General features: G+C 46.6%; 1 protein-coding gene across 1 annotated transcript; it reads right to left on the bottom strand.

Moving 5' to 3' along the window:
- Positions 1-19,724: 19,724 nt before the first annotated feature.
- Positions 19,725-58,707, bottom strand: PRKAR2A (protein kinase cAMP-dependent type II regulatory subunit alpha). The gene is made up of 11 exons (XM_069736330.1): positions 58,230-58,707; positions 33,862-33,897; positions 30,103-30,155; positions 29,898-29,981; positions 29,535-29,641; positions 29,241-29,394; positions 26,701-26,802; positions 26,544-26,618; positions 26,397-26,462; positions 25,837-25,975; positions 19,725-23,889 (listed from the first exon to the last, which is right to left on the bottom strand). The coding sequence occupies exons 1-11, from the start codon at positions 58,486-58,488 to the stop codon at positions 23,756-23,758; spliced, it is 1,209 nt and encodes a 402-aa protein (XP_069592431.1). The 5' UTR covers positions 58,489-58,707; the 3' UTR covers positions 19,725-23,755.
- Between the last annotated feature and the right edge of the window lie 13,382 nt (positions 58,708-72,089).

The raw sequence follows: 72,089 nt of genomic DNA, 5'->3' as shown, positions 1-72,089 counted from the left end.
CCTCAGTGGTGAGATACTATAGAGCAGCCATATTATACATCCCAATAACAGGAGGAGGACTGTGCTGCCCCTCAGTGGTGAGATACTATAGAGCAGCAATATTATACATCCCAATAACAGGAGGACTGGGCTGCCCCTCAGTGGTGAGATACTATAGAGCAGCCATATTATACATCCCAATAACAGGAGGAGGACTGTGCTGCCCCTCAGTGGTGAGATACTACAGAGCAGCAATATTATACATCCCAATAACAGGAGGACTGGGCTGCCCCTCAGTCGTGAGATACTATAGAGCAGCCATATTATACATCCCAATAACAGGAGGAGGACTGGGCTGCCCCTCAGTGGTGAGATACTATAGAGCAGTCATATTATACATCCCAATAACAGAGGGAGGACTGGTCTGCCCCTAAGTGGTGAGATACTATAGAGCGGCCATATTATACATCCCAATAACAGAGGGAGGACTGGGCTGCCCCTCAGTGGTGAGATACTATAGAGCGGCCATATTATACATCCCAATAACAGGAGGACTGGGCTGCCCCTCAGTGGTGAGATATTATAGAGCAGCCATATTATACATCCCAATAACAGAAGGAGGACTGTGCTGCCCCTCAGTGGTGAGATACTATAGAGCAGCCATATTATACATCCCAATAACAGGAGGAGGACTGGGCTGCCCCTCAGTGGTGAGATACTATAGAGCAGACATATTATACATCCCAATAACAGAGGGAGGACTGGGCTGCCCCTCAGTGGTGAGATACTATAGAGCAGCCATATTATACATCCCAATAACAGGAGGAGGACTGTGCTGCCCCTCAGTGGTGAGATACTATAGAGCAGCAATATTATACATCCCAATAACAGGAGGACTGGGCTGCCCCTCAGTGGTGAGATACTATAGAGCAGACATATTATACATCCCAATAACAGAAGGACTGGGCTGCCCCTCAGTGGTGAGATACTATAGAGCAGACATATTATACATCCCAATAACAGAGGGAGAACTGGGCTGCCCCTCAGTGGTGAGATACTATAGAGCAGTCATATTATACATCCCAATAACAGGAGGAGGACTGGGCTGCCCCTCAGTGGTGAGATACTATAGAGCAGCCATATTATACATCCCAATAACAGGAGGAGGACTGGGCTGCCCCTCAGTGGTGAGATAATATAGAGCAGCCATATTATACATCCCAATAACAGGAGGACTGGGCTGCCCCTCAGTGGTGAGATACTATAGAGCAGCAATATTATACATCCCAATAACAGAGGGAGGACTGGTCTGCCCCTAAGTGGTGAGATACTATAGAGCGGCCATATTATACATCCCAATAACAGAGGGAGGACTGGGCTGCCCCTCAGTGGTGAGATACTATAGAGCGGCCATATTATACATCCCAATAACAGAAGGAGGACTGGGCTGCCCCTCAGTGGTGAGATACTATAGAGCAGACATATTATACATCCCAATAACAGAAGGAGGACTGGGCTGCCCCTCAGTGGTGAGATACTATAGAGCAGACATATTATACATCCCAATAACAGAAGGAGGACTGGTCTGCCCCTCAGTGGTGAGATACTATAGAGCGGCCATATTATACATCCCAATAACAGAGGGAGGACTGGGCTGCCCCTCAGTGGTGAGATACTATAGAGCAGACATATTATACATCCCAATAACAGAAGGAGGACTGGTCTGCCCCTCAGTGGTGAGATACTATAGAGCGGCCATATTATACATCCCAATAACAGAGGGAGGACTGGGCTGCCCCTCAGTGGTGAGATACTATAGAGCAGACATATTATACATCCCAATAACAGAAGGAGGACTGGTCTGCCCCTCAGTGGTGAGATACTATAGAGCAGCCATATTATACATCCCAATAACAGAAGGAGGACTGTGCTGCCCCTCAGTGGTGAGATACTATAGAGCAGTCATATTATACATCCCAATAACAGGAGGAGGACTGGGCTGCCCCTCAGTGGTGAGATACTGTAGAGCAGACATATTATACATCCCAATAACAGATGGAGGACTGGGCTGCCCCTCAGTCGTGAGATACTATAGAGCAGCCATATTATACATCCCAATAACAGAGGGAGAACTGGGCTGCCCCTCAGTGGTGAGATACTGTAGAGCAGACATATTATACATCCCAATAACAGAGGGAGGACTGGGCTGCCCCTCAGTGGTGAGATACTATAGAGCGGCCATATTATACATCCCAATAACAGAGGGAGGACAGGGCTGCCCCTCAGTGGTGAGATACTATAGAGCAGACATATTATACATCCCAATAACAGAGGGAGGACTGGTCTGCCCCTCAGTGGTGAGATACTATAGAGCAGCCATATTATACATCCCAATAACAGGAGGAGGACTGGGCTGCCCCTCAGTGGTGAGATACTATAGAGCAGCCATATTATACATCCCAATAACAGAGGGAGGACTGGGCTGCCCCTCAGTGGTGAGATACTATAGAGCAGCCATATTATACATCCCAATAACAGGAGGAGGACTGGGCTGCCCCTCAGTGGTGAGATACTATAGAGCAGTCATATTATACATCCCAATAACAGGAGGACTGGGCTGCCCCTCAGTGGTGAGATACTATAGAGCAGCCATATTATACATCCCAATAACAGGAGGAGGACTGGGCTGCCCCTCAGTGGTGAGATACTATAGAGCAGACATATTATACATCCCAATAACAGGAGGACTGGGCTGCCCCTCAGTGGTGAGATACTATAGAGCAGTCATATTATACATCCCAATACCAGAGGGAGGACTGGTCTGCCCCTCAGTGGTGAGATACTATAGAGCAGCCATATTATACATCCCAATAACAGAGGGAGGACTGGGCTGCCCCTCAGTGGTGAGATACTATAGAGCAGACATATTATACATCTGTTAGGTTGAACAATTTTATTAAATGTTCACTTAAGTTGCCTACTCCTGGCCTAATGGATATTGATCAGGTGCGCACCAAAGAAATAAACATATAACAACACACAGTCATATGTAAACTCTCCATGATCAATCTATGGCCCAGCTGCAAGGGAAAAGAGACTTTATTCAGTCAGAACACATGGTTACATATCCCCTGTAAGGGGGCTCGGTTAGCTCTAAAATGGGAGTGATCGGATGCATTCCATTGGTTAGTGGGTTGGGCAATGAGCAAGTCCATGGGAGGATCCATGAGGTCATCAGGGTGGGTTGGTCCATGAGGTCATCAAGGTGGGCGTCACTGTGGGTGGATCCATGAGGTCATCAGAGTGGGCGTCATCTTGGATACCAGCCAGGCAGCCACATGGCTCTCTGATACAGGAAATGGCAGCCATCTTTAGTGTCTTTTAATCTAAGAAAGCTTGTAAGGTTAAACAATACACGTTATGGGTCGCTTCTCTCAACCTCTTATGTCTTGGGGTTAATTAAGTATTTGATCTTATTTCTCTCCTCAACAGTCCCCCCTAAATACTTTATTAACCTTTTTTTTTTTATCTTGATCCCACCGTGGTTTCCTAACCCACCAGTGTTAAGTGTCACTATGACATCAGAGGCTTCATGACAATACAGATGCTATAGACACCAGAGAATGTGTGACCAATCATGGATATATCAGGAGGTACCTCGGAGCGCGCTACCAGCGTCCTCGGGACTTTTCTACCTGCTGGATCTATTACTCTCCAATCTCCATGGTTACATAAACTACACATGTCACTCACCCTGATGTAACACATCCTAGATCTGACCGTCTCGCCCGGGAGGGGGGAATTGGAGTTTTCACCAGTTTGAGACAAGTTTTCCCTTGTGGAAAACCTCCCTTTGTAGCTGGACTTTGACAAGCAGGTCAGATCCTACTCTGTCCCTAACTGTCTAACAAGTTTATAATGTGAGAGATGGATTAAATGGCGCTATAACAATAAACAATAATAATAATAATAATATGGATCCAGGAGACGCTCAGCAATCCTGACTGAAGTAGGAGTAGTCAGGAGCACTTGGTAGGGACCCTCAAATCTCGACTGCAGGGATGTCTTTCTGATGAACTTCTTTACCAGCATGTAGTCACCAGGTTGGAAATCATGGGTACCTTCACTGGAATCTGGAATGGATGATAAAACTTGTACATGTGTTACTGACAGTTCTTTTAGTAAGGACAATTACATAATTTACAAGAGTATCACTTCCTAAAGCTAGTTGTTGTGGAAAATATTGACCCAACCTTGGAGGCTCCCCCAAAAAGAATCTCGTGTGGTGTGAGTTTGGTGGGACCCCTTGGGAGTGTTTCTGACTGAGTATAAGGCAATGGGCAAAATGTCTGTCCAAGTCTGACCTCCTAACTGGCTTTCAGTATTTTATTTTTCAAGGTGCCATTCAGTGTTTCTACTTTCGCACTGCTCTGTGGGTGATATGGAGTATGTAAACCCAAATCAGCTCCCACCAATGTCCATAGTTCCTTAGTCAGTGCTGCAGTGAACGCAGGTCCTTGGTCACTCTCAATTACCTCTGGGACCCCATATCTGCATACTACTTCAGTCATCAGTCTCTTAACAGTCACTCTGGCAATCATGTTTATTACTGGATAGGCTTCGGGCCATCCTGAGAACATGTCAGTCACTACCAGTACATACTCGTACTTCCCTACTTTTGGCATTTGAATGTGATCAATCTGAATCCTCCGAAAGGGATAGAGTGGTTTAGCCAATGTTTCTGAGTAACTTTCTGGGGCGGTGCTGGATTGCATGTTGCACACACAAGGCAGGAATTGCAGTATTTTTGGGTGACAGTAGAGATCCCAAGTGCCATGTAAGTCTTCCAAATCAGGTCAATCATCTGATTCCGGCCTCTGGGCGATACCGTGTGCCCATTCTGTCTCCGAGGAATACAGATTACGGGGTAGACAGAACTTTTTGTTCACCCTCCAGACTCCATCTTCATCCTTTTTTAGCTCCTCCTTCTTGTCATGGCTTCTTTTCATCATCCAATGTCTTGATGTAGATGGATAATCCTCATAAGAGAGCCTTTAGTCCCTTCTTCAGTGTTTTGTGACACGTACACCGCTGCTTTCTCTTTCCCAAATGGATCAGCAGCATAGGTTTTTACTGTTTTGTCAGCAAAGAAGTTCCTCCTTGCTTCTGGAGAATCCAATCTTCCGTGAGCTTTGATCTTGATCACTGCAACCTCCGAACGTAGATCAAGAGCGGCCACAAGTTAGTTAGGTATCCTCTGGCTGCCCAGATACTGCCGAAGTCATGAGCCACTCCGAAAGCATATCTTGAATCCGTGTAGAGGTTGACCACCTTCTCCGTTGCTTCCTGACAAGCCAACGTCAAAGCTTTAAGTTCCGCTTCTTGTGCAGACATGTGCGGTGGTAGTGATCCAGCTGAGATGACCTGGTCATGTGTAACCACGGCATATCCCGTATGGAACCTTCCCGTTTCATCTGCAAATCTGGAACCATCAGTGAGGAACGTCAGGTCAGCATGTGGGAATGGGTCTTCAGACACGTTTTTCTTGGAGGCTACTTCTTTCTGCATTTGTTCAAGACAGTCATGATCCTCCTTTGAGTGTGTAGAGGCATCTTCTCCGAGAGCATGAGCATCATCATCCACATCCCCCCTGGAAAGAGGAAGCAGCATGGACAGTTTGAAGATGCTGCAGCGGACAAGAGTGACATTATCCGGAACCAACAGCGAATATTGTAGTCTCATATGACGCTGCACCAACAGATGTTTAGGGCTGCAGGAATAGCAATTATGTCGTGTGGAGCCATTAAGAGAACTGGATGTCCTCAGATGATATCAGAATTTGGGATTCCAAAAGCTGGTGCAGACTGTATGGCCTGTTTAAGAGCGTAGAAAGCTTCCACGGATTTGGTACATAGTGGAAACGCTGATGTCTTGAGGTCTTCGTACAATGGCTGCATCAGCTTTGAGGCATCTGGAATCCTTTGGCGACAATAAGTGATAGGTCAGCCAGCTCATCCGAGGCCCATGTCTTGGGTTCTTGGCAGAACTCAACACCAGAGTCCCATGTCTTGTCACTGGCAAGTGAGTCATCATTGAACACGATATCCATAACAGGCCAATATGCATCGACTGCTTTAAGATTTGCCAGGGAAATTAGATCTTGCCACGTAGCTGGGTAAGTACTTTGGATTTGAAGCATGCTTCTGTAGAAAGGCATCGGCTGTTTTTCTGGATCTGGAGCTTGGTACAACAGAGTAGCAGCTTGCTGGGGTGTAAACTTGACGTAGAGGGTGGGCTCCTCAGACATGAGCATTGGCACTGTTGGTGGTGACACCTGAGGCGGGAGTAGAGATGGCACCGGAATTGTCAAGGTCTCAATTTGCTCACTAATATTCTCATACTCTAAAATGCGAGTTATTGCTGCATGAAGTTGTTGAGCACTAACGTCTGGATGAATAGGGTCAAAAGTAGGGGTCACAGCGTGTATGATCATTCTACATGGAAGATTGCCAGCTTTAGTCACCACTATGTCCCCAACAGCTATCTGACCATGTGACTCAACAATGATTTGACTGTCAGCTTGAATAGTCGTCCCTCCTGCTTACACTATAGCTCTAGCTACACCTCCATTATGCTCTAACCGAGAATTGGCAGCTTTAACAATAGCGTCTGTTTCCATTGTCGTTATGTCACCCTTTCCCACCACTAACAAGGGTCCCTCAGGAAGTTCTTTTTGAAAACAGGTTGTCAACATTCCCTCCCCTTTGTGCTTCCTGTGCTATTGACATCCCCCTCCCAGATTGAGCCCCCCCCTTGATACAGTTGCCACCGTCCCATACAGGTGTGCACTTGGCTGCAAGAGAGCCTGTGAGGTACCGGGCATAGGGTTATGTAGACTGTGTGAGAGTGCTATTGTAGTGGAAGCGTTGGGAGGAGAGGCCATTGCTTGGAGCATCTTGTGTGGGTTGTTGTGAACAGGTAATTCAGAACCACAATGGACATTGAAGTTCAGAGCACACAAAGTGACCTGACAATTACCAAAAACATAGGACGAGCTCTGAGACGTGGGAACTCCGCTGACCGCAATCCCCAATCCTATCACACAACACCAGAGGTAGCCGTGGATTGCGCCTAATGCTCCCTATGCAACTCGGCACAGCCTGAGAAACTAACCAGCCCTGAAGATAGAAAAATAAGCCTACCTTGCCTCAGAGAAACTCCCCAAAGGAAAAGGCAGCCCCCCACATATAATGACTGTGAGTAAAGATGAAAACACAAACACAGAGATGAAATAGATTTAGCAAAGTGAGGCCCGACTTACTGAATAGACCGAGGATAGGAAAGATAGCTTTGCGGTCAACACAAAAACCTACAAACAACCACGCAGAGGGGCAAAAAGACCCTCCGCACCGACTAACGGTACGGAGGTGCTCCCTCTGCGTCTCAGAGCTTCCAGCAAGCAAGGAAAACCAACAAAGCAAGCTGGACAGAAAAAATAGCAAACAAAAATAACACAAGCAAAACTTAGCTTATGCAGGACAGACTGGCCACAGGAACGATCCAGGAGGAAGCAAGACCAATACTAGAACATTGACTGGAGGCCAGGATCAAAGCACTAGGTGGAGTTAAATAGAGCAGCACCTAACGACTTAACCTCATCACCTGAGGAAGGAAACTCAGAAGCCGCAGTACCACTCTCATCCACCAAAGGAAGCTCATAGACAGAACCAGCCGAAGTACCACTCACGACCACAGGAGGGAGCTTGGCCACAGAATTCACAACAGTGGGTGTGCGGCTAAATTAGCAGTGGAAGTGACAGTAGAAAGGGTTGGTGCCGAGGACGATCCAGGCGGGAGCATTGCTAGATAGGGGAAAGGTTCGGTGCCCCATTGGAAACCACTGAGACAGGATACATGGGTAAAGCTTGTTCACTTCCCAAAGGAAAATAGTATTGGCCGTTAGTGGTCATTACTGGGTAACAAGGATTTGGTGATGTGGTGTATAGCCTTAGTCTAAGATGTTCACCACCAGGAGCAGCACATTTGCCATCCAGAAAATGGCTACCGTCAGAATTACATGTTATCCACAAAATGGCCACCATTAGAATTAACACATTTGCCATCCACAGAATGGCCGCCGCCAGCATGAACACATTTGCCAACCATAAAATGGCTGCTACCAGCATTAACAAATTTACCATCCACAAAATGGATGCTACCAGCATTAACAAATTTACCATCCACAAAATGGATGCTACCAGCATTAGCAAATTTACCATCCATAAAATGGCTGCTACCAGCATTAACAAATTTACCATTTACAAAATGGCTACTACCAGCATTAACAAATTTACCATCTACAAAATGGCTACTACCAGCATTAACAAATTTACCATCCATAAAATGGCTGCTACCAGCATTAACAAATTTACCATTCACAAAATGGCTACTACCAGCATTAACAAATTTACCATTCACAAAATGGCTACTACCAGCATTAACAAATTTGCCATTCACAAGATGGCCGCCGTCAGCACTAACAAATTTGCCATTCACAAGATGGCCGCCGTCAGCACTAACAAATTTGCCATCTGCAAAATGGCCGCCGTCAGCACTAACAAATTTGCCATTCACAAGATGGCCGCCGTCAGGGTTAGCACATGGCTCTGGGCCACCATTATAAGGTGGTGGCCCCTCACAGGATATATTTTTGTAATACACATAACTCAAAACTCTGCCCTTTTCATTCCTTTCCTCTTCTACCCAATTTTCTCTATACAGACTTTCAGAGACTCTCTCCCATGCCCTAGCAGTAGACAACAATCCATTATCTTCTAGGATACCTTTCCTTTCTTTCAAGACAATCTTCCACTCCAGGGGCTGTAACCTTCCCCTTCTGGCATTCCACACAACTTCATAAGCTTTTTACATTGTTTAACATGACTCTTCCCTTCACGAGTCGCTACTAATGTACACGGGTCTAACTTGCCATCTGAATTTGGCTTAGTGCCAATACGGCAGAACTGCATTAATTTCTCCATCTTTCTATAGATATCTATATCTCTATCAAGATAACAAACACCAAACAAACAATAAGACGGGGGAGATGACTCAAACCTGAGATTCTAAAGAGAACTGAGTCTGCAGTACTCAGTTCCTATTCTTTCTTGTCACGTGGTCCCTGTCTGACTTCCGTATTCTGTACTTTACAAACCAATTATTCCCTACTTAGTCAAATTGCTCCCTAACTTACCAGTCCCCGTGCAGAGTCAACTCACTCGATGCCACGGTGCAAAAAAAAAACTATAAATTTATTTATTTGGCTCGAACTGAGTCATCTCACTCCAAGTTTTAATGAGCCGCTACACAATTTATTAGGCGCCGAACTGAGTCATCTCACTCCAAGTTTTACCGGGCCCCCCTAGGCCGAGTCAATCACTCAAGGTCCTAGTCTCTCTTATACAGAACTGAAAATCTTATCACAGGCGACAACCATGTACTGTACCACAGACAAAAATATATATATTTTTTTTCTCTTACACTTGCTTGCTTTTCTTTTCTAAAAACTTGCTTTTCCTGTTCTAACACTTGCTTTTCCTTCACTAAAAAAAACAAACAAAAAAACTTGCTTTTCCTGTTCTACCAGTCATCTCCCCTCCTCACAACACATAACAGGCAGTAGGCAACTAAAACATGTGACGGTTCTTGCAATTAAATGACCAGCAGCGGAGAGACCCTTCTGCCGTCTTACAGATACCACGAAGACCGGACACGGTCAGGCAATCTGCACAGGATACCCCGAAGGACACAGGTAAAGACTACAGATTATAAAAATCAGCAGACTTACCGTGTTCTGATAAGGAGGTGATCAGTCTCCACGTTCGGGGTATTCAGCGCGTCGTGCCATTCCAGTCGCCGGTCCTCAGGGTTCAGGGCTCTTCCTCTGCTGGCCCCAGGTTGGGCAGCCAAATTGTTAGGTTGAACAATTTTATTAAATGTTCACTTAAGTTGCCTACTCCTGGCCTAATGGATATTGATCAGGTGCGCACCAAAGAAATAAACATATAACAACACACAGTCATATGTAAACTCTCCATGATCAATCTATGGCCCAGCTGCAAGGGAAAAGAGACTTTATTCAGTCAGAACACATGGTTACATATCCCCTGTAAGGGGGCTCGGTTAGCTCTAAAATGGGAGTGATCGGATGCATTCCATTGGTTAGTGGGTTGGGCAATGAGCAAGTCCATGGGAGGATCCATGAGGTCATCAGGGTGGGTTGGTCCATGAGGTCATCAAGGTGGGCGTCACTGTGGGTGGATCCATGAGGTCATCAGAGTGGGCGTCATCTTGGATACCAGCCAGGCAGCCACATGGCTCTCTGATACAGGAAATGGCAGCCATCTTTAGTGTCTTTTAATCTAAGAAAGCTTGTAAGGTTAAACAATACACGTTATGGGTCGCTTCTCTCAACCTCTTATGTCTTGGGGTTAATTAAGTATTTGATCTTATGGCTCTCCTCAACACATCCCAATAACAGGAGGAGGACTGGGCTGCCCCTCAGTGGTGAGATACTATAGAGCAGCAATATTATACATCCCAATAACAGAGGGAGAACTGGGCTGCCCCTCAGTGGTGAGATACTATAGAGCAGCAATATTATACATCCCAATAACAGAAGGAGGACTGGGCTGCCCCTCAGTGGTGAGATACTATAGAGCGGCCATATTATACATCCCAATAACAGAGGGAGGACAGGGCTGCCCCTCAGTGGTGAGATACTATAGAGCGGCCATATTATACATCCCAATAACAGAGGGAGGACAGGGCTGCCCCTCAGTGGTGAGATACTATAGAGCGGCCATATTATACATCCCAATAACAGAGGGAGGACTGGGCTGCCCCTCAGTGGTGAGATACTATAGAGCGGCCATATTATACATCCCAATAACAGAGGGAGGACAGGGCTGCCCCTCAGTGGTGAGATACTATAGAGCAGACATATTATACATCCCAATAACAGAGGGAGGACTGGTCTGCCCCTCAGTGGTGAGATACTATAGAGCAGACATATTATACATCCCAATAACAGAAGGAGAACTGGGCTGCCCCTCAGTGGTGAGATACTATAGAGCAGCCATATTATACATCCCAATAACAGGAGGACTGGGCTGCCCCTCAGTGGTGAGATACTATAGAGCGGCCATATTATACATCCCAATACCAGAGGGAGGACTGGTCTGCCCCTCAGTGGTGAGATACTATAGAGCAGCCATATTATACATCCCAATAACAGGAGGACTGGGCTGCCCCTCAGTGGTGAGATACTATAGAGCAGCCATATTATACATCCCAATAACAGGAGGAGGACTGGGCTGCCCCTCAGTGGTGAGATAATATACAGCAGTCATATTATACATCCCAATAACAGAGGGAGGACTGGGCTGCCCCTAAGTGGTGAGATACTATAGAGCAGCCATATTATACATCCCAATAACAGGAGGACTGGGCTGCCCCTCAGTGGGGAGATAATATACAGCAGCCATATTCAAACAACTAAGATTGATGTGGAATGATAAGTATGATAGACACTGGATAGAAATGGAAAAGCATCTAAAAAAATCCCCCAGTGTTGCATCATTTTTCTATTCATATATCATTGCCTGGTATGATGGGAAGTTGTGTCTACCACCAGCGGTGGAAGTGGCACTGGGAGTGTGGAGCAAACTTATCAATAAACTGTATGCTATTAAATTGGCGCTATCTAAATCCCCAATAAAGACTTTAGAGCTGTGAATTCTGGACTTCCAGATCCAAAACTGGAAATCTCTGGGAATCCTACTGATTGGTGACTTGTATGAGGAAGGAATATTGTTCTCCTTCTCTATAATCAGAAAGAAATATCTCCTTCCACATAAAGATCATTATAAACATCTACAAATAAGACATTTTCTACATGAAAAAAAGAAATAATATTCTCACAACCTTCCAAACTACAGTCATGGCCAAAATTATTGACACCCCTGCAATTCTGTCAGATACTCATTTTCTTCCTGAAAATGATTGCAAACATTCTTTAGTATGTGTGTGTATATATGTATGTATGTATATACTGTATGTATGTATGTATGTATGTATGTATGTATGTATCTATAATATAACGCTGGGAGCGTCACTCTGTCCGAAGCCTTTATAGACTGCGCAAGCGCCGGCGCAGTCTGGACCTCACAGAGTGATGCTCCCAGGAGATCGCGGTATGCGTAAGCACTGAACGCACACCGTGATCTCCACCGGAGAGGCAGGGACGTGCCAGGAGGGTAAGTATATTCACCTGTCCCCCGTTCTAGCGCTGCGTGCGGCTCCGTCTCCCGGGTCCTCTGCCTGGGACGTTCACAGTTCAGAGGGCGCGATGACACGCTTAATGCGCGCCGCCCTCTGACTGAACAGTCACAGCCAGAGGAGCCGGAACACGGAGCGGACGCAGCGCTGGATCAGGGCCAGGTGAATATAGCAAGTGTCGGGGGCCTGAGCGAGCGGCGACTCCGGCACCTGACCCCCACAGCGCGCTGGTGTTCCCGCCTGCTCAGGCCCCCCAGCACTCGGCACCCAGCGACGATAGGAGAGTATGGTATTTTTTTTTATATATCGCAGCAGCATACGGGGCATATAATCCTATGGAGCATCTTATGAGGCCATCAACCATAATGGAGCAGTGTACGGGGCATATAATACCATGGAGCATGTTATGGGGGCCATAAACCTTTATGGAGCAGTGTACGGGGCATATACTATGGAGCATCTTATGGGGGCCATAAACCTTTATGGAGCAGTGTACGGGGCATATACTATGGAGCATCTTATGGGGGCCATAAACCCTACTATGGAGCAGCGTATGGGGCATATGGATGGGAGCAGCAAATTACAGAACGGGGGCGCAGGATGGGAGCAGCACATGACAGAACGGGGGTGCAGGATGGGTGCAGCACATGACAGAATGGTGGCGCAGGATGGGAGCAGCACATGACAGAATGGAGGCGCAGGATGGGAGCAGCACATGTCAGAACGGAGGCGCAGGATGGAGCAGCACATGACAGAACGGGGGTGCAGGATGGGTGCAGCACATGACAGAATGGTGGCGCAGGATGGGAGCAGCACATGTCAGAACGGAGGCGCAGGATGGAGCAGCACATGACAGGATGGAGACCATATACCAATATAAATGCTCGCCACCCGGGCGTAGAACGGGTTCAATAGCTAGTATATATATATATATATGTATATATATATATATATATATATATATATATATATATATACACACATATATATATACACACACAGTATATACAATGTGTCCCTTATGTTAAATTTATAATATATTGATTCACATGTACTAGCTGTATGCCCTTTGTCTTCCATCTGCTACATACATTGGCAGCGCTGCCGCGGGCAGTACGCATGCACGCCTTGTCCCTGCCATCCCCACCGGCTTCCTGTGTCTTTATGCAGCTTGGGGCATCGGGTCACATGGGGATTACGTATTCCTGATGCCTCCTGCTACATGATGCGGGCGCTGGCTGGCATTACGGATGCTGAGGTGACTGATGCGTCACTTCCAATCCGGGGCAGCGCTACTTCTGGGACGCTCTCGTACATAAAGTCCACCATTTTAAAATGTATTATGCCCCCTAACGAAGGTGCCATCCGAAACGTGTGTAGGGGTGGACAGGCGGACCCTCTAGGCCTCTGCTGGTGCTATCTAATAGGTATTAATCTAATTAGCATTTGCTCTGTATATATGGTATATTGTTTGCACTATGGCACTTCATTATTATGTGATACAGCTACCAATTTAATGCGGTCAATATGTCATATATTGATCAGGACTTTACTTGCACCAGATGGCAGTAATATTGCAATTTGATGGCACAAGTTCTATTGATAAACTATGTTGTTACTTTGATGCCACACTCTTACTATACAATAGCGCTTAATTTGTGCCTCTGTACATATCCCAAAGTACCCTTACTGCTTTATTCATTGTGCTATTGGATCTTGCCCGTCATTAGTGGTTTAATATCTATGTGTATGCTTCATGGTCATTGTAAATTCCCCTTCTACATTTTGTAAAATAAAGTTGATATTGTTTCCACTACTTTTGGATCTTTTCTCCCCTCTTCTCTTAACCATATCCTGGAGGAGACGTTCCCCTCTCTGGACTCGTATCTTCACAAATGGGTCAGGGATCTAAAATATGGGATCACCCCGGGGCAATGGCAGACGTCCTTCTCAATGATAGGGACACACTGAGTGCACCAACCACCTGGAGAATGGCAGAACTGCTGTACAGCTGGTACTTCACACCATACAGATTGTCCCAGATGGGTGCTGGAGGTGCAGATATGATGCATGTCTGGTGGAAGTGCCATGAAGTAAAGCAGCTCAGGGATGCAATTTCTCGTTTGGTGTCTCAAATTAGTGGCATCCTAATAAAAATTAGGAAAGAGCAGGCGCTTCTGGCCATTGACCTGGATTTAATCCTGTACAAGCTCGGGACAGTGATTGCGCACATCCTCATAGCTAATAGCGGATTAATCTGTTGTCATCACCACTTCCCTTTTTTTGACCATGGCCCACACTTAGGCTCTCCCTCTTCCTTTACAGACATCTGTCCATACACTCAATCACACTCCAACCTCTCCACCATGGCCAAGACCAAAGAGCTGCGAAAGGACATCGGGGATAAAATTGTAGACCTGCACAACACTGGGATGGGCTACAGGACAATAGGCAAGCAGCTTGGTGAGAAGACAACTGTTAGCACAATTATTAGAAAATGGAAGAAACACAAGACGACTGTCAACCTTCCTTGGTCTGGAGCTCTATGCAACATCTCGCCTCGTGGGGTAAGGATGATTCTGAGAAAGGTCAGGAACCGGCCCAGAACTACACGGGAGGACCTGGTCAATGACCTGAAGAGAGCTGGGACCAGTCTCGAACATTACCGCTAGTAACACTACACCATCATGGATTACAATCCTGCAGGGCACACAAGATCCCCCTGATCACCCAGCACATGTCCAGGCCCGTTTGAAGTTCACCATCTGGATGATCCACAGGAGGCATGGGAGAAGGTTATGCGGTCAGATGAGACTAAAACACCAAGGTTACTTACCGGCAGCCGTTTTTTTCCAGAACCCATGACCGCATACCTGAGAGAAGAATCTGACCAGCTAGACCAGGAAACCTATTGAAATAAAAGGGCGGTACCTCTCCCCCAACCTCAGTTGGTTACAGGGCACGAGAGGACCTTCAGGTTAAATTTACATACATGACCAGCACCCAAACTATAGTGCACACCCATAAGGTGAAAAGGGGGTGGTGGGGATATACGGGTGCTGTCATGGGTTCTGGAGCCATCACAGCACACTTGAGAGATTTCTGGAGAATTTGTAACACCTTAGGGAGGGACCACCGCTTGCATGAACCCTTCTAACAAAGGTTAAGTCAGCAGAGGATAGATACAATCTATAGCGGAAGGAGGGTGGATGGTGAGGACCAGGTAGCGCCTTACAATTTTGATCAATTGATGCCTCCGCTTTCTCCGTCCAGGTCGCCACAGCGCTGGTGGAGCCTTGATGCAGTCTGAGATCGGACCACCACTAGCAGAGTAGGCTAAACTAACAGCCTCCCTAATCCATCTGGAAATGGTACCTTTTCTTACCCCGTAACACTTCCTACTACCTTGGAAGGCTACAAACAGGGACTGGACTTTCCTTGAACGTATAGGACCACTCTTCGGTATCTCTGATGGTCCGGATGGATCAGGATGTGATAGTGGTAGTCGACTTAAAAGGATGCGCACTATAAAACAATTTTGATGAAGTAGTTTTATGGCTGTATTCACCGACTCCATCTTGAAAGTGTGATTCTTTATCCAGCGATTGAGACCATTCAGATTTATGATGGTCCTGAAAAAGAGGGGGGAATAAAATCCCATTCCTTTTTGTTCGCCCAAAACCTCACGTAGAACCAGTTTCTCCATCAGGATCAAGATCTCCATCTCTAGGGCAAGTTGTTCTCCTGCTGATTTTCTGTTGGGGGCTTATTACAAATGACTGACACGGCAGATTCCTCTACTGAACTTTTTTTTCATAAAAGGAAGACCTTCTCGACTTCTCCCGAGAACCCAGGAGAGCTCTTATTATCACCGGCTTTTTCCAGGATGTCGTCCTGTGACGTCAGAGGTGCGCACCACTTCTGGAGGTGCGTCCCCGGCTGCGCTCCCACGCTGAGAACTGTGGAGAGCAGTGCAGTGGTCCGAGACAGTACTGAGCTGACTGTGCTGCCCGCACACACACCGAGCCCCAAGGAGACACATGGACGGGGCTTCCAGCCATCTGAAGGCCAACACCACAGGTATGTAGCCTCTTCTTCCAATGCCGGGACAGGCCTGGGAGTAATTCCTCTTCTCTTCACCACAGATTGCAGCAGAGGGATCCCATCAAGGACAGGAAACCAACTGTAGCAGGGGAGAGGTAGCACCCTTTTATTTCAGAAGGTTACCTGTCCTAGCTGGACAGATCCTTCTCTCAGGTGTACTGTCAATGGTGAAGGGAAAATAGAACTTTTTTGGTATCAACACCACTCGCCATGTTTGGAGGAGGAAGAAAAATTAGCACAACCTCAAACACTGTCCCAACCGTGAAGAATGGTGGGGGAAACATACTTTGGGGTGCTTTTTTTGCAGAGGAGACAGGACAACTGCACCATGCCGAAGGGAGGATGGAAGGGGTCATGTATCTTGAGGTTTTTTTTGCTAACAACCTTCTTTCCTCATTAAGAACATTGAAGATGGGTTGTGTGTATGTGTACATATACACTAAAAAAAAAAAAAAAAAATATATATATATATATATATATATATATATATATATATATATATATATATATATATATACACACATACATACACGGTATAATGTCCCTTATCCTGGTGTATGTTCCCCGTACTGCCGCTGTTCTATAATGTATAGGGGAAAAAAAAAACATACTCCCCCTTCTCTCCGCACCCGCACTGCACCCTCTTCTGAAGCCGGCAGCTGACTTCAGTGTGCAAGTGCTGGGAGCGCATGACGACACTAACATGCGCCCTCACTCACATGCACGCTGCCGTCTCTGGGCAGCAGCGCTTATTGCCGCCCACAAACCGGGCCGGTCTCTGCACCGAAAAACACTTTCGCTGAATGTGCATCTGAGAACACACATCCGATTGCAGTTTGCGCTGACATCAATTGTCTCCCACCCGCACGGATTCGGTGGCAACCACTGTGACCGCGGTTGTTATACTACTGCCTACAGTATATCTACAGATCATTGTGCTCCTGAAAACAAATGTGCACCACACGGTTAGTCCACAATTATCCACTGTGTAACCTACCAAGATATAACACAGAAGTCTTCAATTCATTGCCACTTTCCACATCCTCTGTTCTGACTGCTCTGTGACTGGATATTGCCAGCAGCCGATCTGTAGGAGCGCTCCCTGCTCGGGGATGTGCAGTGCCAACGCTGGATCAAAAGACTATACTGAAGAAAGCTGGCCATGAGCCCCCCCCCTGGAGCCAAAGGTGTAAACCCAGATTGCTCATATAATCCTTCGTTTGTTTTTTATTTTACATTTTTTTATCAAAAAAACATTTGTAATTAATTTCACCAGTTTCAATATCATCACCGGCTGGATTAGAATGACAGGTAACACTTGTGTACACTGCTGGTAACACAGGATCTACTTACATTAGTTAATGTCACAGCTGACCCTGCGCTCACAGCCTTCTCAATGACCTTCGCACCCGCTCATTAGATGACCTCTTAATTGCAACTAATGTATATGTAAATACCCTGAAATAATCATAAGTTAGACTCTAAAGAAGACCCAGTGGCCATTGTGAAATTCATAAGCTTTCTAATTCATATTTTCAATAAATATTGTGATATGGAAAAAAAAACCTATATTTTTTGACATATTTAAAGCACCACTTTGGCAGTTTTTATTTCACTCTGGATGTGGCATCAGTAATATACATAGGGGTTTGCAGTCTTCTGCTGTTCTCAGTGCCGCTCCGGGCCTGTTCTGCTAGTTGTGACCTACTGGATCACTCCAGTGTTTGTGGGATGGATCAAAAGTCACTTCTCAATGCAAGTCTATGAAAGTCAGAATGAGGGTGCCAGACTTACGTTAAGAGGTTGTGACCATTAACTCTGACTTCCGATCAGTCACAAGCTGCAGTCACAAGATGGTGGAATGGGACTGGAAACAATAACTACCAAAGTGGTGCTTTAAAAATACATTTTAGCAAAAAAACAAAACCTGATTTAAACAAATAGGTCATTTTCTGACAACTCATTCTCTTTAAATGGATTTTTAACTTTTGGGGATAATTCTTTTTGGGAAACTTTTTTCTAATTATGGAAAAATCCAATTCTGTGCATGTACAGTCTATCGGCAGCTGTTTTGTTACATGCAGGTCTGGATATTGAGGGAACCTTTATTGGGCTCAGTGGTGTCAAAATTTCCCTTTAGGTTCCATACAAGGTAAAGTGTGCGGAGTTAGAAGAAACTAAGCATTTGCCCAGGGACTCCATCTCCAGAAGGATATTTAGCCTCTACAAGCCAGAAACTGCCTCATAAGCGAGATTTCCAAAGTTAGACGTGTAGAAGGACCTTTAGTGACACTATGGTCACATGAGCAAAGGTCCTTTATCCTTCGGGAATATGAAAGGACTGAACAGGGGAGAACCCCCAAGAACCACAATCTGCGAGATCATGCTTCAGGAAGGGTTAAATAAACACAGGGATTGGGAATTTACCCATGACACAGAAAGGGTTTTTTCATTTTGCTTTGGAAGTTAACAAGCTAATGAATATTTTGCAGCTTTGATAAGAAAGGGCCAGATGCAAAGCTATAGAAATCAACAAGATAGCATTCGTTCTTACCTTCTCCGAGAGCTGGGTGTGATGAAAAGCAGGCGTCATTCAAAATGGCAGTAGAAGTCTACGTTCAGATGAGCGCTGAAAGTATCAGAGAAGTCATGTCTGCAATTAGAGGTCGAGACTAGGTCTGTGCACATCGCAGAAGGGAGCACACGCCATCTCAGTGACTGATGCGTCACCCGTCGCAGACCCTTGTGCTGACGGACAGGACGCAAAAGGAAAACATTAACATCAACTTATGCTAATAGCACATTCAGATGACCACCGATCAGCCCATCTAAAGCAACCCTATCAGTAGGTGCACGTGGGGGCAGGCAGCAGATTTTTCATAGCAAAACTTTTACAAGACTGTAAATTGATTCACACCACATTAAATGATGCAAGTTGTGTCCTCTGTAATACGAAGGGGTAATTGAGCACCAAATATACGTCCTTTGCCGAATGGCAGGGGCATCTGCATTAATCGCACCCATCATTGGCCTCCTCTGGGTGCAGGGCTCTAACATATGGTGAAGGGGATGCCATGTACGGACAGGCGGCCGCCTCTTGCTCTGCTCACAGGTCCCATCGGTGCTTATTCATCACAAGCAGAAGTAAATGTCATTTTTAGGCATTTTTTCTCCTTTTGGTAATTGCTTCACATTGTGCCAGCTCGGAAAAGTCGCCATCAGATGTTCACATACGAGACCGACATCAGTTCTTCCCCTCATCAGTGAAAGGGTTAAGAGCCAGAGGGATGAAGGACAAAACCTTAAGTTTTCATCTTGCTTTATTTTAATAATCAAACATTGCATACCCAAATGTGTCAGAAAATGGCACACAACTATACAGGGAGCCGAGCAACCACACCGCATTCAATAAACCCCCCAAAAATCCCCAAACCGAAGACCCCGTCGCACAGTGTATCCAGAGATCAGAGGAGTTGAAAGACCATGGACCAGACGACTCAATAAGAATTTTGCCATTTATTAATAAAACTTAAGTCGCAGAAATCCCGCGGAAAGGAGCGGTCACATGACGGCGCAGGAAGTTCAATACTGAGGATTCTCCATCGCTTCCCTTTCTCTGGTAAATACTGTTGGAGTGGAGTGAAAAGGACATGAAAATCCCAGAACAGAACCAAACTTTTTCTTTTATTAAAGAGGGTCAGTCACATGCACGCGGTGTAGGCAGCCATCGTGCGGGGAGTGGACAACGTCGGCCATCAATCTGCTACAACTTAGTGGAAAATCACCAGGACAGACCCCTTTAAATTAGGAATGACACCCAACTTTCAAAGGGCAAAAAGCAGTCAGCTGACCACAGCTGTCTCTTTAAGAGTTTAAAAAAAAATGGCTGCCTTCCTACAAAAACCAGCGCCACCCCTGTCCACAGGTTGTGAGATATTGCAGCTCAGCCTCATTTCCTTTAAGAGAAGTGGTCCAATACCACACACAACCTGGGAACATGGGTGGCGCTGTTTTAGTAGACAACCGTGTTTATAGATTACTGGACAATCCCTTTAAGGAAACGATGTCTTGCAATGTGCACAAAGCGACAGCCGCCTCACCCCCCACCCCCCCGAAGTTGCCCCAGTAGTCATAGTTAGCATTTTTACAATAGCATCAGTATGGAGGATGCCCGATTTAAAGGAATTGTCCAGAAGCATGGGGGAAAAAAAAAACATGGCCGCTTTCTTCAGAAGACAGCAGTACGCATCTCTATGGGTGGTGGCAGGTATTGCAGACCAGTTGCATTGATGTGAATGGGTAGAGGTCACAATACCGCGCACAACCCTGTAGACAGATGTGGCGCCATCTTCAGAAGACATCGGCCAGGATTTTGAATCCCGGTCAACCCCTTATTAAACAGGCACAAACTGTACCAAAGAACTCTGTCCATAAAGCGAATCTGCCCCGGTGATCAGACCCCCTACTCATTGGCCAAATACCAGTGCATTAGCCCCGATGGCCGCCTGCGTTGTGCTCTAATGACAGGTACTGATCAATGCAACACAGAAATGAGCAGTAGTAACACGGGGGCGCATTCACAGGTGAGATCATTTCGCAAAGCACTTAACACCTTGAGGTAGCTTCTTTTAGGCAAAAAGTCAGTTGTGTGTTGGAATAAGCAAACTGGGGGAGGTAAAAAATAGTATAGTGCATTTCCACTTTTATTTTTTTTTTCCCCCTCAAAACGCACAGTAAGATTACGGAATACGCGGAGCCATCCCCGCATCCCTCAATATAGCCCTGTAGCGTGAACTAAAACGATCGCTATGAACCAAAAGGAAGGCCTCAAGGAGAAAGAAAGAACGGTGACCAGGTAAAAACATCCTGCAGCGGAAAATACAGCGAAACCAACGCTGCAAGACCCCCCTGGAGCTGAATGGAATTTTAACATGCCCCTCTCCCCCTCCCCCCAAAAAAACTATTTTGGCAAAACTTGTTTACATACACGTCGATAAACACAAAAAAAATAAAATAAAAGAATCACAAGTTCATCTGAAAACAGGAGAAGAATGAAGGTGACATTCAGAGTTGTAATTTTTTTCTTTTTTTTTTTTGTAAGTTTTTATCTGTGCAGAACAGTTTGTGTTTCAACAAGAGCAAACTTTATATATTAAATTGTTAAAATGTGAAATCTGTGCGGTGACATAAAAAAACAGAAGTGCGGTCGGCCAGGAAAACGTGTGAACCCTAAAGGGGGGGAATAAAAAATAATCGATAAGAAAAAAAACCTCCTTCCACCAACAGCAAGAACGGCCGACGTTTCCCCTCCCCCAGAGACTTTTTGCTGCTGAGTTCTCCCTATTGACCTCTCTGGTGTTTCTGAAGCCGTCGTGTCCCCAACTAATTAAATCACAAGACTGCAAAGTAAAAAAAAAAAAAAAAACGTGCAGAAAGCAATGCGGAGTGTGAACACGTCTATCACGGCAGCTGACAGATGCATTTGCGGTTATAGGGATATTCTATTAAGTTTTTTTTTTCTCTTTTAACAAGGGAATGTTAGCAAAGGAGTCCTCCAGGAATAAAAAAATAAGCAGGTGTGTCTGGGAAGGGTGGACACAAGGACTGTCATGCTCCTGCATTGAACATGACGTAGTATTAGTTTTCCTGGTGCGCCCCTTTAAGTGGAGAGGCAAGCTGGCCACAACATTAAAGTCTGTTGCGACTGTCAATCCTTGCACATGAGGGTCACCACGTACCTCATTAATACTCCTAAGCTCTCCGGGACAGAATATGGTGGTCCTAAGCTCCGCGACTGCATTTTCAGTACTACATGCACTAGTTGGTTGGCTCTTAGTCGCCGGTCTATGTTACATCCTGAAGAAGCCTAACAAAGAAATGGAAAGGCTTGGAAGTCTGCATAAGGCACTAGGGAAAATTGTAATATGCAGTCAGGCAGCTTAGGAACACGAGGAGGAAGAGATCCCATCAGAGAAGCGCAAGAACATGTGCGCCCCATCTTATGGGGTCAGTGCCGACAGTGTCACCACGGCAGGGACAGTCTTCACCTTTATGTAATAGTGACTACTCACTACCTGTAATGTCAGCACCCGAGCCTTTACCAATCATCTCCAGCTAACCCGAGACAATATGGCGGGGAATTCGCTTCCTGGAAATACTGCACAGTGCGACGCAAAAAAAATGCAAATTTATTACTTATATTAATACTTGACCCAAAGGGGGACAAATAAAGAGGAATGCAGTGAAAACGGAGTAACAAATCCTGCCAGATAAAATGCGTACCGTACAAAAACCAAGGACGGGGGAAGGGAGAGCTAGCAATCTGACTTTAATAAATACTTTCAAGTTTAAAAGTGTTCTAAAACTAGTACGCCAACCCCTGCAGGATGAGCAGAGCCGTCACTGCGCTCCACGGGATGCAGGACCCCCACCGGGTGGCACAAAGTCACGGCCGTAAGACAACGTCACAGGGAAACATCATATAAAAACACTGGTTTCCTCTTATCAGATGGTTTTGTGTTTCTGGCCTTTGGGGGAAGGTCTGCTAAAATACTGACTTGATAAAATCTGAAAAGTGGGAAAAAAAAAGTGCTAACATATAAGGTGGTAATTTTAGTATTTAACAAAGAGCTATTAAAGGGAACCATCATTTCATAAAATGGAAATGTCAGAAGTCCAAATCGGAGAGGATCTTTGTGGTGAAACTAAGTGGCAGAAGTGCTTAGAGGAGCACCGTGCCCCTTTGGTGCGGTGAGAGGTAAGCCCATACATCCACAGGCCCAATACCAGGCTGTGCGCTTCTGCCGCATTGTGGGGGCTCAGCACTTGGTTCCTACAGATTGAAGCTTCTGACGTGGGTCAAGTTTTTGAAAACGATAGGTTCCCTTTTAAACAAATCAGTATTAAAGGTGGATGTGGTGGGAGAGGAATTAGGGGCAGGGGGAACTTGACTCAAAATTGAGAGTCACAAAGCTAAGCAAACCCAACGAGCCCGTAGGGACGGTGGAGCAGCAGGGAGCTGGGGGTCTGCAGGGGTTTATGCGGAGACCCGTTCTGGAGCAGTGCAGTATACTTTTTTATAAAAGGCACATTTATAGATGGTCTTATAATGGGATCTCAGCAGCAAAATGATCGCACAGATTGGATTTCTACCCCAGCCTCTGGTGCTGAATTCTTCCATTTGTAAATTGTTTCCTAATATTTAAAAAAAAAAAAAAATGCCCAAGACGACAGCAGCAGGGTCTGTCCATGGCGGTGCTTTGTCCCTTGTTTTACAGCTGACAGGAGGCTTGTGTCTGTCTTGAACAGAGAAGGCACTGAGGTAACAAGGTGCCTACTTTCCGGGATCCCGGAGGTCCATACTAGAACCAAATAACGCCACCAGCTGCTCCTCGTAATGTGTGATGTTTCTCTTCATAATGTCCTTGCAGGGGCCCAGCAATCGCTCAAAGGCCTGTACATCCATTACTGAGAAAGGAAAAAAAAACAGATTACAATAAATATATTGTTCTCTTAATTCAATTTACTATTCTCTGTTATCAGCCATTTCAACCACAAGAGTGACTAACTTTTTTTGAAACCTATATATAAAAAAAAAAAGTTCACAAAAAATAAATAAATGGTATACAGAACAAATCTCACCTTCCCATTAAATCTACTAACTGGTTACACGTTGTGCACCGTCAAGTTAGAAAACAGAATATAAAAATAATACGATAGTCCAATTTCCCTTGAGATCAATAAAGTATCACAGCAGCACAACAAACAAGAACATGGATCACTTAAAAAAAACCAAAAAAAACGTAGAATTGACAGAAGGTCATCCATTACGATTTTTCCGACCAGATTACACACGCTCATACACAATTATCCACAGGTTATAGACCCTTGGCGGATTTTCCACTCCGGTGATGGTTATACATTCCCATAGCAGTCAGCACAAGATTTCCTGCATCTTTCCTTCTTACACCTAAGGCTACTTTCACACTAGCGTTTTCTGCAATCCGTCACAATGCGTCGTTTTGCAGAAAAAACGCATCCTGCAAAAGTGCTTGCAGGATGCGTTTTTTCCCCATAGACTTGTATTGACGACGCATTGCGACGGATTGCCACACGTCGCATCCGTCGTGCGACGGATGCGTCGTGCTTTGGCGGACCGTCGGGAGCAAAAAACGCTACATGTAACTTTTTTGCTCCTGACGGACCGCTTTTTCCGACCGCGCATGCGCGGCCAGAACTCCGCCCCCACCTCCCCGCACCTCACCTGTGTAGTGCGTTAAACGCTAGCGTCGGAATCTCTGCCCGACGCATTGCGACGGGGAGATTCCGACGCTAGTGTGAAAGTAGCCTCAGTAGGATTAGACGGTTACTGAAGGTGCTCCGTAGTAAGGTGCTCATATAACTTGTGTGTTAAGGTTGATTTCCTCCATTACCTCCTCAAGTGTCAAGATGGCGGCCAACAGCTGAGCTTGCCTTCTCGATAAGCTTCTTAGCATCAGACACCCGCTCTAAACATCCCCAAGGATGGCACTTGCCACTACGGAATGGTAGAACTTTTCTAACATTGTGATGTACACATTATACGACCTTAGCTTCTGTAAGACGCACAGTTTGCTCATCCCCTTGTTGTAAACCTACTCATTATGGCACCTCCAATAAAGTTTACGATCCAAGCGGACCCTTAAATATTTGTAAACTGTCCACCTGCTCCACCTTCCTGACCAGCTATAGTGACAAGAGAACCTTCCACCGTTCACCACCAACTCCTTAGTTTTCTTTAGGTTTAGTTAAAAATAGTTAGCCTGGCACCAGTCACCAAAATCTGACACCACCGTTCTAATATTCCTCATCACCCTGGCCAGCCCTCCTAATATATTTGACTACCACAGACTCATCCAAGAATTTTTGAAAGTGGCTCCTTCCAATTGTTACAAATCCATCAAATCAGAATGAGTGTTCTAAGGTTTTATGCACCTCCAATGCTTCTTAAAGACATTGTGTATATAAACTATCAGACTCCTCTCCTGCCGGATCCGCTCATCCTCTGCACTGTTAAAAAGTACACCCGAGGGGGTCGGCACTATTAACATCTGGATCAAAATCTCCAAGAAGAAATTGTCCCGACGAAAACCTTGGACACAACATGAAGAAAAATCATAGGATAGCTCATGAAAATCAGATCAATAAGGGTTCAATACCCCGAAGCCACTCTTATCAGCTGCAAGTCATGTACGGCTACTAGAGTGGTGCTCGGCTCCGTAAACGGTTTATATCCGGCTACAGCTAATAACCACTCATCACTGGGGATGTCGGATTTCCACAGATCTGATATCGATGAGAAATCCTAAGCTTAAATCATCAATATCAAACACCATTAAGCAGAAGTGTGCACATTTAATCTTTCACGGTTCTTACCTAAACACTTGACGTTATCTACTGCATATGCAGAGGCAGCGCGGGGCTTGTTGGTAACGAGAGCAAGTTCTCCGAAATACTGGCCTCTCCTACAGCGAGTGAGCTCCACTTCTTGGTTGCTTTCTTGGCCAGACTTTGTCTAAAAGAGGAGAACAGCACATTACAAGCGACGTCACCGCACCGTCCTGGGGTCCAAGAAATACTTTAATCTGACATCAGTTTCTGGCAGACATAATTGTGACGAGGGACGGATATAAAACAATGAGAAAACTCCATGGACTGCTAGCATAGTGTTCATTCCCCTAATACAGTTTCCAAAGGAATAAAAGTGACTTTATAGAGTGCACAAAGTGTGATAATCCACATCTGACTGGACTAATAGGCAGCAGATTAGCACCATGCCTGGGTCAATGTCACGAGCACCGTTTACCTCCCGATACAGAAGAGAACAATGCCAAACAAACAATCCTATTAATGAGGGACCTTAATTACACCATAATAGCGTGCTGTATGTTTTCTCTCTGGCAGAGGATAGAAGAAATAACCCCTCCCCCGCTCACCTTGCTTTTCATCATTATTTTTACTTCTCCCGATTCGACGATGTAGAAGCAGTCCGCCTTGTCACCCTGCAGAATAAAACACAATCTTAGGATCGCAGATGACCCTCATTCTCCCGAGCTCTAGGTGCAAAGGTGGACGGCTCTCACCTGTGCGATAATGCGGTCTCCATCTTTATAAATCTTCTCACCTATTACATCTACAATTTTCATTCGCTCAGAAACCTGGGAGGAAAAAAAAAAAATTAATGTGGACAATGAAAGAAATCATTGAGCGCACTGTAGAAGATAAGTGACCGAGTCTCACCTCTAATGACTTTAGAATGGGCACAGATTCTACAAAGATCTCATACATCTTCCTTTTTCTGGCATTGTTTTTCAGAATTATTCTTCTGAAAGTGACTCGATCCTGTTTAAGAAAATAAAAACACATTATATATACATAATATATAAACACACACAAAAATGCTGAATTTTCTAAACTAATGTACAACCTCTATTTTCTTTTGTAGAGCCTACAGATCTAGACAATCAACATGATTTATGGTGACCTGTATTTATTACTGTACATACAGGACTGTTGCCTAAAGCATTTATACAAGAAAAGGAACCTGATAAAATTGAAGAAAATATTACATATGCTGGAAGCATCACATCCTGCAGCCTCTCGTCCTGTTATAAGGGTAGTTTCATTAGTCATCCACCAGGTGGCTCTGTTCCATCACACAAGTCCCGTCAGGTGACCCCCCATCGCAGCCCACAAGCTTATACATCATTTCCTGATGTGGAATATCAGACGGTTTTTCTCCTCCATCCCATTAATGATGATTCTGCACACTGGTGCCCTATTAAGTGGCTGCATCGCTGCGAGGGGCTGGAACTTGCCACCACAGGGGATGTCAAGTGAAGCTCCACCTTTGACAACACACTTTAAATCCATGAGATTATTGTAACAGGCTGGGGTATGCTGATAAGCGAGCTGTTAATAAGCGGAGACCTCATCTATGAAGACCACATGGTTTAATAAAGTGGAGACTACCAACATTAACATTCCCGGGATAAGGTCTAAATTCCTCGGAAACACCGGGACATCACCCTCCAGCCAGTCTTGTACCAATCTGTCCCGTGTCTGATCATTTGCCGCTAACAAAGGCTTTCCTCCACAATGGCAGAAACTGAACCACTTCATTCATTCCGATTCCACACAGAAATGGTAAGAATACAATGGATCTACTGTTCACTTGCAGAACACAACCCGCCCCTCTGGTAGCAGGAGGAGGTGAGGCCGTGGGCACACAATACCAGCAAGGATGCACTTCTGGCACAATGTAATGGGCAGTAGCAATATTGAACGTATAGGGTTAACCTATAGCTACAATAAGAGCAAAGACCCTTAAATGCCCGGCTGTGCAGGTATACAGCTGCAACCATGGGGGCCAGAGCAATGGTAGCAGCTCCGCAGAGACCCATCTGGGACACCTATTGCTGGACCCACAGCGATCAGAAAAAGTTACCCCATCCTAGAATTTTCAGATAAGAACCACTCCAGCAGCTTTTTTTTTTTTTTTTTACACCCTTGTTAGCAATCAGTAATTTTGTACAGCACATGGATTAAAATACTCACCGCTTGCAGCCTTCTGCCATTTCCAGCAAAGCTCTGGTCCCCACCTGAATCATCTGATCGCAGTTGTGACCAGCCGACTGACACAATATTTCTTTGTGGCCCGGAAGACACTTTCTCAGTGCAAGTCTATGCGACTTGGCTTCTTTCACACTTGCGTCGGTACGGGGCCATCGCAATGCTTCGGCCCGACGCACGTTGTGAAAATTGCGCACAACGTGGGCAGCGGATGCAGTTTTTCAACGCATCCGCTGCCCATTCTAAAGTCCCGGGGAGGAGGGGGCGGAGTTCCGGCCGTGCATGCAGTCGGAAATGGCAGACACGATGTACGAAAAAACGTTACATTGAACTTTTTTCGTGCAGACGGTCCGCCAAAACACAATGCATCCAGTGCACGACGTGTGGCCATCCGTCGCTAATACAAGTCTATGGGAAAACGCATCCTGCGGGCACATTTGCAGGATCCGTTTTTTTCCCAAAACGACGGATTGCGACGGATGCCACACGACGCAAGTGTGAAAGTAGCCTTAGATCAAAGCACTCATAGGTTTATTCTGAGAAGGGAATGAACAGCAACACAGCCAGGAAAACTGCAATCACATAATGCAGGAGCGGACCGGAGCAGCGCTGAAAACAAGACAGAGACAGGTAAGAATGTTAAGGCACATACTACACATATTACTGACTGTTAACAGAGCGGGCAAAAACTCGCTGGAGTGGTCCTTTAAATCTTGGCACAAGTCCTGTAAGTCTACGTTACCGTCCACAATGCATTAACCTCTCATGCCCCGGCACAATTAGGACTCCTGCTGATTACAGGCATTTGTTATAAAAATTTAAAAAAAAGCTAGAAAGTAAACATTGCCAGCTGCAGAGGGCAAATGCATTTCTCTTTAAGCTCAATCTGTATAATGCATACATTTTTTTTTTTCAAAATGTGTCCTAAGCCTTTACAGTTAGGATGATCTAAGGAACAAAGACCGAATCTAAAAAAATATAGATGTAAAGAATGCCCCAGATGCCACCTGTAGGAGCCTCTGGTGCTTTTGTGGCCACCATGACTTTACTTCTCCACCTGATCTCAGGGATCTGTACAATTTCCTCTCTGAAGATTTGTGGTCTGTGTTACAGATACCATCAGTATTTGGACATAGTGGACATAGAGGCCACGTGCGGTTAGTAAGTCAGATATGACCACCTCAGATAGCCAGCATCTCTTTACTCACCAGCCCCCACAGAGCTCCATCAGTTGTGGCTACAATCGTAGCAGCCCTCGGAGTGTTGTACATCAAGGCGAGCTCACCAAAGCTGCCATGATTATCGTATCTTCCTACACAGCGGGACTGTCCATCTCTAGCTACAAAAATGTCATACAGCCCCCTGGAGAAGAAAGTCAAAGAGACCAAGTTATTATAGTTTCAGAATCTGTTATTACATCTCTAGCAACAGCGACTGAGAAATTGCTGCAAGAAATGAAACCCCGTCACACGTTCATTACCTCAGGCTAGAGAGCAACTTACCGCTCAATAACATAGAAGTTATCGCCGTCGTCCCCCTGGTCGATCACATGTTCCTGAGGTTCTACTCTCCGCTCAAACATTGCATCAAGAACCTGAGAGAGCTGCTCCTAAACGGGGAGATCAAATGTACGGCAGCGTTATACAGGAACCATCGATGGAGCCAGAAACAGGGCACCAAGTATCTACATAGAGCTGTGTGCTGAGCCGCTATGAGCACTGATCTGCGGTGCAGACGGGTGCAGGAGCTGCCCATTATTACATGCGCTGTTCTGGTCTATATGGTCCGTGTGCACCGCAGACAAGACACGGAGGGAACGTTTCGGGTGATGTGCTATACTTATATACAAAGATGTGAAATCCTACCTGGTCGAGGTTTTTAAAGATAAGAATATCTTTACACGCCTCCTGTAATCTACATCTCTGCTCATCTGTTTTCGGGTGAACTATCTAAAGATAAAAATATAAGAATGAAGTACAAGGAAGAGAAAAATAATAAAACCGACATGTATCGATGCACAAAATCAACATAAAAATTACAGGACGTAGAAAAGAATGAGTTTAGATTTACCCGAGGTTCTGTGTCCTCCTCATCTTCATCTGGGTTAAAGGCTTCAGCACAAACTAATTGGAGGAGAAAATAAAACTGGTTTATTCCTGAGTTTGAGGCACTGACAATTTTTAAAGAAAATGTACCATGGGCAGCACGGTGGCTCAGTGGTTAGCACAGCAGCCTTGCAGTGCTGGGGTCCTGGGTTCTAATCCCACCCAGGACAACATCTGCAATGAGTTTGTATGTTCTCTCCGTGTTTGCGTGGGTTTCCTCCGGGTACTCTGGTTTCCTCCCACATTCCAAAGACATACTGATAGGTATTCTAGATTGTGAGCCCCATCTGGGACAGTGATGATAATGTGTGCAAAACTGTCAAGCGCTGCGGAATATGTTAGCGCTATATAAAAATAAAGATTATTATTATTACCATGATTAGACGTTACCACCCCCCAGCCCTATACTGGGACCTCCACCAGTCCATGGTTATCCTAGATATATTAGCATCTCGTACGCATTAGAGCTCTGCTGTTTTCACTGGTGTCACTGCAGTACTTTCCTCTCCCAGGGGAGGACACTGGGACGCTGTACCTGCTAAGTACCAACTTTGGGGTGATGTATTAACTACTTTTTCTATTGCTGTGTAGCCTGCTACTATTACGCTATGTTGAATGACATGTTAAATATCGCATTATTTTGTATGACAGATGGCGCTTTTGCACATTGGTCTATTGTAACATAGTAACATAGTTAGTAAGGCCGAAAAAAGACATTTGTCCATCCAGTTCAGCCTATATTCCATCATAATAAATACCCTGATCTACGTCCTTCTACAGAACCTAATAATTGTATGATACAATATTGTTCTGCTCCAGGAAGACATCCAGGCCTCTCTTGAACCCCTCGACTGAGTTCGCCATCACCACCTCCTCAGGCAAGGAATTCCAGATTCTCACTGCCCTAACAGTAAAGAATCCTCTTCTATGTTGGTGGAAAAACCTTCTCTCCTCCAGACGCAAAGAATGCCCCCTTGTGCCCGTCACCTTCCTTGGTATAAACAGATCCTCAGCGAGATATTTGTATTGTCCCCTTATATACTTATACATGGTTATTAGATCGCCCCTCAGTCGTCTTTTTTCTAGACTAAATAATCCTAATTTCGCTAATCTATCTGGGTATTGTAGTTCTTCCATCCCCTTTATTAATTTTGTTGCCCTCCTTTGTACTCTCTCTAGTTCCATTATATCCTTCCTGAGCACCGGTGCCCAAAACTGGACACAGTACTCCATGTGCGGTCTAACTAGGGATTTGTACAGAGGCAGTATAATGCTCTCATCATGTGTATCCAGACCTCTTTTAATGCACCCCATGATCCTGTTTGCCTTGGCAGCTGCTGCCTGGCACTGGCTGCTCCAGGTAAGTTTATCATTAACTAGGATCCCCAAGTCCTTCTCCCTGTCAGATTTACCCAGTGGTTTCCCGTTCAGTGTGTAATGGTGATATTGATTCCCTCTTCCCATGTGTATAACCTTACATTTATCATTGTTAAACCTCATCTGCCACCTTTCAGCCCAAGTTTCCAACTTATCCAGATCCATCTGTAGCAGAATACTATCTTCTCTTGTATTAACTGCTTTACATAGTTTTGTATCATCTGCAAATATCGATATTTTACTGTGTAAACCTTCTACCAGATCATTAATGAATATGTTGAAGAGAACAGGTCCCAATACTGACCCCTGCGGTACCCCACTGGTCACAGCGACCCAGTTAGAGACTATACCATTTATAACCACCCTCTGCTTTCTATCACTAAGCCAGTTACTAACCCATTTACACACATTTTCCCCCAGACCAAGCATTCTTGGTGACATATTGTGACATAGGCTATGCCCCCTATTGATCTTATAACCCTGACCCTATATGTCAATTATCAGAGTTTCCTTACTCTGGGTCAGCAGGCAGTGTTCCTAGTGTCCCGTACGTACCAATTGTTTTTATGCACTATTGGATGACCCTGTTATCACTGTCCTCTTGCCTTGCACTTTAAATAAAGCAATCTTATTATAAAGACAAAAGGTTATCTTTTTTGGATTTATTTCCTCCCCCCTTTTCAGCATTACAGAATGCTGTAGATAAGCCCCTGATGACTGTGAGCTTACCGCACCATCGACTTTGGGGGTGACAGGTTCCCTCTAATGTCTAAGGGTGCGTGTCCACGGTCCGTAATCACGGCTCTTTGGACGGAGCGGAAAACCTGCTCCGCCCAAAGCGCCGCCCCATTCTGTACGCGCGGTGATTCCAGATGTGTTCATTGCACACATCCGGAATCTCTGCACCCCATACATAGGGCCCTGTGATTTACATTGCGGCGACGGAGCATCGCCGCAATAAAACGGACATGCAGCGTTCTGAAAAGACGTGCTGCATGTCCGTAAACGCAGGGCCGTTGGATGCGTGTTCACACGCATATTGGAGACGGGATTTCATAAAATCCCCTCCACTATGCTGTAACATCTGGACGCTGCGGGTTGAAGGCTGAGCTGTGCGCAGTGCTCAATCCGCATGTAATCCTGAACGTGGACACATACCACATGTACATGACTTGAGCGGATACCAATCGAGGTCAGGCTCACAGGATGGGGATTAAATAAAATCCGACAGCGAGCACATCGGCAGTGTGCGGGTATTGCCACATGGTGGTGTACTGATTATAATGTGATTTTCCAGATGTTTAGCTGCTCTTTAACCACATGCTGGGTCTTGCTGTGCTGGATGAGCTCTGCCGCCATTTGTCTGCTGTAGCCCTTCGTTAGTAACTCAAGATGTGCATTTAATCAGAATCGTTCCAGGACAGGACCATAAATAATGTCCCATGAACACGTTGGGTCGCACTAACAGACCGCTGATAGAAGGAGCTCCACCACAGTGAGCAGGAGAGTGTCTCCATCTTTGCGGTATGTGTGTTTATTTTGTTTTGTTTCTTTTATTGAAGGCCGTGCAGGAATGGAAGGTCACTCCAGCTGTTATCATGACCTCAGGATTCTACAGAACAGACTGATATTTTCCCTTTGTATCGGCCTTGAGTGCCAAGAAACTATTTTCTCAGCAAGGTCAAAATCGGGCTGAAAGTTGCCAACGTTATGAAATGGATTTCAAGCATCTAAAGAATAACCAGCAAATTCAAAACCTTTACAAGAAAATTATGTGGCAAAACTGCATTAAAAGCCAAAAATACAAGTCTGTTATTACTGGCCAGTCCAGCACAGGAGACCAGGATGGAGGGGGAACGTTGGAATCTTCTAAAAAATACTTTTTTTTTTGCAATGGGAGTCAATGACAGCGTATGTCCATGGTATATAGAGCGTAAACGTAAATAGACATGAGCAAATTGATTCTCAGGACCCTGGTGCAGCGGATAGGATAGTAGTCCGTGACTGGTGGATGAGGGTCCTCAGACCATCCTCCTACCTGCTGGAACCCCTTCTGATTTGTAGTCCCAGCATGAGGACATTGTTGCGATATCATGCACCAGGCCAACTAATCAGAAGCGTAGGGGATGCCGGCAGGTTTGGGATCCGAGGAACTCCTGACCTGCAGCCACAGACTAATAACATAACCGCTGGACCAGGGTCCAAAGAATATCTGCTCATCTCTGGTAAAAGTAACCTGTATGCCACAAAGTATAGGAGAAACAGATAAGCATGAGTGGAGGACTCCAGACCTGCCCCCATATGATGCCATTACAGCTATAATCAGGTCAGCAATGCGGACACTCACCTGACACTCTTCTACTGTACCGATTGATGACCGGAGCTGCAAAACAAAAACCCAAAACCGGAAATGAAATAAACCAGAAGAGAAAAGAAAGTGACCTGCAAACACACAAAGGGCAGGATTACAAATCCCTATAGTTAGAACAGATTATGAGATTATTACAGGATAGTAACAAACGCAGCTGTAGTCCCATTCTAACCTTACATATTTGGACTAATTTAATCATCTAAAGGGGTTATTAGAACAATATGGCTGCCATCTCCCAAAAAGACCCCCTGACGAAGGCAGACGCCGAAACGCGCGTCGAGGAAGACACTTCATCGCCACACTCATTTCCCTCTGCTATACAGGTACAGTCCACCAAGGGTTCTAGGTTATGTATATTATAGGATATAGCCCTGGGGTAATCCTTATGACATATACCATGTATGTTCTTTTCATAATGTTCCCTTTGTGATATTGTATTCCCTATATATACACTGGCACATGCAGCTTTTTTCAAACACTTTTTTTCAAGTACTTATGCTTCCTTTATTATTACCTGCATGCGTTGATATAGACCAATGGCCAATAAACAGTGTGTTGATATCTTTATACTAATGTCAGCTATAGCACACTTGCACTTTAACAAATTTCTTTTCTCATTTGGATTTATACTTTTATACCAATGTTTATTACTTATAGTAACTATTAAGTATATGTCCTTAATTATACATTTTTTGTGTTTTCTTGAAATCGCATCCGTTCTACTACCAGTTCCTTTTTCTCCTCATACCTTTTAATGTATTTGACTAAACAAAGTTGTATATTTTTAAGTTACACAATTGGACTTGTATCCTCGGTTCTTCCTTCTTTTGCATGTATCTTTACCGATGAGTCCACAATCTATCCATAAATACGCGTGTTGTTAGTAGAGGATATCTTTTATTTAATTTCACACATTGCAGTTGCATACTACCTACATGTGTATTTTAATTTTCATATTCAGTCTCCCTTTTTCTGAACTCTTGGAGCCACTCTTGCCTGTGCGTTCTGTCAGATACCGGAGTTTAATCCACTCCTGTCACCAGATCAAAAAAGTGATCAGTTTTTGCTTGCTTAATTTCTGCTGCTGATGATAACATTTTTGTTTAAAATCATATTAAATAAAAAGGCAAAATCTCCAGAACTGCATGAAAGAACAAGAATACTCAGGAAAGCAGCCGGACTAAAATATGACCAAGAACTGGCCACTTTTGCCTGGTGACGGGTTCCCTTTAACCCCTTCCCGACCTTTGACGCATACGCTGCGTCATGAAAGTCGGTGCCATTCCGACCCATGACGCAGCATATGCGTCATGGAAAGATCGCGTCCCTGCAGATCGGGTGAAAGGGTTAACTCCCATTTCACCCGATCTGCAGGGACAGGGGGAGTGGTAGTTTACAAATATCCAAGGAGAAAAAGGAAAATGCGGCACTCACCCAGGTAGATTGCGAATCAAAGTCCTTTATTCATCATAATGATCCGTTGGACCCGTGGAAGCGCACAAGCGCGAAACGATCGTAGTCCTGCTCTTTCTCCCCGCACCGCTGATCTCTCCCAGCCGCCTCCCCTTACTATGTCCGTTGTTATGTTATGATGAATAAAGGACTTTGATTCGCAATCTACCTGGGTGAGTGCCGCATTTTCCTTTTTCTCCTTGGATATTTGTTCACTGCTTTTTATGCTGAGCACCACCCGAACATTGCAGACTATACACGTGCAATAGGAGTCTTGCAGTGGAATCCTCAGGCTGCGGCTACACCACCTGCTGCGATTACACCTAGTGCCGTTCATATTTTGTGCTTTTTGATTTTTTATGGAGTGGTAGTTTAGCCCAGGGGGGGTGGCTTCACCCCCTCGTGGCTGCGATCGCTCTGATTGGCTGTTGAAAGTGAAACTGCCAATCAGAGCGATTTGTAATATTTGTCCTAAAAAAATGGTGAAATATTACAATCCAGCCATGGCCGATGCTGCAATATCATCGGCCATGGCTGGAAACACTGATGTGCACCCACCCCACTCCTCCGATCGCCCCCCCAGCCCCCCGATCTGTGCTCCGCTCCCCCGTCCTCCTGCCCGCTCCCCCCGTGCTCCAATCACACCCCCCGTGCTCCAATCAAACCCCCCCGCACTCCGATCCCCCCCCCCGCACAGCGATTCCCCCCCCCGTGCTCCGATCCACCCGCCCGCACAGCGATCCCCCACTCCGTGCTCCAATCCACCCCCCTGTGTTCCGATCCACCCCCCCGTGCTCCGACCCCCCCCCCCCCCCCCGTGCCCTGATCTCCCCCCCCCCCCCCCCTTATACTTACCTGGCCTCCCGGGGACCGTCCGTCTTCTTTCCTGGGCGCCGCCATCTTCCAAAAATGGCGGGCGCATGTGCAGTGCGCCCGCCGAATCTGCCGGCCGGCAGATTCGTTCCAGAGTGAATTTTGATCACTGAGATATAACCTATCTCAGTGATCAAAATAAAAAAAAAAGTAAATGACCCCCCCCCTTTGTCACCCCCATAGGTAGGGACAATAAAAAAAAAATAATTTTTTTTTTCCACTAAGGTTGGGGTAAGAACTAGGGTTAGGGGTTCGGTATGTGCACACGTATTCTGGTCCTCTGCGGATTTTTCCGCTGTGGATTTGATAAATCCGCAGTGCTAAACCGCTGCGGATTTATGGCGGATTTACCATGTTTTTTCTGCGCATTTCAATGCGGTTTTACAACAGCGATTTTCTATTTGAGCAGTTGTAAAACCGCTGCGGAATCCGCAGAAAGAAGTGACATGCTGCGGAATGTAAACCGCTGCGTTTTCGTGCAGTTTTTCTGCAGCATGTGTACAGCGATTTTTGTTTTCCATAGGTTTGCATTGAACTGTAAACTCATGGGAAACTGCTGCGGATCCGCAGCGTTTTCCGCAGCGTGTGCACATACCTTTAGAATTAGGCTATGTGCACACGGTGCGGATTGGCCGCTGCGGATCCGCAGCAGACTTCCATCAGGTTTACAGTACCATGTAAACATATGGAAAGCCAAATCCGCTGTGCCCATGGTGCGGAAAATACCGCGCGGGTACGTTTTACACCTGTTCCTCAATAGGAATCCGCAGGTGAAATCCGGACAAAAAACACTGGAAATCCGCGGTAAATCCGCAGGTAAAACGCAGTGCCTTTTACCCGCGGATTTTTCAAAAATGGTGCTGAAAAATCTCATACGAATCCGCAACGTTGGCACATAGCCTTAGGGCTAGGGTTGGGTTGGAATTAGGGTTGTGGTTAGGGTTAGGGGTGTGTTGGGGTTATGGGTGTGTTGGGGTTAGGGTTGTGATTAGGGTTACGGCTACAGTTGGGATTAGGGTTGTGGTTAGGGTTGTGATTAGGGTTACGGCTACAGTTGGGATTAGGGTTAGGGGTGTGTTGGAGTTAGAATTGAGGGGTTTCCACTGTTTAGGCACATCAGGGGGTCTCCAAACGCAACATGGCGCCACCATTGATTCCAGCCAATCTTGTATTCAAAAAGTCAAATGGTGCTCCCTCACTTCCGAGCCCCGACGTGCACCCAAACAGTGGTTTACCCCCACATATGGGGTACCAGCATACTCAGGACAAACTGCGCAACAATTACTGGGGTCCAATTTCTCCTGTTACCCTTGTGAAAATAAAGAAATGCTTGCTAAAACATCATTTTTGAGGAAAGAAAAATGATTTTTTATTTTCACGGCTCTGCGTTGTAAACGTCTGTGAAGCACTTGGGGGTTCAAAGTGCTCACCACATATCTAGATAAGTTCCTTGGGGGGTCTAGTTTCTAAAATGGGGTCACTTGTGGGGGGTTTCTACTGTTAAGCCACATCAGGGGCTCTGCAAACGCAACGTGACGCCCACAGAGCATTCCATCAAAGTCTGCATTTCAAAATGTCACTACTTCACTTCCGAGCCCCGGCATGTGCCCAAACAGTGGTTTACCCCCACATATGGGGTATCAGCGTACTCAGGAGAAACTGGACAACAACTTTTGGGGTCAAATTTCTCCTGTTACCCTTTGTAAAATAAAAAATTGCAGGCTAAAAGATCATTTTTGAGAAAAAAATTTTTTTTTTATTTTCATGGCTCTGCGTTATAAACTTCTGTGAAGAACTTGGGGGTTCAAAGTCCTCACCACACATCTAGATTAGTTCCTTTGGGGGTCTAGTTTCCAAAATGGGGTCATTTCTGGGGGATCTCCAATGTTTAGGCACACAGGGGCTCTCCAAACGTGACATGGTGTCCGCTAATGATTGGAGCTAATTTTCCATTTAAAAAGCCAAATGGCGTGCCATCCCTTCCGAGCCCTGCCGTGTGCCCAAACAGTGGTTTACCCCCACATATGGGGTATCAGCGTACTCAGGACAAACTGGACAACAATATTTGGGGTCCAATTTCTCCTATTATCCTTGGCAAAATAGGAAATTCCAGGCTAAAAAATCATTTTTGAGGAAAGAAAAATTATTTTTTATTTTCATGGCTCTGCGTTATAAACTTCTGTGAAGCACCTGGGGGTTTAAAGTGCTCAATATGCATATAGATAAGTTCCTTGGGAGGTCTAGTTTCCAAAATGGGGTCACTTGTGGGGGAGCTCCAATGTTTAGGCACACAGGAGCTCTCCAAACGCGACATGGTGTCCGCTAACGATGGAAATAATTTTTCATTCAAAAAGTCAAATGGCGCTCCTTCCCTTCCGAGCCTTACCATGTGCCCAAACAGTGGTTTACCCCCACATATGAGGTATCGGCGTACTCGGGAGAAATTGCCAACAAATTTTATGATCCATTTCATCCTACTGCCCATGTGAAAATGAAAAAATTGAGGCGAAAAGAATTTTGTGAAAAAAAAAAGTACTTTTTCATTTTTACAGATCAATTTGTGAAGCACCTGAGGGTTTAAAGTGCTCACTAGGCATCTAAATAAGTTCCTTGGGGGGGTCTAGTTTCCAAAATGGGGTCACTTGTGGGGGAGCGCCAATGTTTAGGCACACAGGAGCTCTCCAAACGCGACATGGTGTCCGCTAACGATGGAAATAATTTTTCATTCAAAAAGTCAAATGGCGCTCCTTCCCTTCCGAGCCTTACCATGTGCCCAAACAGTGGTTTACCCCCACATATGAGGTATCGGCGTACTCAGGAGAAATTGCCCAACACATTTTAGGATCCATTTTATCCTGTTGCCCATGTGAAAATGAAAAAATTGAGGCTAAAAGAATTTTTTGTGAAAAAAAAAGTACTTTTTCATTTTTACGGATCAATTTGTGAAGCACCTGGGGGTTCAAAGTGCTCACTATGCATCTAGATAAGTTCCTTGGGGCATCTAGTTTCCAAAATGGGGTCACTTGTGGGGGAGCTCCAATTTTTAGGCACACGGGGGCTCTCCAAACATGACATGGTGTCCGCTAAAGAGTGGAGCCAATTTTTGATTCAAAAAGTCAAATGGCGCTCCTTCCCTTCCAAGCCCTGCCGTGCGCCCAAACAGTGGTTTACCCCCACATATGAGGTATCAGCGTACTCAGGACAAATTGGACAACAACTTTCGTGGTTCAGTTTCTCCTTTTACCATTGGGAAAATAAAAAAAATTGTTGCTAAAAAATAATTTTTGTGACTAAAAAGTTAAATGTTCATTTTTTCCTTCCATGTTGCTTCTGCTGCTGTGAAGCACCTGAAGGGTTAATAAACTTCTTGAATGTGGTTTTGAGTACCTTGAGGGGTGCAGTTTTTAGAATGGTGTCACTTTTGGGTATTTTCAGCCATATAGACCCCTCAAACTGACTTCAAATGTGAGGTGGTCCCTAAAAAAAATGGTTTTGTAAATTTCGTTGTAAAAATGACAAATCGCTGGTCAAATTTTAACCCTTATAACTTCCTAACAAAAAAAAAATTTGTTTCCAAAATTGTGCTGATGTAAAGTAAACATGTGGGAAATGTTATTTATTAACTATTTTGTGTCACATATCTCTCTGGTTTAACAGAATAAAAATTCAAAATGTGAAAATTGCGAGATTTTCAAAATTTTCGCCAAATTTCCGTTTTTATCACAAATAAACGCAGAATTTATTGACCTAAATTTACCACTAACATGAAGCCCAATATGTCACGAAAAAACAATCTCGGAACCGCTAGGATCCGTTGAAGCGTTCCTGAGTTATTACCTCATAAAGGGACACTGGTCAGAATTGCAAAAAACGGCAAGGTCTTTAAGGTCAAAATAGGCTGGGTCATGAAGGGGTTAAAATATTTTTGCACCTTGTTTTTATTGCAGCGGATGGTTCAGTTTCAGACGTCTGACTCGTTCTCCGGAGATCCCTGACAAGTATGAGGGGCTTCCCCTTGTACAGAATAAGCACACAGCTACGAGGGATGGACGGATCTCATCCCTCCAAGTGAAGGGGAACACACCATCTAAGGCCAATAACACCGCAGCCATGAACATTCCCTTAAATACTGAACAGGGGGGTCGGGTGCTCATGTTTGCATCGCAGATCCCTGCACGACTGTGAACATCACACAAAGCTGAGAGCGGCAACAGGACAGCCATGCAGACTTGCAGCATTAACAGTCATTTTTAGGGGGAGCTCAGGACAGCCATGCAGACTTGCAGCATTAACAGTCATTTTTTAGGGGGAGCTCAGGTCAGTCATGCAGACTTGCAGCATTAACAGTCATTTTTAGGGGGAGCTCAGGACAGTCATGCAGACTTGCAGCATTAACAGTCATTTTTAGGGGGAGCTCAGGACAGTCATGCAGACTTGCAGCATTAACAGTCATTTTTAGGGGGAGCTCAGGACAGTCATGCAGACTTGCAGCATTAACAGTCATTTTTAGGGGGAGCTCAGTACAGTCATGCAGACTTGCAGCATTAACAGTCATTTTTTAGGGGGAGCTCAGGTCAGTCATGCAGACTTGCAGCATTAACAGTCATTTTTTAGGGGGAGCTTAGGACAGCCATGCAGACTTGCAGCATTAACAGTCATTTTTAGGGGGAGCTCAGGACAGTCATGCAGACTTGCAGCGCTAACAGTCATTTTTTAGGGGCAGCTCGTGTGTCTTTTGGGCTCCACACTAAGTACCAATTTCACTGCAGCCTGCGGACAAACACATGACAGCGCACCTCCTGAACCATTACTGTGATGTCAGTGCTGCAAGATACCGACCATTTCTTGTATGGAAAAACTAGAGGCGCTGAACATATACAGCGCAGCATACATGATCTGGTTGAGCTGTATTTCGGCATAATATGATAGATACCATCTGAATAGACATATGAGGAATACTGGAGGAGAAAATAAAACCTAACCACATCCATTATACTGATCCATAGCCGATGAGTTACCTGGGAAACACGAGAACAAAACTGATGAGGGATAGCGCCGGGGTAAAGAATGAGGACTGTCAGACACATAAGGGGAAGACACTTGAAAGCCGATGACATCAGCGATCTCAGATGGATCCGCCACACTGCAGCTTCGCTGGAGCGATCAATGTTTTACAGGTCAGAATTAACGCTCCGTGTTTTTTGTTCCTCAGAGAACAACATGTTTGACACAGCCACAAGAAGGAAGAAAGTGAAGCTATAATTGCACCATTTACAGCTAATGAGTCATTCACATGATGGGAAGAGAGGAGATGAGTGAAGTTTTCAGAATTTATTCCACCTGGGAAATATGTACTTGCGCAAAGCAGAATCCTCAGAACAGGATGAGCAGCCGCAAACCAGGCAGATTTGTTGCATTTCGGACACTGAGCATCTATAGATCACATTACCATCACCTATACAGGATAATCTTCACCCTCAGAGTGACTACTGAGAATAACTGCACCAAGCACAAACCCATTGAGATGTAGGAAACAGACCCGGTGGCATGCCAAATTGCTGCGGATTTGCAAAAATAAAGCACATATTGGTGTGGTTTGTACAACTATGGAAAATCTGTGGTCCGTCAGTCCCATGTGGTCATAGCCTTAAAATAAATGCATACGGTGCATATTTGCATTGGGAAAAATCAGCAACACATTACATTAGTAGCCATGTAGCTTGATTGATGGCTCAAGGTAAGCGACAAGTCAGGTACCAGGCTAGGAGACCATCAATCACGCTAAAGAAGCTGGTGCTGGGCACAGACAAGTTCAGGGGGCAAAGGCTGTGGATTAAAACACTAATTTCTTGAGGATGCAGCAACAGATGGAAGATATAAAAGTTGTCAATTGCTGCACATTTCAAAGTCATGCATGCAGCTGGAGGGAGGGCTGTGGAGGCAGTAAGCAGCTACGTTCACATTTGCGGTGCGTTGGGCGCAACTGCGGCGACGCATGCGCCCCTATATTTAACACGGGGGGCGCATGGACATGCGTTTTGTGACGCATGCGTTTTTTTAGCGCAAGCGTCAGGGCGCAGAGGACGTGCTTGTTGCATTTTTTTTGCGCTATAAAAATGAATGCATGCATGCGTCACAAAACGCGTTTTGCATGCGTTTCTGCGTGCGTTGTGTCGCCAATGAAGCACACAACAACGCAAATGTGAACGTAGCCCAAGCCAAACCTCAGACTTGTCAATTTCCCTGACTTCTGACTCCACAGCACTGGTCACTACTTAACATGTGCATAAGGTGCAGCACAGATTCATCTCCACTAAAACCTTAGATCAGGAACAGAACAGGCATTTATAGGACATATAATTTTCCAAAATTTGTATGAAAAAAAAAACAATACAGCACATCCTAAACTGAATTACTGTGCCCAATTTATTATATATTTTAGGAGTCTGTCCATTTTATACCGACTTCACCAAAAAGGACACCGACTACACAGCCCTGGTTGGAGGAGGGGAGGGGATTAAACTTACTCTTTAAAAATCTAATTTACACATTGTAGACATTTCCAGTGTGAATACACAAATTTTACAACAAAATCTATATACAGGTATTATATATCTTAAGTGCTGATCTTACATCAGGGGTGAAGAAGCACAGGTAGTATCCAGGGTTTAGCTATGACCTGATCCTTAGGATTCATCATCATTATTGAATCAGGAGATGCAACATCTGGCTGTCCACCAATCACCTGTTTGCAGCTCCCGCGGAGGATGGGCATAACACCACAGCTCCATACACCGTATAGTGGCCGTTTTAAGGTACATCAGCTCGGATCCTATTAACAGCCTGACCTAAGGAAAGCCATCAATATGCAAGTAGTGAGCGACCCCTTGAAATATGACATCACCTCGTGCCTCAGAGGCACAATGTGAACAGAGCCCCAGAAAGCATCAGTTTTGCAGATGTCTATAGGAAGGAACGTGTGTGATGGCAGAGTCTTACAATCCCCTTTAATGCCGCTCGTCTGTTACGTTATTCCTATGTGACTTATGTGCAGAGCCTATGCAGATAGATACAGTTCGCCCAGACGCAGCACCCGTCCTTTCCATTTTAAAGGTCAATATTTGCCTTTATAGATTCCCACTTCCGTCTTGGGCCGAACAAATACCTGGTTGTCATGGGGAGGCAAAAATGCAGCTGGGATAGCACATCCTCATTTGCGCACTGTGGCTCTTGTAACTAAGGCCTACAGCCAGGTACTCCCAACCGGAAGAGACATATGCCAACAGCTCCTTGTAGTATACATTTTACCACTGGACAACAGCCAAAAAGCCAGGATTTATGTTTTGTTGTTTTTTTTTTTTTTTTTGCTTTTCGATGATGTTAGTCTAAAGGGGATTATATTGCAGAAGTCTATAGAGCATCAATTTACCTGCAACGTCCAACTGGTTTCTAAACTACACCTTCTAGCATGCACTGGCGGCCAGTAGCTGCTTTACTTGAATTTTATCACAAATAGATGGCATATGAGCTCCTGGGTCTTTCCTGTAGTTCCCTGAGAAGAGGCTTCATGGCAGCGGCTTATCTCTGTGCTTGCTCAACAAGCCCAATCACTGGGTAGAGGAAAACAGCAGTTCAGATTTATTGCCGATGTCTTTACGCAGTTATCTAGGGAAGTGTATGTAAATCACTGCTACATCATTATGGCGGCTGGTGTGTAGATAATACCCTCAGAGACATGCCAGCAACCCTCATCTGCTCATGTAAAGTGTAAAATACAGACAGCTCCAGGTGCATGACAACGTGACAGCAATCCACAGACTGACCTGCAGCCACCCACACATCGCGCTGCTCAACCACTAAGATATCTAATAAATATATGGGAACGCTTGCAGATCAGCCATTGTTCTCCCTAGCTGATACACCCACACACCTGACCACACTACCTGATCAATGGTGGCAAAAATGCAAATCTGACATTTGCCAAAGAAAAGCAGGATGTGGCCGCACGATGACTGTTGCTATGCAGCGCTGTGGTCCTGGGTTCAGGTGCCACCAAGGACAACATCTGCAAGGAGTTTGCATGTTCTCCCCATGTTTGCACGGTGTTTCCTTAAAGGGAACCTGTCACCCCGAAAATCGGCGGTCCCGCTGCTGGTCAGGTCGGATGGGCGTCTCCGGTCCGCTGCGGCGCCTCCTATCTTCTTTCCATGACGTCCTCTTCTGATCTTCAGCCACGGCTCCGGCGCAGGTGTACTTTGCTCTGCCCTGTTGAGGGCAGACAAAGTACTGCAGTGCGCAGGCGCCAGGCCTCTGACCTTTCCGGCGCCTGCGCACTGCAGTACTATCCTCTGCCCTCAAGAGGGCAGAGCAAAGTACGCCTGCGCCAGAGCCGTGGCTGAAGATCAGAAGAGGACGTCATGGAAAGAATATGGGAGGCGCCGCAGTGGACCGGAGACGCCCATCCGACCTGACCAGCAGCGGGACCGCCCCTGGGTGAGTATAATATAACGTCTTTTTCTCCTTTTTCAGGTAACATCGGGGGCTTATCTACAGCATTACAGAATGCTGCAGATAAGCCCCTGATGCCGGTGGGATTACCTCACCCGCGATTTTCGAGGTGACAGGTTCCCTTTAATGTTCTCTCCCACACTCCAAAGACTGATAGGTAATCTAGATTGTGATCGCCAATAGGGACAGTGATTATGTCTGTACACTACAGAGCTGCAGAATACAATGGCACTATACAAGCCACATAAAAAAAAAAAAAAAAATCTGCAATGGCCCAGTGTGTAGATCTGAAAGCTGTACACAGAAAAGGGTTGGACATTTTTAAAAAGGCATGCCCCCCCGAGGAAGCAACATTGCGAAACGCGTGTTGGGGGTCTGCTTTTCCATGTCCTGCATCCAGGTTGGTTCATTATGGGCATCTCTTCCCCTTTATTATGTTTGACATAACTCACTGCATGTCATTTATGGATTTGTGTTCCAGTATAACCTTATTAGTATCGGCCTTATTCTACAATACGTGTTCGTTGGACTTCGTTATTTTCTCTGCATCATTACTCTGACCCGGATGTTCACCTGTATTACAGTTATTTTATACTCGGTTTCTGTATGAATTTCTGAATAGAAACTTCCAACAGTCACCACTAGATGATTTTGTAATCTACCATATGATTGTCTAAGGGTCACTTCTGTCTGTCCTTTCTGTCGCGGATATTCATTGGTTGCGGCCTCTGTCTCTCATGGAAATCCAAGTCGCTGATTGGTCGTGGTTGTCAACCAGCGACGGGCACAGTCCGGAAGAAAATGGCCGCTCCTTACTCCCCGCAGTCAGTGCCTGACGTCCGCATACTCCCCTCCAATCACCGCTCACACAGGGTTAATGCCGGCGGTAACGGACCGCGTTATGCCGCGAGTAACGCACTCCGTAACCGCTGCTATTAACCCTGTGTGTCCCCAACTTTTTACTATTGATGCTGCCTGTGCGGCATCAATAGTAAAAAAAAAATGTAATGTTAAAAATAATAAAAAAAACAAAAAAACCCTGCTATTCTCACCCTCCGTAGTCCGCCGAGCCGCTCGCGCCGGCCGCCATCTTCCGTTCCTGGCGATGCATTGCGAAATTACCCAGAAGACTTAGCGGTCTCGCGAGACCGCTAAGTCTTCTGGGTAATTTCGCAATGCATCCTGGGAATGGAAGATGGCGGCAGCCGTGCGTGTATCGCCGGAGCTTCGGTGGATCCTAGGGGGTGAGTATATAACTATTTTTTATTTTATTTTATAACAGGGATATGGTGCCCACGTTGCTGTATACTACGTGGGCTGTGTTAGATGCCGCGTGGCTGCTATATACTAGATAGACAGTGTTATATACTGCATGGGCTGTGCTATATATTACGTGGCCACTGTTATATACTGCATGGGCAGTGTTATATACTATGTGGCTGCTATATACTGTGTGGGCAGTGTTATATACTATGTGGCTGCTATATACTACGTGGGCTGTGCTATATATTACGTGGCCAGTGTGATATACTGTGTGGTCTGTGTTATATACTACGTCACCTGTGTTATATACTGCGTGGCTGGCTGCTATATACTGCATGGGCTGTGTTATAGAGTACGTGGCTGTTATAGACTGCGTGGCCACTGTTAAATATTGCGTGGCCTGTATTAACGCATCGGGTATTCTACAATATGTATGTATATAGCAGCCACATAGTATATAGCACAGGCCACGTAGTATTTGTCTGCTATATATACTACATGGCTCCAATATACTATGTGGCTGCTATATACATACATAAATACATATTCTAGAATACCCGATGCGTTAGAATCGGGCCACCATCTAGTATACTCTATACTCTACTATCTGCATTGGGATTATACATGCATGTGTGTATTATTTCTTTTTGAGTACAACCGTACGAATTGTTTTGCGGATGTAGCACCTTGATGTCACTACACCCTGATTTTCTCTGTATTTAATTGCTTTTATGATAACATTGTCTTGTCAGAATTTTTTCAATAAAATTTCTATATGTTTTCAAGAATTGCTCTAAGGCCCACTTTTCTTTTGGTTTAATTTTTAAAAAGGCGTTATACCACTTTCAGGAAAGAGAAGCCCAAGCGATATTATACACCTAAAATAACAAATTAAGCATGTACTAACCCTCCCTGGGGCAGCATCGGCTCCCCGCGTCTCGGCTGCAGCAGTGATGCATCCTGTCAACATGATATCGCCACCGCAGACAGAACATAGACCCGAACAGTGGCAGGGAGCCAGCACTGGCCCCAGGGAGGGTTAATACATGCTCTGTTATTATTATAGGTGTATAAGAGCGTTCGAGTCCACTTTTCTTAGATTGGAAAACCCCTTTATTATAAGACCATTTGCAAGGTTGCATTATAACTAACTTTGGATTTAATGTGGAATTACACAAAATGCTCAGGTTCCAGCGCTATAAGACACAGCCCATAAAATCCAGGACTGTGGAGTTGAAGTCGGTATAAAATGAACCGACTCCAAAAACATAATAAATTGGGTTCAGTAGTTCAGTGCAGGATGTGCTGTAAAGGTTTTCATAATTTGGGAAAGTTATAAAATGTCCGTTTCCTGATCTAAGGTTCTCGGCTTTTAGTGGAGATGAATCTGTGCTGCACTTTATGTACATGCTCAGTAGTGACCAGTGCTGTGGAGTTGTAGTAAGTAGTCAGTGAAATTGAGGAGTCAGTCGGTGGCTTGGCTTACTGACTCCACAGACCTGATACAAACTAGGCGAATATGGCCTTGGACGGCTAAACAACAATATTTTGTATCCAACCCTGCCCGAACTGTCCACAGCCGACAATCCTTACTAATGTAAGTCTGCACTAAGCCCCAGCATATACAAGGCTTCAGTGTAACAGTGAGAAGACGCTGGGTGAAAACACGTCCCTACCACTACAAATATGTAACATGCTAACGACAGGACATATTTGTGTCCCACAAGGACTGGAGCCCAGATCATCTGGTGCACACAACACAGGATTTCCTGCCGTCACTCTTACTGTCTATTACTTCTGAGTGTCGGCCTAAAGGAGGAGTATACACCCAAAAATGATGCACGCCAGAGGGCACGTTGGCTCTGCGGCATTATAGTCTATGGCTACTTCTGAATAAGCATCTGAATCCCGGGATCGGACGCATGCTCTGACAGAACCCACGAATGTGGACGTAAGCAAAATGTGGAAGCACCATTACACACTCCCCCTATGGCTGAGAGGGATTTTACATCTGGCGAAGCTGCTATAATCCCAAATCTTGTTCCTTAAGGCCCCTTCACATTAAGCGACGCTGCAGCGATACCGACAACGATTCGGATCGCTGCAGCGTCGCTGTTTGGTCGCTGGAGAGCTGTCACACAGACAGCTCTCCCGCGACCAACGATGCCGGTAAACAGGGTAAACATCGGGTAACTAAGCGCAGGGCCGCGCTTAGAAACCCGATGTTTACCCTGGATACCATGCTAAAAGTAAAAAAAAAAACAAACGCTACATACTTACCTACCGCTGTCTGTCCTCCAGCGCTGCGCTCTGCATCTCTGCTCTCCTCCTGTACTGGCTGTGAGCCGGAAAGCAGAGCGGTGACGTCACCGCTCTGCTTTCCGGCTCACAGACAGTACAGGAGGAGTGCAGAGCACAGCGCTGGAGGACAGACGGCTGTAGGTAAGTATGTAGCGTTTGGTTTTTTTTTACTTTTAGGATGGTATCCAGGGTAAACATCGGGTTACTAAGCGCGGCCCTGTGCTTAGTAACCCGATGTTTACCCTGGTTACCAGTGAAGACATTGCTGGATCGGCGTCACACACACCGATCCAGCGATGTCAGCGGGAGATCCAGCGACGAAATAAAGTTCTGGACTTTCCTCAGCGACCAACGATCTCCCAGCAGGGGCCTGATCGTTGGTCGCTGTCACACAGAACGATTTCATTAACGATATCGTTGCTACGTCACAAATAGCAACGATATCGTTAACAATATCGTTATGTGTGAAGGTACCTTTACTTCTGAGCCTTTGCTGCACTACATCCAGCCACCAAGCAGGCAACCAAATGCTCCATGAAGTCCCTGTTATCCACAAATGAGCATGACACGACCCAATAGATATCTACCAGAAAGTTTATCTGACGCTAATGATTATTTTTTGTAGTTATAAAGTCATTCATGCCACATAACATGTTTGCATCCCATGAAAGGAAGCCTGGAACAGGCCACGGCAGGGAGCGATCCGAAGCTATAACTCATGGCATTATCACCCAAGACGATGACCTCCAGAAGGATCCCATGCACAAAACACCAGTCTAAAATCCTTAGTGTGTGACCATCTTTAAGTCTATTTACTATTGAAACCAATAAACTCTTTATGCCTGGCACTAGTCAAACCATCTCCTACCATTCATATAAATCGGTTCTCCGACACCTCTCACTTCTATATTGGTAGGCACTGTAGCTGCACGCCTGGTGGCAGGCACATGCTAACGCAAGTACATCAGCACCTTCTAACAGAGACGAGGCATGGGACACCCCTTTAGAGCTAAAAAAGAACAGACTCCAATTTGGAGCCTTTAGAAACAGAGCAATAACATTATCATAGCCAGTACCATAAACAATGACGCTGCTTTTTATACAAGGAAATTAACACTAGGTCTCAAGTTACGGCACTAGCTCTGGTTTCTCAGATGTATGAATGTCGATGCTCCTTTCCTGCACAAGCTCAGCTAGATACCGCTAGACCTGAGCTCCTGACGTCACCACACCGTAGGAATGCAATAGGAGATTATTATTATTATTATTATTATTATAGCGCTATTTATTTCATGGCGCTTTACATGGGAGGAGGAGTATACATAATAAAAACAGGTACAATAATCTTGAACAATACAAGTCACAACTGGTACAGGAGGAGAGAGGACCCTGCCCGCGAGGGCTCACAATCTACAAGGGATGGGTGAGGATATAGTAGGTGAGGATAAAGCTGATCATGCAGTGGTTTGGTCGATCGGTGATTACTGCAGGTTGTAGGCTTGTCGGAAGAGGTGGGTCTTCAGGTTCTTTTTGAAGGTTTCGATGATAGGCGAGAGTCTGATGTGTTGTGGTAGAGGGTTCCAGAGTAGGGGGGATGCGCAAGAGAAATCTTGTATAGGATTGTGGGAAGAGGAGATAAGAGGGGAGTAGAGAAGGAGATCTCGTGAGGATCGGAGGTTGCGTGCATGAAAGTACCGGGAGACGAGGTCACAGATGTATGGAGGAGACAGGTTGTGGATGGCTTTGTACGTCATGGTTAGGGTTTTGTACTGGAGTCTCTGGGCAATGGGGAGCCAGTGAAGGGATTGACAGAGAGGAGAAGCCGGGGAATAGCGGGGGGACAGGTGGATTAGTCAGGCAGCAGAGTTTAGAATAGATTGGAGGGGTGCGAGAGTGTTCGAGGGGAGGCCACAGAGCAGGAGGTTACAGTAGTCGAGGCGGGAGATGATGAGGGCATGGACTAGGGTTTTTGCAGATTCGTGGTTTAGGAATGTACGGATCCATGAAATATTTTTGCGTTGAAGGCGGCAGGAAGTGGAAAGGGCTTGGATATGCGGTTTGAAGGAGAGATCAGTGTCGTGGATTACCCCAAGCTTGTGGGACTGGGGAGAGTGGGCAGCCATTTACTGTAAGGGAAAGGTTCGTTGGGGGAGGGGGGGGGGGGGAGATGGGAGAAAGATGATGAATTCTGTTTTGTCCATGTTAAGTTTTAGAAGTCTAGCGGAGAAGGATGACATAGCAGATAGACATTTAGGGATTCTGGTTAGTAGGGAGGTGATATCTGGTCCAGAGATGTAGATCTGTGTATCACCAGCATAGGGGTGATACTGAAAACCGTGAGGTTTTATGAGCTGTCCCAGGCCAAAAGTGTAAATGGAGAAGAGCAGGGGCCCTAGAACTGAACCTTGCAGGACTCCGACAAATAGGGGGCGAGGTGAGGAGGTGGTGTGTGAGTGGGAGACGCTGAATGTCCGGTCTGTTAGGTATGATGAGATCCAGGATAGGGCCAAGTCTGTGATGCCAAGGGATGAGAGGGTCTGTAGTAATAGGGAATGGTCCACTGTGTCAAAGGCAGAGGACAGGTCCAGGAGGAGGACGACAGAAGTGTCGCTTGCTCTTGGCGGTTAATAGGTCATGGGTGACCTTAGTTAGGGCAGTTTCAGTGGAGTCGTGTGACCGGAAGCCAGATTGTAAGCGGTCAAAGAGGGAGCAGGAAAATAGATGGGAGGACAGTTCAAGATAGACGTGTTGTTCCAGTAGTTTCGAGGCATAAGGGAGAAGTGATATAGGGCGATAGCTAGTTACAGAGGATGGGTCAAGAGAGGGCTTTTTGAGGATAGGTGTGATTGAGGCATGTTTAAAGCTTGAGGGGAAAACACCAGTTGTTAGTGATCGGTTGAAGAGATGGGTTAGGGTTGGGATGAAGACTGTGGTGAGGTTTGGGATGAAGTTGGAAGGGATCGGGTCAAGTGCACAGGTGGTGAGATGCGATCTTGAGAGTAGAGTGGAGAGTCGATCTTCTGTAATGGTGGAGAAGTTGGTTTTGGAGGTGGAGGGCTGGGTAGTTGGGAGGAAGGGCTCTGGGGGTTGTCGACTAAAACTGTCTCTGATGTTATCAATCTTCTGCTTGAAAAATGAGGCAAAGTCTTCAGCTGAGATAAGTGAGGAGGGAGGAGGTGCTGGGGGACGGAGGAGAGAATTGAAGGTGTTGAATAACTGTTTAGGGTTGTGAGAGAGGGAGGATATGAGAGATAAGAAGTAGGTTTGTTTAGCTGTGGCGAGTGTGGTCTTGAAAGTAGTGAGGGACTGTTTGAGCGCGATAAAGTGCTCGTTGGAGTGGGATCTTTTCCATCTCCGCTCAGCAGCCCTGGAAGCTCGCCTCAGTTCTTTGGTCAGGCTGGTGTGCCAGGGCTGTCTGTTGATTCTGCGAGCTTTGGTATGTGTTAGGGGGGCAGCAGATTCCAAAGCTGCAGTTATTGTGGTGTTATATAGAGCGGTAGCGTCATCCGCATTGTAGGAGATGCATTATTTCACTGGTCACTAAGGCTACGTTCACATTTGCGTTCTGCCGGGCTGCGTCGGGCGCAGCCGCCGCGACGCATGCGCCCCTATATTTAACATGGGGGCGCAAGGAGATGCGTTTGCATGCGTTTTGCGATGCATGCGGTTTTTTTGCCGCAAGCGTTAGGGCGCAGCAAGATGCATTTTTTTTGCATCAAAAATTCGGCAAAAAGGACGCATGCGTCACAAAACGATGCGTTTTAGTGCGTTTGTTTGCGGTGTCGCCGACGCAACATCGCACAACGCAAATGTGAACGTAGCCTTACAGGGCAGCTAAACAGGAAAGAAAAAAAAAAAACATTTCTTTGAAGAAGTTCCATTATGTGAACAAGCACGTAATGCCCAGGACACAGATCTACTCCACTCCTTCGCAGCTCTACTTGTCATGTCCTGTATGTAATGCAAAATACAGGGGGCCCCATTAATTCAAGGAGAGCTGTTTGTCTAGGGGTGCACAAAGAAAATGGAAAAAAAATTCCTGCAGATTGTGTTATATGTAGAGAATTTGCTGCAGACTTGTGAATTAAAACCATATACTGGAAGGTGAGAACTTGCAGCACAGTCAATAATGATTTCTGTGTGAAAGTAAGTAAAATGTGTGAAACTGGTCTAATGTTCACTTTTGGATGTCCATCAGGGGGTAAATTTGGACTACCCTGGATCGATCATATGCTTTATATCGCAGTTCAGAGACAAATCTGTGGGTATAATTCATCCACTTGAATTTGCTTATATCAGGCTAGCCCTCGCCACCTGAGATTCCAATCTGCAGGGAGAACACTAATATTTTTTTTTGCTTTGTACACGGGTGAATGTGAAAAGGACAGGATATTTAACCACAGTCAGTCCGTCCCCTCCTTTACAGCTTTGTAAACTTGATCCCAGCTGATTCTGCATCTCCAGTGTTAACACAACGTACAGAACAGACCTAAATATTTATAAGAACATCCTGTCCTTCCTCTATAGGCCCCACATGGAATAAGACAGCAGAGGTCCTAGCACATGGCAGCTCCCTTCTGACCTGAAAGAGCTTGTGCTAACAGAACGCCAGCGCTCTTTGTATGGTCAGTCAATGTGTACACTGTATGCCAACCTTTATCTAGAAAATGTCACATATCCAATTAAGACAGTCTCGCTCATGATGGTGAGCAGGGCACGCTGGGGTATCATGCCAGCTACATTCCTGGAATTAGAGCCATATGTCAGGCACGTAGAGCAGCCAGGCCCAACAGCGGGTAAACACCCTGATTAGTATTAGCAATGGTCCATAATATGTGTTTGCACTTGGCCTACAGTATACGTCAGGAGCTTTTCGTATGTTGCATAGGCCCCATTCACCAGCTGGAGGCCAAAACTGTTCTTTGTGGACTCTATAAAGCCTGTTATGGAGCAGTCAGACTGGGTTACAGCAAAGGAGCATATACGCGTGGCATGTTTCTTTACAGTGGGTATTCCTCGCCATACATCCTGACAGCAGCAACTGCTGAGCCCAAACCCAAGTATGCACCCGACAACCACAAGGGTAATGTGCACCCAGCCTCACTGACTAAGGATGGACATGGGGTGAACGGGATAATGCATAAATGGTTAAGGCTGCAGACGCACATTCCACTCCATCTGCGGGAATTATGAGCATGGACACAAGCAAATAATATAATTACAGATTACCATATGCCACTATGCTGCCAAGCCCTTTAATTATTAACATGCCAACAGGCTGGGAGACTGCGGTTACATATCACAAAGAGGTGATGAGCAGAGGACATGAGGCCCACAACAAAGAACAGTGTCACCCTTCTGGATAACAATATATTACTGACCACATATTATCCGATCTGGTAATGGTACACAGCGCTGACCAGGAAATATGATGCCAATGACAGCAGGAGAAAAAAAAAAAAAAGAGCTTGACAAGTCAGGGCTTGGCTAATCCAGAGATGAAGGGTGACCAATTAGTATTTTAACTTATAAGAGATAAATAGCAGGAAACTTATTCAGAAGAGAGAGCTACACATATTCCGATAAGACACGGTCCTATGTAATGTGTATGAGCACAGACAATGTGTCCAAATCCTAAAGCCCTGGAAAATTACTGGCTAAAGCTGAGGGAAGCCATGGCCGGCCCTATATTTCCTGTATGGGTAATGTAGCATCATACTGCATCCACGACCGTGCCAAGCAACATTACATTGGGCTGGTAGCGGGCTTCCTTCACCTCACTAATAAGATTAGCAATATAATCTGTCTAATCCCCTGTGGAGATGTTCAGTTGCAATCTCACCCCAACTGATACCTAACCCAGCATCCATCAGTACCAAAGAGCTACTATATGGTCACAATACAAGACCCTAACGAGAGAACAGACACTGTATCAAAGCCCCTCCGGCTAAACTGCACACCGGCCACTCCACAGATGAAAAGACTATGGCCACCAAACATCTCAGGGAAGAATAAAGCTTTACTCCACACCTACAGATGCTAGGTGGACAGAGCCATTAGGAGATTTGTACTTAAATCAAATAGTGGTTACTTATCCAAGTTGGGTGTTTTTTTTAGGACAGTGAAACAGGAATAAATCCACACATTTTTATGTACCAGCACTTCAATTACCGGAGATCGGCATGTTATAAAAGGAGCCCCTGCAAATCCCAGGACATCCAGTGCTAGGACAATGCAGAACATTATTATGCTGTGGCCTGCAACAGCACAGGATCGCCAGATCCCAGGCAATAGTAGTGGATCCACGATCTGTACAGCACATGATATAGGCATCCACAGGTTTCACATCCTGTATCAGCCTTACTGTAGAGACGTCACATTACAGGTGGGGGGCAATTTTATGTATTATTATTATAGCGCCATTTATTCCATGGCGCTTTACATGTGAGGAGGGGTATACCAATCCGCCCTTCCAAACTAACAATCACAGGCAGAGTAGTGACTGGTGTCATACAGATCAGTGCTGCCACATTATATAAACCATAAGGCTGCACCAGCCATTCAATTGCAGTAAGACTCCATCCATGTAGCCTGGCATCAGTCTTCAATGCAACCACCTGTAGCATCCACACGATGCCAGCTATGGCCGTGTGCCTATGCGCCAAGACAATGACAGTCTCTCACCGTACAGGAGGGTTGTTCCCATTACTAGGAAGAGATCCCTCTACAGATGAAGGGATCACAGCGCTGCACATTAGCACCATCCATTCACTTCAATGGGCCTAAGCATCAGTTCCCTGCAGCCGCAGAGCCTTCATTCTAAGGATGGTGGAGTTCCAAGAGGTCCGACCTCCAGTGACCATAAAGTGATGACCCCCTTCAGGAGTCATTGTGACAGTTCTACATATACATAGCTAATTTTAAAGGGAGACTCAACTTACAAAGATATAAACTCTCCCCCCTCCTGTACGATAAACAATGGATGATTTCATTTTGTTACAAAGTTCCCAGATACTATACAACCCCAAAAATCATATGGCACCGGCCGATCTCCAGCCACATTAAAGAACCATCTGTCCGATCCTTACATCCTCTGACGCCATCAGTCTGGGACCCCCATAATTGCTAGAGAGCCAGCAGACACGGCCACCATCAGTCTGGGACCCCCATACATGCTAGAGAGCCAGCAGACACGGACACCATCAGTCTGGGACCCCCATACATGCTAGAAAGCCAACAGACACGGACGCCATCAGTCTGTGACCCCCATACATGCTAGAAAGCCAACAGACACGGACGCCACCAGTCTGGGACCCCCATACATGCTAGAAAGCCAACAGACACGGACGCCATCAGTCTGTGACCCCCATACATGCTAGAGAGCCAGCAGACACGGACACCATCAGTCTGGGACCCCCATACATGCTAGAAAGCCAACAGACACGGACGCCATCAGTCTGTGACCCCCATACATGCTAGAAAGCCAGCAGACACGGACGCCATCAGACTGGTACCCCCATACATGCTAGAGAGCCAGCAGACACGGACGCCATCAGACTGGTACCCCCATACATGCTAGAGAGCCAGCAGACACGGACGCCATCAGACTGGTACCCCCATACATGCTAGAGAGCCAGCAGACACGGACGCCATCAGACTGGTACCCCCATACATGCTAGAAAGCCAACAGACACGGACGCCACCAGTCTGTGACCCCCATACATGCTAGAGAGCCAGCAGACACGGACGCCATCAGACTGGTACCCCCATACATGCTGGAGAGCCAGCAGACACGGACGCCATCAGTCTGTGACCCCCATACATGCTAGAAAGCCAGCAGACACGGACGCCATCAGACTGGTACCCCCATACATGCTAGAGAGCCAGCAGACACGGACGCCATCAGACTGGGACCCCCATACATGCTAGAGAGCCAGCAGACACGGACGCCATCAGACTGGTACCCCCATACATGCTAGAGAGCCAGCAGACACGGACGCCATCAGACTGGTACCCCCATACATGCTAGAGAGCCAGCAGACACGGACGCCATCAGACTGGTACCCCCATACATGCTAGAAAGCCAACAGACACGGACGCCACCAGTCTGTGACCCCCATACATGCTAGAGAGCCAGCAGACACGGACGCCATCAGTCTGTGACCCCCATACATGCTAGAAAGCCAGCAGACACGGACGCCATCAGACTGGTACCCCCATACATGCTAGAGAGCCAGCAGACACGGACGCCATCAGACTGGGACCCCCATACATGCTAGAGAGCCAGCAGACACGGACGCCATCAGACTGGTACCCCCATACATGCTAGAGAGCCAACAGACACGGACGCCATCAGACTGGTACCCCCATACATGCTAGAGAGCCAGCAGACACGGACGCCATCAGACTGGGACCCCCATACATGCTGGAGAGCCAGCAGACACGGACGCCATCAGACTGGTACCCCCATACATGCTAGAGAGCCAGCAGACACGGACGCCATCAGACTGGTACCCCCATACATGCTAGAGAGCCAGCAGACACGGACGCCATCAGTCTGGGACCCCCATACATGCTGGAGAGCCAGCAGACACGGACGCCATCAGACTGGTACCCCCATACATGCTAGAGAGCCAGCAGACACGGACGCCATCAGTCTGGGACCCCCATACATGCTAGAGAGCCAGCAGACACGGACGCCATCAGTCTGGGACTCCCATACATGCTAGAGAGGCAGCAGACACGGACGCCATCAGTCTGGTACCCCCATAAATGCTAGAGAGCCAGCAGACACGGACGCCATCAGTCTGGGACCCTCATACATGCTAGAGAGGCAGTAGACACGGAAGCCATCAGACTGGTACCCCCATACATGCTAGAAAGCCAGCAGGCACGGACGCCATCAGACTGGTACCCCCATAAATGCTAGAGAGCCAGCAGGCACGGACGCCATCAGTCTGGGACCCCATACATGCTGGAGAGCCAGCGGACACGGACGCCATCAGTGTGTGACCCCAATACATGCTGGAGAGCCAGCGGACACGGACGCCATCAGTGTGGGACCCCCATACATGCTGGAGAGAAAGGGGACACGGAAGCCATCAGTGTGGGACCCCCATACATGCTGGAGAGAAAGGGGACACGGACGCCATTAGACTGGTACCCCCATACATGCTAGAGAGCCAGCGGACACAGACGCCATCAGACTGGTACCCCCATACATGCTAGAGAAGCAGCAGACACGGACGCCATCAGTCTGGGACCCCCATACATGCTGGAGAGCCAGCAGACACGGACGCCATCAGTGTGGGACCCCCATACATGCTAGAGAGGCAGCAGACACGGACGCCATCAGTGTGGGACCCCCATACATGCTGGAGAGCCAGCAGACACGGACGCCATCAGTGTGGGACCCCCATACATGCTAGAGAGGCAGCAGACACGGACGCCATCAGTGTGGGACCCCCATACATGCTGGAGAGCCAGCGGACACGGACGCCATCAGTGTGGGACCCCCATACATGCTGGAGAGCCAGCAGACACAGGCAATACAGGACATTTATCATCGGTAATGGTTCTAGGTCCTTTCTTGTGACCCCTAGTGTTCAGTCCCCCTGCAGCGCCCTCCACAGGAGACAGCGCTCACTGCACCAAACAAGGAAGGCTCCTGTCAGGTTTAAAGGGATCCTGTGAACAGTGGAAAAATACCATTATAAATGCTTTTAACTGCAGAAAGCCATCCCCTTTAAGAGTGATATCTGATTACTTGAGGTGCATGGGGCCCGAGGACATAAGATTGGGAGGTGAGGGGACAGATTTAAAGGAGAAATAGACGCAAACGCCTAGAAATTAGGGCTGCACGTCCCCTTTAAGAGACCAGTGAAGATGAGTGACAGCGGTGAGGTGCCGCAGCAGCCGCGGTCGGGCATAGGTGCTCGGGCTCTTACGTTCGAAGTCGGAGTCGTCGTCTTCCTCGTCGTCGTCGTCCCCGTTGGACTCGGTCTGCATCGGCTCTCCGTCAAAGTTGACCCCGCGGCCGTGAGGCCGTTGCTCGGCGGCCCCGGCGCCATCCTGCAGCCGCTTCTCCTGGAGCCGCGTGAAGTAGCACACGGCGAAATCGACCAGATCGTGAGGCCGTTGTCGCAGAACCTCCACCGTGTAACCCTGCAGCAACTCCGTCAGGCCGGGCGGGATCTCGATGCTCATCGTCCCCCGGGGGGCTGCTCCGTCACCGGCTCCGTACAGACGCGCACCGCACCCTCCCTTCTTCCAGCGGAGAACCCCCCTCCCTCCCGGCCCCCGTCACACACGCGCACACAGCGACCGCTGTGGGGGCTGAGGCGGCAGCGGCTCCGGTATTCACCTCACACACAGCCGCGGCGCACTAATCCTGCTAAACCCAGGAGGTGGAGCGGCTCCGGGTGTGCGCGCAGCAAGAGGGCGGGAAAAAGAGGGCTGGCCTATTGGAGGAGAGGGAGGGACGTAGCACTGACGTCATGAGCATTTCTTCCGCAGGGACTCATTTTTTTTTTATTGGGCATGGCACGTCTGGATGGATTTGCATGAAAAGTTACCGCCCTCTCCACTTGAGCCAATCATAATGGGCCACTGGCGAATAACCACGCCTTTTTGACGTCATCATTACTAGCGTTTAGCCTTGAGGGATGTGTTGTCAGTGCGGGCTGTGATGCGGACGGAGGAGGTTCTAGGTAGTGGCGGGGCGTGAGGGGAGCGAGCACTATGTGGTGGTGGAGTTACTTTCACACATCAGGCACAATCTGGCGAATTTTGAAAAAAAACTGTTTGTTTTTTTCCCACCGGATCCATTTTTTTCTCATTGACTTGTATTAGCATCGGGTGTCCGCCTCACACATCCAGTGAAAAACGAGTTCTCTCCTCCCTCTCTCTCATCTCTATCCCCGGACCAGTTAGTGCCCGGAAATCAGCTAGTAGGATCCAGCAAAAAAACGGATCCAGCAAAAAAACGGATCCAGCAAAAAAACGGATCCATTGCGTCAGTTTTTCACAATTTGCAACGGATCTGGTTTTTTCAAAAGTCGCCGGATACAGCCTGACGGCGAAAACCTGATGTCTGAAAGTAGGAGACAGAGTTAGGGCCTGGTTATAAGGGCCGATGTCCTTGGTATATGGCAGGTCTTGTGGGGTGTTCCCGCTATATGGCCGGTCTTGTGGGGTGTTCCTGGTATACGGCATGTCTTGTGGGGCGTTCCTGATATACGGCATGTCTTGTGGGGCGTTCCTGATATATGGCAGGTCTTGTGGGGCGTTCCTGATATATGGCAGGTCTTGTGGGGTGTTCCTGGTATACGGCATGTCTTGTGGGGCGTTCCTGATATACGGCATGTCTTGTGGGGCGTTCCTGATATATGGCAGGTCTTGTGGGGTGTTCCTGGTATAAGGCAGGTTTTGTGGGGTGTCCCCGGTATACGGCAGGTCTTGTGGGGTGTCCCCGGTATACGGCAGGTCTTGTGGGGTGTCCCCGATATAAGGCAGGTTTTGTGGGGTGTCCCTGGTATACGGCAGGTCTTGTGGGGTGTCCCCGGTATATGGCAGGTCTTGTGGGGTGTCCCCGGTATACGGCAGGTTTTGTGGGGTGTCCCCGGTATACGGCAGGTCTTGTGGGGTGTTCCCGCTATATGGCCGGTCTTGTGGGGTGTTCCTGGTATACGGCATGTCTTGTGGGGCGTTCCTGATATATGGCAGGTCTTGTGGGGTGTTCCTGGTATAAGGCAGGTTTTGTGGGGTGTCCCCGGTATATGGCAGGTCTTGTGGGGTGTCCCCGGTATACGGCAGGTCTTGTGGGGTGTCCCCGGTATACGGCAGGTCTTGTGGGGTGTCCCCGGTATAAGGCAGGTTTTGTGGGGTGTCCCTGGTATACGGCAGGTCTTGTGGGGTGTCCCCGGTATATGGCAGGTCTTGTGGGGTGTCCCCGGTATACGGCAGGTTTTGTGGGGTGTCCCCGGTATACGGCAGGTCTTGTGGGGTGTCCCCGGTATACGGCAGGTCTTGTGGGGTGTCACCGGTATATGGCAGGTCTTGTGGGGTGTCCCCGGTATATGGCAGGTCTTGTGGGGTGTCCCCGGTATATGGCAGGTCTTGTGGGATGTCCCCGGTATATGGCAGGTCTTGTGGGATGTCCCCGGTATAAGGCAGGTCTTGTGGGGTGTCCCCGGTATATGGCAGGTCTTGTGGGGTGTCCCCGGTATACGGCAGGTCTTGTGGGGTGTCCCCGGTATACGGCAGGTCTTGTGGGGTGTCCCCGGTATAAGGCAGGTCTTGTGGGGTGTCCCCGGTATAAGGCAGGTCTTGTGGGGTGTCCCCGGTATAAGGCAGGTCTTGTGGGGTGTCCCCGGTATAAGGCAGGTCTTGTGGGGTGTCCCCGGTATAAGGCAGGTCTTGTGGGGTGTCCCCGGTATACGGCAGGTCTTGTGGGGTGTCCCCGGTATACGGCAGGTCTTGTGGGGTGTCCCCGGTATACGGCAGGTCTTGTGGGGTGTCCCTGGTATACGGCAGGTCTTGTGGGGTGTCCCCGGTATACGGCAGGTCTTGTGGGGTGTCCCCGGTATATGGTAGGTCTTGTGGGGTGTCCCCGGTATATGGCAGGTCTTGTGGGGTGTCCCCGGTATATGGCAGGTCTTGTGGGATGTCCCCGGTATACGGCAGGTTTTGTGGGGTGTCCCCGGTATACGGCAGGTCTTGTGGGGTGTCCCCGGTATACGGCAGGTCTTGTGGGGTGTCACCGGTATATGGCAGGTCTTGTGGGGTGTCCCCGGTATATGGCAGGTCTTGTGGGGTGTCCCCGGTATATGGCAGGTCTTGTGGGATGTCCCTGGTATATGGCAGGTCTTGTGGGATGTCCCCGGTATATGGCAGGTCTTGTGGGGTGTCCCCGGTATATGGCAGGTCTTGTGGGGTGTCCCCGATATATGGCAGGTCTTGTGGGGTGTCCCCGGTATATGGCAGGTCTTGTGGGGTGTCCCCGGTATATGGCAGGTCTTGTGGGGTGTCCCCGGTATATGGCAGGTCTTGTGGGATGTCCCCGGTATATGGCAGGTCTTGTGGGGTGTCCCCGGTATATGGCATGTCTTGTGGGGTGTCCCCGGTATATGGCAGGTCTTGTGGGGTGTCCCCGATATATGGCAGGTCTTGTGGGGTGTCCCCGGTATATGGCAGGTCTTGTGGGGTTTCCCGGTATATGGCAGGTCTTGTGGGGTGTCCCCGGTATATGGCAGATCTTGTGGGGTGTCCCCGGTATAAGGCAGGTCTTGTGGGGTGTCCCCGGTATAAGGCAGGTCTTGTGGGGTGTCCCCGGTATAAGGCAGGTCTTGTGGGGTGTCCCCGGTATAAGGCAGGTCTTGTGGGGTGTCCCCGGTTTAAGGCAGGTCTTGTGGGGTGTCCCCGGTATAAGGCAGGTCTTGTGGGGTGTCCCCGGTATATGGCAGATCTTGGGTGTCCCCAGTATACGGCAGGTCTTGTGGGGTATCACTGGTATATCACATGTCTTGTGGGGTGTCCCCGGTTTATGGCAGGTCTTGTGGGGTGTCCCCGGTTTATGGCAGGTCTTGTGGGGTGTCCCCGGTTTATGGCAGGTCTTGTGGGGTGTCCCCGGTTTATGGCAGGTCTTGTGGGGTGTCCCCGGTTTATGACAGGTCTTGTGGGGTGTCCCCGGTTTATGACAGGTCTTGTGGGGTGTCCCCGGTTTATGACAGGTCTTGTGGGGTGTCCCCGGTTTGTGACAGGTCTTTTGGGGTGTCCCCAGTATATGGCATGTCTTGTGGGGTGTCCCCGGTATATGGCGGGTCTTGTGGGGTGTCCCCGGTATATGGCATGTCTTGTGGGGTGTCTTTAGTATATGTCAGGTCTTGTGGGGTGTCACCAATGTATGGCGGGTTTCGACTTTCCCGAAGTATCGAGGGGCTCTCCCAGTGTATAGTGGGGTGTCTCTTCTGTATGGCGGGTCTAGTGGTGCGTTCCTGATATATGTTGTTTCTTGTGGGGCATTCCTCTGTGCAATGGTGGTGCGAGAATCAGCGCCAGGGTCTTGGTTGACCAGGTCTGGTTGTTGGGAGTAAACATGCAGAGCATTGCAGCACGCTGTGGATCCGCAGACTTTTCAGAGCGCCTGTGCTGACCCCTGTCCACCGCTGAAAGTGCCTACAATGGGCACATAATCATCAGACCTACCATAGATAACGCTTTTTTTTTTTTTTTTTGGCGCGCCACTCGCCCACCTTGTGTGAACCCTGTCTAATGCATTTTTTACAAGCAATCCTGCTGGAGCAGTAGATACCGATCTCATAAAACTCACATCAAGTCTCAAACCAGCAGTCTGCTGGGAGCAGTATTCCCATCTACTCCAATATTGTGCACTAGGTAGTGGGAAAGCGGCAGCTGCTTACCATAAGCAATTATCAGGTTGAGAGTGAATGCATATTGCCCATTATCCCGAGAGTTATCCACGCTGTGACATCACGCAGAAATAAAATGTCCATCACGCCGTGAGCGGAGCTGAGGTGGCAGCTGTTTATTTCAGAAAAGCAGCAAAAGTTTAGTCATAATCCCAATTATTGATGCGATAGGTCTGAAAATCATACAAAAAAACTGCCAAGACCACATCGCTCAGCAGAACACACAGAATGGCAAAACGATTGCTGGAGGGCAGTTGCTGAGCGCCCAAATTACAAAGGTCTGTGAAATAATATAGTCAGATTGTGCTGCTTTCTAGTAAGTGTAAATATCACCCTAGAGCTGGATTCAAAGCTGCAGTGTTCAATACTGCTGTATAATGTTCTCTATATTTCTGCCTCCTGCTACATAGAGGCAGGAATTCCTCATGTCTGTGTGTGCTGTGTATGGGAGACATCATAGCAGTTATTTTTGCTGCTGCTTTCTAGCAAGTGTTTATCTCACCCTGGTGCTGGATTCACAGCTACACTGCTCAGTACTGCTGTAGAATGTCCTCCATGCTGCTGCTTATGAACATCTACTATATAGAGGTAGGAGAGCAGGAATCCGTCATGTCTGTGTGTGCTGTGTAATTGAGACATCATAGCTGGTAGTCTGCACCCACCAGCTGAGTCGATAATATAGATGGTCTTTTTACCAAAGTTTCCATTATTAGGGTCTTCGTAATGGCCAGAAATGGTGTTTTTCCTCATGCACAAAGATTGATTGCTCTCAGTGGGAGAAACAAAGTAATGATCTTATCGTTATGAGACCTTTTAATGGCCGGTTAGAAAATGTGGTATTATTACAAGCAATTGATAAGACTACTTAGGTCTCTTCATTGGGCAAGATATAAGAAAGTATCTGAAGAAACACACACACACATATACAGTTAGGGCCAGAAATATTTGGACAGTGACACAATTTTCGCGAGTTGGGCTCTGCATGCCACCACATTGGATTTGAAATGAAACCTCTACAACAGAATTCAAGTGCAGATTGTAACATTTAATTTGAAGGGTTGAACAAAAATATCTGATAGAAAATGTAGGAATTGTACACATTTCTTTACAAACACTCCACATTTTAGGAGGTCAAAAGTAATTGGACAAATAAACATAACCCAAACAAAATATTTTTATTTTCAATATTTTGTTGCAAATCCTTTGGAGGCAATCACTGCCTTAAGTCTGGAACCCATGGACATCACCAAACGCTGGGTTTCCTCCTTCTTAATGCTTTGCCAGGCCTTTACAGCCGCAGCCTTCAGGTCTTGCTTGTTTGTGGGTCTTTCCGTCTTAAGTCTGGATTTGAGCAAGTGAAATGCATGCTCAGTTGGGTTTAGATCTGGAGATTGACTTGGCCATTGCAGAATGTTCCACTTTTTGGCACTCATGAACTCCTGGGTAGCTTTGGATGTATGCTTGGGGTCATTGTCCATCTGTACTATGAAGCGCCGTCCAATCAACTTTGCAGCATTTGGCTGAATCTGGGCTGAAAGTATATCCCGGTACACCTCAGAATTCATTCGGCTACTCTTGTCTGCTCTTATGTCATCAATAAACACAAGTGACCCAGTGCCATTGAAAGCCATGCATGCCCATGCCATCACGTTGCCTCCACCATGTTTTACAGAGGATGTGGTGTGCCTTGGATCATGTGCCGTTCCCTTTCTTCTCCAAACTTTTTTCTTCCCATCATTCTGGTACAGGTTGATCTTTGTCTCATCTGTCCATAGAATACTTTTCCAGAACTGAGCTGGCTTCTTGAGGTGTTTTTCTGCAAATTTAACTCTGGCCTGTCTATTTTTGGTATTGATGAATGGTTTGCATCTAGATGTGAACCCTTTGTATTTACTGTCATGGAGTCTTCTCTTTACTGTTGACTTAGAGACAGATACACCTACTTCACTGAGAGTGTTCTGGACTTCAGTTGATGTTGTGAACGGGTTCTTCTTCACCAAATTAAGTATGCGGCGATCATCCACCACTGTTGTCATCCGTGGACGCCCAGGCCTTGTTGAGTTCCCAAGCTCACCAGTCAATTCCTTTTTTCTCAGAATGTACCCACCTGTTGATTTTGCTACTCCAAGCATGTCTGCTATCTCTCTGATGGATTTTTTCTTTTTTTTCAGCCTCAGGATGTTCTGCTTCACCTCAATTGAGAGTTCCTTTGACCGCATGTTGTCTGCTCACAGCAACAGCTTCCAAATGCAAAACCACACACCTGGAATCCACCCCTGACCTTTTAACTACTTCATTGATTACAGGTTAACGAGGGAGACGCCTTCAGAGTTAATTGCAGCCCTTAGAGTCCATTGTCCAATTACTTTTGGTCCCTTGAAAAAGAGGACGCTATGCATTACAGAGCTATGATTCCTAAACCCTTTCTCCGATTTGGATGTGGAAACTATCATATTGCAGCTGGGAGTGTGCACTTTCAGCCCATATTATATATATAATTGTATTTCTGAACATGTTTTTGTAAACAGCTAAAATAACAAAACTTGTGTCACTGTCCAAATATTTCTGGCCCTAACTGTATATATACCGTATATACACATACACAAAAAGAGCAGAGACGATCTGTATCCTGTCTGTGCGATGGGATCTGTATCCTGTCTGTGCGATGGGATCTGTATCCTGTCTGTGCGATGGGATCTGTATCCTGTCTGTGCGATGGGATCTGTATTCTGTCTGTGCGGTGGGATCTGTATCCTGTCTGTGCGATGGGATCTGTATCCTGTCTGTGCGGTGGGATCTGTATCCTGTATGTGCGATGGGATCTGTATCCTGTCTGTGCGATGGGATCTGTATCCTGTCTGTTGTGGGAACTGTATCCTGTCTGTTGTGGAATCTGTATCCTGTCTGTGCGATGGGATCTGTATCCTGTCTGTGCGATGGGATCTGTATCCTGTCTGTGCGATGGGATCTGTATCCTGTCTGTGCGATGGGATCTGTAGCCTCGTAACGAAGTGAAGGACAGCATCCAATCCGGGTGAAGATAAGAAACACTTTATTGTGCCATAGGTGCAACGTTTCAACCTCAGAGGGTCTTTGTCAAGCATACATAATGATCAACATGACGGCCTTATATAGGAAGTAGATAACCACCACCTGGCAGGTCCGCCCACAAAAATTTACATACTTATTAACTGGTGATCATAATAACAATAAAAATGTGAAAATTGTGTGACATACATAGTTAAAAATGCATTACAGTATTACTACATCCCCCTATTATGGATAATAACTTTCATAATCAACATAGCAAGCACATGTGGATGATCAAAACGTAAATAAACAGCCTTGCCTGTCATTTCTAAGCCTATCGAAATGCTCACGGGGGCCATTATATACATGAACTACCTATCACCGGGCTTGTATCACTATATTCCTGGTTAACCAATCAATGCCTAAGGTGAAGATCCAATCTGGGGCACCGGTACAGAACCAGCCCCACACAGTGGAGCCAATCCAGGCTCCATGTCTGCTTACCTAGAACCGCCTCCCAGTCTGATCACTTTTCCCGTTCGTATCATTCATGACATCCAAGCTCCCCACAACAGGCTCGAGTCCCAGAACCAGTGCGCACATCCGTCGGCCCCCCGGTGAAGCAAAGCATGAAATGACATGCCGCTCCACCCCGGACCATCGAGAGACACGCCCACCGGCGAAAATATCCGCCCCATGTACAAGAGCCAATCAAGGCTCCTGGCTCACATCGACCACAACGCCCCCATGTTGGTCACCTGACCGACCAACACTGACGTCCGCCGCTCACCTGGCGCACTATTGCGGGAAGGAGTCCCCGACCAAGTGCGCACGCTCACCGGCTCCCAGGCGACACATACACAATATGCAGTGCCGCCCCAAACAGCCGAAGGGCACGCCCACCGGCCGCAAGCCCCACCCCCCACAAAGCAAGCCAGATGATAGCTATGGAAAACGCACATCCACTCGTGGCATATGTACAACATAAAGAGTCACTAGAGGCAACCAAAGGACACGCCCAGATTAAAAAAGTCCACCAGTACCACTCCAGAGTACAATCGCGCGAACCAACCGACCCTAAGGGCCAGTGAAGCAGCATACAATGATATTCCCTAAAACACAAGGGCAAATTGGAGAGAACCACAAATCAGATGGGATGGCTACTGGCAAATGGGATACAGGCTACCACAAATAGCCCTCGAATCTCTATCCCGAATTACAGATAACCAGATTCACTCTAGTACGAGATAACAATATTGAACAAGGGTCGGTAACATAAACGATCTCATGTACTATATCGCCATATCCCTGGCAGTATATTAAATTATTATTAATGGGGACACACCAAAACTGGTAAGAGAACTCTCAATCCAATGAACACGGGACAGTGAAAAATCACTTCATCATATGCTAACCCACATGGCCCTAGAGGTCATCCTAGGGGGTAGAGTAAACTATATAACCAATCACCACTTAAAAACAAAACCATACAGATGCGAAACCCCACAAATCATGCAATGCCAGATTAGGAAACACATAACAGGAGATTGTAGTCAACATTCAACCCTCCCGGCTGACGAGAGCCCAATTTCGATATCCATCTGAGTTCCTTTTTCTTTAATAATTTAACCCTATCACCACCCCTACGGAGAGGAGGCACACCATCGATAACTCTAAATCGTAATTGACTGACTGAGTGTCCACTCTCAATAAAGTGTTTGGGTATCGGTAAATCAACCATCTTGGTTCTAATGGTACTTTTATGCTTGCTGATACGCGCTTTTATTTCCATGGTGGTCTCCCCCACATATGTAAGCCCACAGGGACAGACAATAAGGTAAATAACAAAGCTTGAGGTACATGTGTACCTCCCCTTGATGGAGAACCTCTGTCCTGTGCGAGGATGATTAAAAAAATCCCCTTTAATCATGTTACCACAACACGCACAGCCTAAACAGGGAAAATTGCCAAGCTTCGGGGGGGCCAAAGTCCTCTGTAAACTAACTACCGTTGAACCAATATCAGACTTAACTAATTTATCTTTCAAATTGCGCCCTCTTTTATACGACAAAATTGGTGGTAGGGTAAATTCCTCAATGTCAGGTAGACCTTGATGTAAAATATGCCAATGTTTTAAGATCATATTTTTCACATGCCCACTGACTGTGCTAAAGGTAGTCACAAAGGGGATCCGCTTGTCTCTAACCCTGATTTTTTTCTCCCTTAGAACTGCTCTAGATGCCTCTTTAGCCCTCTCAACATGCTTTCTAACTCCAATTTCAGGATAACCTCGGTTTAAAAATTTACTGCACATCTCATCTAATCTAGAATCGAGGCGCGTGTCATCCGCCACAATCTTTCTAACTCTCAGCATTTGGCTCCAAGGTAACGACTCAATCATAGTCCTTGGATGATGACTGTTAAACTGTAGCACGCTGTTTCTATCTGTGCTTTTCACGTAAAGATCAGTCCTCAAAGATGTCCCAATCTTATATACCATTGTATCTAAAAATTGAACTTGCTCCTGAGAGTATGTGATTGTAAAGCTGAGTTCTGGAAAAATATTGTTTAACTCATGGTAAAACTCCAAGAGTTCACTAAGGGGCCCCTCCCAGACTGCAAACACATCATCGATGTAGCGATGGACTTTTTTAATCTGGGCGTGTCCTTTGGTTGCCTCTAGTGACTCTTTATGTTGTACATATGCCACGAGTGGATGTGCGTTTTCCATAGCTATCATCTGGCTTGCTTTGTGGGGGGTGGGGCTTGCGGCCGGTGGGCGTGCCCTTCGGCTGTTTGGGGCGGCACTGCATATTGTGTATGTGTCGCCTGGGAGCCGGTGAGCGTGCGCACTTGGTCGGGGACTCCTTCCCGCAATAGTGCGCCAGGTGAGCGGCGGACGTCAGTGTTGGTCGGTCAGGTGACCAACATGGGGGCGTTGTGGTCGATGTGAGCCAGGAGCCTTGATTGGCTCTTGTACATGGGGCGGATATTTTCGCCGGTGGGCGTGTCTCTCGATGGTCCGGGGTGGAGCGGCATGTCATTTCATGCTTTGCTTCACCGGGGGGCCGACGGATGTGCGCACTGGTTCTGGGACTCGAGCCTGTTGTGGGGAGCTTGGATGTCATGAACGATACGAACGGGAAAAGTGATCAGACTGGGAGGCGGTTCTAGGTAAGCAGACATGGAGCCTGGATTGGCTCCACTGTGTGGGGCTGGTTTTGTACCGGTGCCCCAGATTGGATCTTCACCTTAGGCATTGATTGGTTAACCAGGAATATAGTGATACAAGCCCGGTGATAGGTAGTTCATGTATATAATGGCCCCCGTGAGCATTTCGATAGGCTTAGAAATGACAGGCAAGGCTGTTTATTTACGTTTTGATCATCCACATGTGCTTGCTATGTTGATTATGAAAGTTATTATCCATAATAGGGGGATGTAGTAATACTGTAATGCATTTTTAACTATGTATGTCACACAATTTTCACATTTTTATTGTTATTATGATCACCAGTTAATAAGTATGTAAATTTTTGTGGGCGGACCTGCCAGGTGGTGGTTATCTACTTCCTATATAAGGCCGTCATGTTGATCATTATGTATGCTTGACAAAGACCCTCTGAGGTTGAAACGTTGCACCTATGGCACAATAAAGTGTTTCTTATCTTCACCTGGATTGGATGCTGTCCTTCACTTCGTTACGTTGGTATGTACTTCTCCACTTGGGTCCTGTGGAGTTAGGACGAGCAACCACTTTTTGCTGCAGTAGTGCTGTCGGCTGCCATTGCTTTACTTGGGATCTGTATCCTGTCTGTGCGATGGGATCTGTATCCTGTCTGTGCGATGGGATCTGTATCCTGTCTGTGCGATGGGATCTGTATCCTGTCTGTGCGATGGGATCTGTATCCTGTCTGTGCAGTGGGATCTGTATCCCGTCTGCGTTGGGAACTGTATCCTGTCTGTGCGATGGGATCTGTATCCTGTCTGTGCGGTGGGATCTGTATCCTGTCTGTGCGATGGGATCTGTATCCTGTCTGTGCAGTGGGATCTGTATCCCGTCTGCGTTGGGAACTGTATCCTGTCTGTGCGATGGGATCTGTATCCTGTCTGTGCGGTGGGATCTGTATCCTGTCTGTGCGATGGGATCTGTATCCTGTCTGTGCGATGGGATCTGTATCCTGTCTGTGCGGTGGGATCTGTATCCTGTCTGTGCGATGGGATCTGTATCCTGTCTGTGCGGTGGGATCTGTATCCTGTGTGGTGGGATCTGCAAATCAACAATGAAGTCACTGGACAGGATCTTCAAATTGAGGAACATTTCACTGGTGATGAAGACATGGCTCGTACGTAGTCTGGTCTTTTCTGTAGTAACATATGGATGCGAAACCTGGACGATAAAGGAACAAGACAGAAGAAGAGTTGACGCCTTTGAAATGTGGTTCTGGAGAAGGATATTATCAATACCTTGGATGGAAAGAAGAACAAACAAAACAATTTTGGAATAAATCAAGGCAGACCTGTAACTTGGAGCAAGGATCACCAAGCCATGACTTGCCTACTTTGGCCATATATGAAGAGAGCAATCACTGGAGAAGGACAAGGTGAAGAGATAAGACCAGGAACCTGATGGCTTGATAGTATTAAAATAACGGTGTAGAAGACCCTGGTGCACAAGATCGATTTTCCTACAGAGTGTTCATCCATTACGTCGCCATGGCTTGAAACTGACTCAAAGGCCATTAATAATAATTCATCTTTTCTTTGTCTACTTTGCTTGTTAAAACTTGAATATTTTGTGCGTATTTTGATTGTTACCAATGTATAAAACTTAATACTAATTACAGTTATCAAAAAAAGTACAAAAAAAAAATCAGATTCAGTTCAGATTGTTAAGATGTCATCAATGTAACCGAAACAGGCCGAGGGTTTGATGGCGCAGGATGCTAAAGTTGGCATATCGGGGTGCCATCTTGCTGCCAATAGCAGTTCCAGTGCATTTTAGATATAGCTCCTCGCCGAAAGAGAAAAAGTTACGCATGAGGATAAATCTGGTGAGTCCTAATACAGATCCAGAAAGGATCAAGAAACATTTGGCAGGTGGTTAGTCCTTCTTCATGTGGGATGTTAGAATATAGAGTTTCCACACGATGGCTTAGATGTCACTTTTTGGAGCGACCTATCGTAGAGTCCTTGGTGTCCTGTATATCGGCTCCTTGTGTTGCTTGGTTTATGAATCTTTGGAAGCAGATAGAAAACTTCTATCTTACGATATCATTCTCGGGTATAAAGTCCTAAAAGATTGTGGAATCTGTACGCAGGTCTCTGATGACCCTTTTCAACTGCCCCATATATTTTGGAGTTGGGTCATCCCCCAGTTTGCTGTAGGACTACGTCTGGCCGTTGTCTGGGTGCTTCTTTAATTCAATCTGTTGTACACGCAGCGACAGCTTTGCTTTACAAAGGACAGTCGGGGAAGCGGTGCTACGTTCTGCCGCTGCAGTCTGGAAGATGTCCACCGAGATTTGGGCGAGTAGATGAAGGGTTTATGCTTGAGCATTTAAGTGTCACGCCATGGTGATTTACATCACTGTGTTCTCTGATTATACTTTTTAGGCTTCATCATTTTTTTTTTTATTTCACGACTTGGAATGAGATGATTTTAATAAATGGTGTAAAAGTCAGGAGTGGACTAGGAATGTGCACAGTGAGAGCGGGACTTGGCACTTATCTGGGCAGCCATCGCTTGCTGTCTTATCTATTGTAACCCAACGTGCGTTTCTGCAAGAAGACAGTTGTGGCATGTTACTGGGCACATCATTATAGGGAGGCATTGCCTCATGGAGGCACCATATGGCAGCACAATGTAGGGTCCATGCACACAGCAATGTCACGCATCGATCCGCAAGACATTGTACCTACACTTGGAGTAACAACAAATATCAAAAGGAGAACATATATAATCCATAGGGATACAGCCCTGGTCAAACCACAACCACCATATGTCCCCATTCAAACTTTTTTGGCACCAACCCACCTACATTTTTTTGTCCTCCGCTCCTATACAATCTAAACAAACTTTGTGTAGTCACACTCTATTCATCCGTCCCATACATTTCCTTCTTGCTTATCTAATAACTTCTTGTGCTGTTCCTCCTGAAAATTAATAAATTGACAACTGGGTGTTGTCATTCCTCTAGATAATAAGGTATACTATGAGTTCGGCTTCATACATCCAACATTCACTGTCGGGAGTACGGACCGGCTCTGGGTCTCCTGACTTGTGGCCGCTCCCTACTTACATCTTGAATGTAGGACGTGTGAATCCAGCTCCAATGACAAGGGGAA

Source organism: Ranitomeya imitator, chromosome 8 (genome assembly GCF_032444005.1).
Source record: "Ranitomeya imitator isolate aRanImi1 chromosome 8, aRanImi1.pri, whole genome shotgun sequence".
Lineage (NCBI taxonomy): Eukaryota > Metazoa > Chordata > Amphibia > Anura > Dendrobatidae > Ranitomeya > Ranitomeya imitator.
This window is presented reverse-complemented; position numbering and strand designations above follow the sequence as displayed.

Coding starts and splice junctions, on each gene's coding strand:
- PRKAR2A (XM_069736330.1), bottom strand. CDS start 58,488: ATGAGCATCGAGATCCCGCCCGGCCTGACGGAGTTGCTGCAGGGTTAC. Junction 30,156..33,861: donor GTACAGTAGAAGAGTGTCAG/GTGAGTGTCCGC, acceptor TCCTCCAATTAG/TTTGTGCTGAAGCCTTTAAC. Junction 29,982..30,102: donor AGGAGGACACAGAACCTCGG/GTAAATCTAAAC, acceptor TTTTATCTTTAG/ATAGTTCACCCGAAAACAGA.